The sequence below is a fragment of the Antechinus flavipes genome, chromosome 3, assembly GCF_016432865.1.
Source record: "Antechinus flavipes isolate AdamAnt ecotype Samford, QLD, Australia chromosome 3, AdamAnt_v2, whole genome shotgun sequence".
NCBI classification, from domain to species: domain Eukaryota; kingdom Metazoa; phylum Chordata; class Mammalia; order Dasyuromorphia; family Dasyuridae; genus Antechinus; species Antechinus flavipes.
This window is the reverse complement of record NC_067400.1, coordinates 166,790,748-166,862,836: the sequence shown is the minus strand read 5'-3', so window position 1 is coordinate 166,862,836 and position 72,089 is coordinate 166,790,748. Positions and strand designations below refer to the sequence as shown.

The 72,089-nt window shown below is 33.9% G+C and overlaps 1 protein-coding gene across 1 annotated transcript; it reads left to right on the top strand.

The window, feature by feature from the left end:
• The first annotated feature begins 28,271 nt into the window (after positions 1-28,271).
• IRS2 (insulin receptor substrate 2) lies at positions 28,272-69,856 on the top strand. Its single transcript, XM_051984180.1, has 2 exons — positions 28,272-33,175; positions 65,813-69,856. The coding sequence occupies exons 1-2, from the start codon at positions 29,008-29,010 to the stop codon at positions 65,815-65,817; spliced, it is 4,173 nt and encodes a 1,390-aa protein (XP_051840140.1). The 5' UTR covers positions 28,272-29,007; the 3' UTR covers positions 65,818-69,856.
• Positions 69,857-72,089: the final 2,233 nt, after the last annotated feature.

The following is a 72,089-nucleotide window of genomic DNA, read 5'->3' as shown; positions in this document are numbered from 1 at the left end:
AGGAGAAAAGGAGGAAAAAGAAAAAGCAGAAAAGAAGAAAGAGGAGTCTTAAGAAGAAGGAAAAAGAAAAAAATAACGGAAGGAAGAAGGACAAGGAGAAAAAGGAGGAGAAAGGAGAGCCTTAAGAAGAGGGAAAAGAAGAAAGAAAAGAAGGAAGGATGAGGAGAAAAAGGATAAGGATAAAGAAAAGAAGAAAAAGGAGGAAGAGGAAAAAGAGGACCCTTAAGAAGAAGAAAAAAGAAGAAAGAATGGAAAGAATCAGGAGAAGGAGAAAAGGAGGAAGAGAAAGAGAAGAAAAAGGAGGAGAAAGAAGAGCCTTAAGAAGAAGGAAAAAGAAGAAAGTAGGGAAGGAAGCAGGAAAAAAGGAAGAGACAAGCAAAATGGGGCAGAAAAGCAGAAGGAAGGGGAAGGAAAAAAGAAAAGAAAGGGGGAAGGGAGGGAACCAAAGAGGAGGAAAGAAGAGTAGAGTTTATGTGATCTTGAATAAGTTAACATCTCTATGCCTCAGTTTCCTTCTCTGTTAATAGAGGAACTTGAACTAGAACATTTCTGAGGATGCTTCTGCGTTAGACTTTAGATCTAGGATTTCATAAAAAAATCTTTTACACTGCTGTTAATAGTCACTGTAACTCTCTCTGCCCAAAATGCGGGGAGAGGGTGACCCTCCACCATATATGGATGATTGGGTACTTCTCCTAGGTGCTGATTTTCTCGGCTCCTTGCAAGTAGAATGTTTCATTCTTTTGTCTTTGTAGTTGCAGAATCGGACACATAGCAGGTTAACAAATGCTTTTTCACTTAGGCAGTTGTTCATTCATCTCTCATTCAAAAGACTGAATGAATGAAAAAGCATTTATTAAGGTCCTGCTGTATATTAGCACTGTTCCAGCACTGGTGGTCTCTATCTTCTTGGTCTTTGCTCAAATACTCTTAGCCTTTTTTTTGGAACAAACCCCAGGATTCTAATGTCATTTACCCCACTGGGTGAACTTAACAAAGGATTTTCATCTCTCAACATCTAATTTTTCTGATAGAGGATGAGATCAGGACCACCTTGTTCTAAATAAATCCTTTAAAAATGTTTTGCTTGTTAGATCAAGATTTTTCCTTATCCTTAAACTCGAGTTTAGGAAGGTTTCCCTAGCTTCTTAGAAAAAGATAGTTGCATCTAGTAAAAAGGCTGATTATGTAAAATTGTTCAATTACCACTTGATACATTTTACCAAAAGTAGAGTGTACAGAAGACACAAAGTTAATGAGTATAGATATCCTGATTATTCCAGATAGAAAGATGGTGAAATACTATGTAGATACTCTTAAAAGAAAGCAGATTATTCTATTTCCCTTACCTTATTCTGATGAATGTGCTGTAGAATCAAGGAAACAATCTGCTGTGAATGTGCTATGGGATCAAGGAAACAATGTTCAAAAGAAGAGGCTTAAAACAAGAAATTAATTTACTTGGAATTCTCTGGAAATTCTTATACAAAATATAAACCTGTTTTTTGACACCCTATTCTTCCATTTACTCAAACTGGAAACTTAAAGTTATCTGAATCTTCCTTTTATTTCACCATCCACATCCAACCAGATGCAAAGTCATTAATTCATTCAACAAATGTCTTTGAAGTACCTCTTGGTATAAACTTTAAATTTCTTAAGAAAAAGTTAAATGATTTATAGGAAGAAACAGACAGAAGCAAAACCATAACAGTCAGGGATCCTATTTTACTCATCTCAGGCCTAGATAAATTAAACCAAAAATAGACAAAAATGAAATTAAGAACATGGAAAGAATTTTAGATATAATAGTCCTTGGGAAAATATTCAGTGGGAATAGAGAGAAATATGCCTATTATCAGATGAGTCTAGAACTTTCACAAATTCAACCCATGTACTAGAGCATTGTAAATATCATTGATATCTTTTATTGAACACAATGCAACACAGATGACATTCAACAAAGTGCTTCCAAAACATTGATTAAAAATTAATTGGAAAGCAAATAACTTAGTCCCAAATAATGTGTTGATTAAAGAACAAATTACAGAAACAATCAATGATTTTATTAAAGTTAAATTTAATAATGAGACATACCAAAATTTGTTAGGTACCATAAAAGTAGTACTTACAGGAAAATTTATATCTTTAAACTCTTCCATCAATAAAAAAGAGAAAGAAAAGATTACTGAATTTGACATTGAAACTTAAAAAAGAAGCCAGAAAACAAATAAATAAATTCCTGAGATCCATTTAAGCACAAAATAGAAATTCTAAAAATCAAATGTAAGGTTAACAAAATTGAAAGGAAAAAGATGAGTTAATGAACCTAGTAACTATTATTTTAAAAAAATAACAGATAAACCATTTGTTAACTTGATTAGGAAAAAAGAAGAAAGAAAATAAAGTTATAAGAAAATAAAGAAAAATATAAATTGCTCAGTTTAAAGAGCAGGCAATTAAATTTTTAAATGGCCCTATCTTAGAAAAAGAAAGGAAATGAGATACAAATGAACTCCTTAAGAAAAAAAGTCCAAAGATCTGATGCTTTTACAAGTGAATTTTACCAAATGTTAAAAAAAAATTCCAAAATGTTGGGGAAAAAAAAAAAACAGGTTAAGATGGGCTCTTACCAACTTCCTTCTATGATATAATTTGTAGTCTTGATACTTAAAATGAGGACAATCAAAACAGAAATAAAACTTCAAGCCAATTTATTCAATGAATATTGATGCAAAAAATTTAAATTGTTAACAAGAAAACCATAATATAATATAATGTAATGTAATAACTTAATATAATACTTTTTATTATATAATATTATAATATCATAAGGAGACCATACATTATGATTAGTCTGGATTCATTCAGTAATACAGGGCAGATTCATTACTAAGAAAGCTATAAGTATAATAACAAAATCAACAAAAATTTGATTATCTCAATAGATGCAGAAAAAGTATTTGACATAATAGGAGGCTTATTCCTGTTAAAACCACTGGAAAGCACAGAAAAAAATAGAGATTTGCTTAAAATTATAAGTAATATCTATCTTAAATCACAAGTGAGCATCATCTGAAATGGGAATAAGCTAGAAGTTTTTCTGATAAGTTTTGATAATGTCCATTATTACCATTTCTATTTTGATATTGTACTAGAAATGCTAGCTCTGACAATAAGGCAAGCAAAAGAAATTAAAGGAATAAGCTTAGTCAAAGAAGAAACAAAATTACAACATTTTGCAAATGAAATGGTCATTACTTGACAACACTAGAGTCAACAATAGCAGAAACAACAATAATTAATCAAAACAATTAATAAATTCAACAAAGTGTCAGGATATAGAATAAACAAATAATCAATATTTCGGCATTTTGTCAAAAAAATCTGGCAAACAGATAAAAAGAGAGATTCCAGTTAAAATAATCATGGACAGTGTAACATATTTAAGAGTTTACCTGCCAAATCATATGCAGGAATTATATGGATATAATTACAACAGAAACTTCACACATAAAAACACAGAAATCACAATTCAAGAAATATTAATTGTTCATGAGTAGGCCACACCAATGTAATAAAAATGATAACACTATCTGCTATCTATTTTTACTTATTCAGTACCATACCAATAATATTGCCAAACAATTATTCTAGGTGAAAAGATAAAGATAATTAGTGGAACAATTTGAGCACACAATACACTGAAGCAAATGTGCATAATAGCCTACTTTTAAAAAAAATCCAAGGATTTCAGCTATTGGGGCAAGAATTCTCAAAAATAAGCTGTTGGGAAAGGAAGACTGGAAAGTATTTTGGCAGAAACTCGATATAGACCACTATCTCACATTGTATAGCAAATTAAACACAAAATAATTACAAGATTTATACATAAATGGAGATAATATAAGTATATTAGTAGAACATAGAAGAACTTAACTCTCAGTTTGGACAGGGAAATAATATGTGATCAAGCAAGAGATAAAGAGTTTTACAGGAGATAAGTAGATAATTTTGAATACATAAAATTTAAACTAAACAAAAACAATATAGCTAAAAATTATTTTAGAAGGTAGGAAAATGGAGGGAGAAATCCTTGCAGCAAATTTCTATTATAAAGGCTTTATTCCTAAGTTATATAAAAAACTGAGTTAAAAGTTATAATAAGAGCCATTTCCCAATTGATAAATGATCCAATGATTTGCTAACAGTAGCCATATTTTTAAAATGTCCTAAATCAGTAATAATTGGATAGACACAAATTAAACAAATGCTGACAAACCACCTTACACTCATCAGATTGGCTAAGATGACCAAAAAAATAAAAATTACAAATTCTGGAAGAGTTGTTTGTGGATGAGGAGGTATACTAGTGTGCCACTGGTAAAACTGAATTATTCAAACATTCTGGAAAGCAATTTGGAACTATGCCCCAAAGCCATTACTTATTACTTTAAAAAAAATTATATTCAATGAACATAGCAAAGGTAGTCCTCAAAAGAAAATTTATTCCACTGAAAACATGTTATGAAGATACAAAAATGAAATGATTATCGAGCTGAACATACTGTTTAAAAAACCTGACTTGTTTTTAAATCACCCAAACAATGCACAAAAATTTAAAATCAGCAAAAATAATAAATAGGCTACACCAATGAAATCACAGTTCTAGAAAAAAAATTGAATTGATACATTAATAATTCAATACTTTCATGGATGTATGATCATATAAATGTGATTCATTTCAATAGTTATTGCTCTCAAAAAAATTGATTTTGTCAACCAATCCATTGTACCAACAGACAAAAATTAGCTGGTTTTCCTTTTTTTAAAAAATGCTAGTGAAATAGATAAACCATTTGCTAACTCAATTTTTAAAAGAATAATAAAATTTAAAATTAACAACATACTCTACCTAACTGTACAATTTAAAGAAAATGATTTACAATCTACCAAATTACAAAAGACACAAATTAGCAAAAGAAGAAAAAATAAATTTTAAATAAGATTCTTAGAAAGAAAAAGTCATAAATACCTAAATTCTTATGTTGTTCATGTTCAGACTTGTGCTTTTATGGATGTAAGTTTTTAATTTTCACCATTAAAATATATCTACAATTCATCTGTAACTTACAGTCTTAGAGAATTTCTTAGGGGGCCTCCAAACTTTGGTGACTTTCCCATCATAGCATAATAAATACTTTTCAAAGCAGGAGATAAAATGTAATCAAGGTAAAAAGACTATACAATCCTAGAGGAAAGGATGAAGGATCAAATGGCTCACAAACATAAAACAAAGTACAGTTGAACACACATACACACGCACACACACGCGCACACACACACACACACACACACACACACACACACACGGACCATGTTTGATGTAGAAATATATTCCATTCAGGACACCAGTGGGAACAAAGAAACATGACAAGTGGGATTACAAAGAAAGGATAGACTCAGAGAATTATTCATAAAGAAAACAAACTCTAATTTTGGAAGGTGAGAGGGAAGACCAGAGATGGAGATTAAAGGAAAGGAAGGAAAAGGCTTTATAATCTGAGACTGAGAAAAAGAAATGGGCAAATTTCTCATCTTTCTCTCACTACTATCTTCCTTATAAAGAATGAGGAACAAAGGAGAAAAAAAAGACTAAATATGCAACACAGAAAAGTAAATAAACATAATAATTTAATAGATAAACCTTAGGTTCCAATAATTTTGTTAAGGACTATTTGAAAAAACTGCTACAAGAAAATGGAAAAGCAGTCTTGTAAAAATTGAGGTTAGACAAATGTATTTAACCATATGCCAAGTCTTCACATGGATATATGGTCCATATAAAATTATTTAATTAGAAAGATATAGTGTTCTTAACTGTGGCCAGGGGAAAAGCTCATTATTCAGTGAGGGGAGCAGGGAGGAATCACAAAATATACAATGGTAATATTTTATTATATAAATTTGAAAAAAGTACATAAAGAGTATCAGTATAGCTAAAGACTATTCAAATACATAAGCAGAAGAGCCATTCCTCAATTGTTGCCACTGTTGTTCATCATTTGTTTTTAAAAAGGACCAATTACTTAACAGATTTATGTCTTGATTCCAGTGTAAATTGGACTTAATGGAAGCACAGTTGCATAGTCATCAGCCTCACTATCTCTTCCAGCATCATCGAAATCCAGTGGAAGGAAAAAAAAAGTCAGGTTTGGCAATCACCCAAGATGCAGTAGATGACCTTGGCATCTTTGATGTCTGATCAAGCTATAAGCACTACATAGCATCTGCTTCCTCACAAAAGACAATATAGCCAACACTTCTGGAGTACCTTGATGTGCTGTAAATTTTAAAATGTTCAACTTGATTGATTTTTTTGATTAATACTAACATATGTTTGAAATAATCATAACCTATCTCAGATTGCTTGCTGTCTTGGGGACAGGGGAGGTAAGAGAAGGAGGAAGAAAAAAAATTGTCACTAAAATCTTAGAAAAATGAATGTTGAAAACTATCTTTACATGTAATTTGAAAAATAAATACTATTGAATTCAGAAAAATTATATAATAGTAATGATGGAGGCTTTAAGATCAAGCCAACTCTCTCCCTGGAATAGCCCTCAGTTGGCAATGCTTGTGTGTTCAGTTAAGATAATTAACTTTGGATTAGGGGGTTTCTAAGACTAGGAATGTTCAAAAACTTAATATTAATCCTCATTAATTTTAATTTACTATCACTGATAAAACCACACGTCCAGAAACTACTCTCACTCTCCTTCCCCCTTCTGTCAAAAACTTTTTATCCATTTTAATCTGATTTTAAATTTCTACATGTGTTTTTTTTTAGGAGTAAACTTATTGCCTTTCTAGATTTTATTAAACATTCAGCTCATTAATCTTTTCATATTCAATTTTGTTAGCATGGTTTCAGAAATATAAAATTTCTTTGTCCATTGCTTTTGCTTTATCCTTTAAAGATGTGCTATTCTTAGCATTTAACATGTGAAGTATGTATTATTTCTCATTTTAAAAATCAACAAAAAATCTTTTGAATCTATTCAATTTAAAATCTCCTTTTTTATTGACTTTTCTGTTATATTTATCCAAAACTGGGGGGGAGGGAGACCTTTAATATATTCTCTAATTATTGTGATAGTATTTAACGTCTATTTGTCATTTAGTTGACTTTTCTATTAAAAAGGTAAAAGTGCATTTTGTGGGTAGCTATCCACTATTTAATTGTTTAAGGTCTCTAAATATAATATGTTTTGAGTTATTAATTTTTATTGTTGTATTTTCTGAAATCACAAAAGTTACTTATTTGGGGGGGTTCTAAATTATAATGATTTCTATTCTATTCTTTTACTTTTTGTTATGCATGTAGTTTTAGGTTTTTAATGTGTCTCTTATATTAACATACTGTTTGCTTTTATTTTCTCTTCCATTTTTCTATTCTCTTTAATTTTAATGGAAAGTTCAATGTATTCCTTTTTTAGGTTTTTAACTTTGTTGTCTTCCCATTAAATTGTTTTTATTCATTTTTCTCTTCTTTCAAATTAGCACTTGATCCCTGCAGTTTGTTTTGTTTACACTTAAATCCAGATGGCCTTAGGTAAACACTCCCTATCCTTCCATTCATTTTCTATGCAACTAATTCATTATTATCTCTTTAGACAGTTTTTTCTCTGCTTTTCTCTCACTTTTGTATTATTTATTTTCTGATCACATATAAAGTTTCAGTATAGATCCTTCAGACTCCAGAATACAATTGCTTAGTTAGATAATAATCATTTGTGAAAAATTTTTCAAGTAATATTAATTTATTTCATCCTTTCCCTTACTTTTTTCTCCTTGTAACATACTCTAGATATTAGAGCATAAAAGCAAATTTCCAATTCTTAGGTGTTGTTCTTACACATTCCTATGTGAATTACCTTTGTGAAAGACCAGGCCTCTGACCTTGCCAGTGTAGGCAATGCAGTGTAGGTTTCTCTAGTACTTCCTTGGGCTTTGTGTCTCTTGTCTTGACAAGACATTCTTTTGGGGAATTTCATTGAAAAAAAAAATCATGAAGCAGATAATGTCCTGTGATAGAAGAAACTCTGATGTCAGAGTTGCAGGACCAAATTAGAATGTAACCAATATTTTCACTTATTCATTGCAGATCCTGAAATTTCCATGACCAACTTCTATAATGGAAGTGCTTTGAGCCTCTATTCACTTTTGGGGAAAAGATACATGATAATCCCATAGTACTCCCTCTCCATAGGCAAGACCCTACTCTAGATCCCTGTCAATCCTAATATTTTCTCAATGTATTTTCTTTACTTTTCTAAAACCTATCCCAAGCCTCTTGTTTCAGTTCAATTGTTTTCCTGTTTTCTAATCTTTGTGATTTCCATTTAAAGGTGTTTTTGGCAGAAATACTGGAAGCTTGCCAATTTTTTTTTTCTCCAGCTCATTTTATAGAAGAAGAAATTGAAACAAACAGGGTTAAATGACTTGTCCAGGGTCACACAGCTAGTAAGTATCTGAGACCAGATTTGAACTCAGGAAATTGAGTTTTCTGATTCCAAGTCTGGTACTCTATTCACTGTACCAATTAGCTACTCTCATCCTCTTGTTAAGGAAAAAAGATGAAAAAAATTACAAAGCTCTTTCTTTTTTTTTCCAAACCTGGAAACATATTTCTATATTTCTCCATCCTATATCCCTTATTTCCCTCCTAAACAACTTCCTTTTGTGCAACTGAAAATATTCTCCTCTACATATTTTTAGGATTCTGAATATTCTTTAATGAGGAAAATGGCTTCTACTCCAAGAAATATCAGTTCTATTCTTGCCCATTCTTTATAATTTTATCACTCCCTTTGAAATTTGCTCATAAATACTCTGACAGGAAAAAAAACCATAATCAACTTGTTTATACCTAAAGCATGAATATATAGATTTTATTTATTAGTCATTCCTTGACAACTATTTGACTTTGTTTTTCAATTGTTTGGTTGTTACCTTAGTTTTTAAAAAGAAATGACACAAATTTCTCCTTTTGCGGGAAATCTATCTTTTCCTTTGGTAATTGAGTTCATCTTTGCTAGGTATGTCATTTTTGGAGTGCAAGCCAATGGGGAATATTTTGGGGAATATTATCTTCCCATTTTTTTTTATTTTTGTTTTTTGTAAATATGTGTCTTAGACTGATTTGACTTGGTATGTAAAGAACTTTTTTTCTACCTCCCTAAAATAACTGTTAATTGACACTAAAGTGATTTGATATTTTAATACTGAAGTTTTGAAGTCTGGACACAATACTTTTTAATTAAAGCTTTTTATTTTCAAAATATATGCATAGATAACTTTCAATTACCTTGCAGAACCTGTGTTCCAAAATTTCCTCCTCTCTTCTCCCCACCTCCTTCCTGAGATATTAAGTAATCCAATATATGTTAAACATATGTAATTCTTCTATACATACTTTCACAATTATGATGCAATTATTATGACCTGAAAAAAATCAGATCAATAAGGAAAAAAAATGAGAAAGAAAAAGAATGAAGAAAAAATACAAGCAAATAGCAACAACAATAACAAAATAAAAATACTATGTTGTGATCCACACTCAGTTCCCACAATCCTCTCTCTGGGTGTAGATGGCTCTTTATCACAAGACCTTTGGAATTGGCTTGAAAACCTCACTGCTGAAAAGAGCCACATCCATCAGAACTGATCTTTGTGTATGTAATCTTGCTGTTGCTATGTACAATGATCTCCTAGTTCTACTCACTTCACTTAGTATCAGTTCATGTAAATCTCCCCAGGCCTCTCTGAAATCATCCTGCTGATCATTCCTTATAGAATAATATTCCATAACATTCATATACTATAACTTATTTAGCTATTCTCCAACTGATGGACATGCAATCAATTTCTAGTTTCTTGCCACTACAAAAAGGGCTGCTACAAACATTTTTGCACATGTGGGTCCTTTTCCTTTTTTTTGTGGTCTGTTGGGTCAAAGGATATGTACAGTTTGATAGCCCTTTAGGCATAGTTCCAAATTGAACACAATAATGCTTAACCTCCAATTTCCCTCTATCAGGTTACTATGGATTCTATTTCATCTGTAATTTGCCAGTACATCATTTTTCTTGCATGATTTCATGAAGAATATAATAATTATTTATTGTTTCAAAATTTTTTGAAAGTACCACAGATTACATATTCAAATTATACCTTAATTTCCACATTTTATGAAGATATATTTTCTTTGATCAATTTTGTTTAGTTGATCTTTCTTTAAGTTCTGCATTTTTTGTGTTCTAAATGTATTATTCTCTTTATCAGAGCATCTGTTTTGAAGAGCTCTGACATTTCCTCTAAATGCCCTACTCTCTTGTTTAATTTCTTCTTTGAGAACATTTGCTTTGTTTTCCCCCTTTGTTTATGCTATCTTCATTTCTTATTTTAATTTTATTATCTGTTTCATAAATGATTCTGGAATTGCTTCAAGATCTTGTTGTCAATATCTAAGACTGTATTAAATGTGTTTTAAAATGTTCTGTTTTACAAGAAAATGTTCTGTCATTTTCCTTTGCTCTATAGTATTATTCACTATATTAGATCCTTTTATTGATTTTTGCCTCATGTTGATTTTCATCAATCTGCTGATTTTTCTACAATGTATTTTCATTGTTAAGTTCCCATATTTTCCCTTTGTTGTCTATTTTCATTCCTTTACTCTTTCTGGTATATTTATTTTAATTTTAGATTGTATGTGGATATAAGTTTAGACATGACTCTTAAATTAGAATACTTTGCCAGAAGTGATTCAATACTCTGATTCAGAAATTACTCCAACTTTAGTAACCAATCATTTCCTGTCAATTAAGATGGCCTCAGCTTTATTTTTACATTTTGTGCTAGCTATGTTTATTAATTCCAAACTCTTCTCTTGAAGAGTTTCTCTTCTCTAATTGCTCAAAATAAAAATTTTTTTTTAAAGTTCAAAGACTCCAGGTAAAGAACTCCTGAGTTAAAGATTTAAAGTCTCACATAATTTTAAAAGCACTTACCCCAAATTAATTCAATGAGATAGCTGAATATTATTAGCTCCATTTTATAAATGAGGAATTCTAGGTCTCCTGATGCTGTAACTGTGTTTTGTATACTTTTCTGTTTTTTTTCTTTTTTCTGAGGCAATTGGGGTTAAGTGACTTGCCTAGTGTCACACAGCTGGGAAGTGTTAAATGTCTGAGTACAAATTTGAACTCAGATCCTCCTAACTTCAGGGCTGGTTCTCTATCTACTGTGCCACCTAGCTGCCCCTACTTTTCATATATACTTTTCAATAGAACTACAAAAATTATACTTAAGCTAGTGAAAGAGGGAATATGAAATATATTATTTTAGGTGAAATGCTAGATATCTTCTCTACCTTTCAAATCTATCATAACACATTTTCTACTCAAAAGCTAATGACTAAAGTATTCTATTTAATCTCTAATATTTGTTTCGACCATACTTTACATGATTACAAACTACTTGTGTTCAAGGATTATGTACACATTACAGTGTAGCACAATACCTGAAACACAGGAGGCACTATTATATTTATTAAATGAATGTTAAAAGAATGAATCATGTGTTCTGGAAACCACATCAAGAAACAACTACTCATTATGCAACATATAAAGCTATATCTGGATTGGGAAATATAATGCATGTTAAAAGCAAGGTAGCTATTTTGAAGTACAATTTATATTACTGCAAAATGAAAGGTGAACTTACCATTGGCATTTTTTGTTTTAAAATATTACTAAAAATTAGAAAAACAAAAGATAGTTTACCTCTCAGATCTGTGGAGAAGGAAGGAATTTATGGCCAAAGAACTAACGTACAATATTCAACATAAAATAGATAATTTTGATTATATTAAGTTAAAAAGGTTTTGTACAAACAAAACCAATGCAGACAAGATTAGAAGGAAAGCAATAAACTGGGGAAAAATTTTATGTTCAAGAGTTCTGATAAGGGCCTCATTTGACTCAAATTTTATAAGAATTCAAGCCATTTTCCAATTGATAAATGGTCAAAGGATATGAACAAACAATTTTCAGATGAAGAAATTGAAACTATTTCTAGTCATATGAAAAAGTCATTCTAAATGCAAATTAAGACAACTCTGTGGCATAAATACATACCTTTCAGATTGGCTAAAATGACAGGACAAAATAATGATGAATGTTGAAGGGGATGTGGAAAGCCTGGGATATTATACATTGTTGGTGGAGTTATGAACTGATTCAACCATTCTAGAGGGCAATTTGGAACCATGACCAAAGGGCTATCAAACTCTGCATACCCTTTGATCTAGTAGTGGCTCTACTAAGCTTATATCCCAAAGAGATCATAAAAGAGAGAAAGGTCTCACTTGTACAAAAATGTTTGTGGTAGCTCTTTTTGTAGTGGCAAGAAATTGGAAACTTGGAGAAAGGCTGAATAACTTATGGGATATGAATGTTATAGAATGTTATTGTTCTATAAGAAATGATCAGCAGAATGATTTCAGAGAGGCCTAGAAAAATTCACATGAACTAATGCTAAGTGAAATGAGTAGAACTAGAAGATTATTGTATATGGCAACAACAAGATTATACGAAGATCAATTCTGATAGATGTGGCTTTTTTTTTTTTTTAACAATGAGATGATTGAGGCCAGTTCCAATAATCTTGTGATGAAGAGAGTCATCTACACTCAGAGAGAGGACTGTGGAAACTGAGTGTGTATCACAACATAGCATTTTCACTCTTCTTGATGTTTGCTTGCCTTTTTTTTTCTTTTTAATCTGATTTTTCTTGTGCAGAATGATAACTGTATAAATAGGTATACATATAGGGATTTAGTTATATTTTAACATGTTTTTTAAAAATTGCAAAAATTCATCTTAATGATACTTTATGAAGAAATTTAATTAAAACACTAAGGATATATACATATATAGTTATACTTAAGAAGTAATAATATATTATATTATTTTAGAACAAAATAATTCTACAATCTCCCAACTGTCTTTTTTCTAATTAATATTATTTTAAAATGTTCATTTTTGCACTATCAGAAATGACAATTTTTAAAACTAAATAAAATTTTAAATGGTTATTAGCTTTTTGATTGATTTTAAAAATATATCAAATTTAGGATATATCATCATCATCATCATCCTTAACAACCAGAAGTATTTGTTTGTTAAGCACTTTGTCTGTGCTAAGTTTTGCACAAAGACTGATGCCTCTGAGAGTTTTTGTCATCATTAGCAACACTATTATCACTGCTACATTTAGTACCTCAGTTCATGTGTGTGCATACATAAACATACACAATACATAATATAGGTATATATGTATTTGATTATACATATATAACTACACAATTCACAGATAAAACAACTTATATTTTTGTGATTGTGTAAAACTTTATTTGGTCCTCACCAAATCATTATCCTTATATTACTGCTGGGGAAATAGAGATTGAGTGGTTTTCCTGTGGTCATACATACATTCATACACACACACACACACACACACACACACACATATGGTTAGCATATATTCATATATGTATAAAGAAATAGAGGTAGATAGAAAAAGAATAAGTAGATACAATCAAATGTATGCATGACGCATACCTCAAAGATACAGTGAGATTCTATTTACTTGAAATTAAATCTTTAAAATCCTCAAGCACTGGAGAGCCAGCCACAAATCTAGAAGGAAACATGCCCTCTGAGTTAGAAAACACATTGAATTAAAGGCCTATGTATTTTATTCACATAAAATTCATAGCATCACCCTTATTCTGGGAATCAATTATTTTGAAATAGAGGGTTTCCCCAGATCTGTTCATGAATCTCCTGAAATCTCTCCCTGAATCTTAAGAATTCATATTCTAGTGATAATTGATTTAGTATTAACTATACAATCATATTTACCAGGTTTAAACACTTTGTTATTTAATTATCCTTTTTTATTTTGAACTATAAGGAACAGGGGCTTATATGGGTAGGATTATGTAAACATGATAATTTTTGGAAGCCAACTCTTCCAGAAGAGACAAAAAAGTCATTTAAGAACTAAAAAAAAAAAAAAAAAAAAAAAAGCTTTGCGCATAATAGACAATTGTAGCTTCACACATCATTGAAAAATCAGTCACCAAGAGATAGGAGGGGGTTTTTTGTTATTGTGTAAGAATGAATTTGAGACCAGTCATATTTACCTCTGTAAAACAAAACTAAAATGATTTTTTCTTGATTGAATAAAAACATTCAGAACTGAGTAGAAAACAAACCTGTATACACCTCCTTAAATGGATAAAAACCACTGTGTGAGAATACATCATACCTTAAACAATTCACATAAAAAGAGAATTGATTTTCTATACCTAATTCTGACAATAAGAACAAATTCTTGATTTTTTTCCTTTAATGGATCACTTTTATGAATTCATGAAACTAGGACAATTATATAAAGATACATTATGAAAAGTTTCTTTCATCTTTTTAAATTTTGTATGTCAACTGTGAAAATTATATAAAATTTGAAGATCTTCAAATAATCAATCCTTCCAAAAAAATCTAACAGGCACAAAATCCCCAGTTGTTATATATGAATGTACTTTACCAAAAGACTCCTCAAATTATGGGTTCATTTTAATGTGTCTTTACAACATTGATACAAAAGAAAACAAAAGCATGAGTTTAAAATGATAATTTACTCACTTTTATACAATCACTCACATATATAGAAAGTCTAGCTGTGAGCTAAGCCCAGTTTAAGCATCACTGAACATTTGTTGATAACTTATCCAAACTGTAGTTACCATACTTAGTAGAAAAATAAGAGCCTCATGAGCACAAAGTAATGGAAAATGGAAAAAAATGTAATAACATAAGCATTTAGCATATTTTTGAGAGGGGGGGAAGTCCAGAATTATATTATAGTTAACCCAGCACCACCATAATTACCAAAGAGCCACAGTGATGCAACAGAAGTCTTGAAAATGATGAGTATCAGTTGGTTGAACAAATTATGAGACAATGGTGGTCAGGATAAGGCGGAAAATTAAATTGTCAGACAAAATAACTGAAAATTTTCACATATTATGGTCAAAGATCAATTCATGTAGAAAGGGGATATGCAGTCACAGTGAGCCTTGAATAAAATATCTATTGTGTGGTCAAACTTTTACAGAAGATGAGGATAAAAATCAGAGTTTCAATAAACCATCTGAATTTAGCATATACTATTTCAAGTTAGACAGATAATACGGACAAAACATAGCATTAGGATATGAAAGCTGGAGGTCAGAATACAAAAATACAAACTTAGAGGGAGAAGAGAGTTGGAAGTGAAGTCAGAAGGTAAAGGCATGAAACAAGACTCAAATAGCACAATTTTACCCCAAAAAAGTGCAGTGTCCAAACCAAGATACCTTGCATAAATGGTCTTCACAGCAAGGTAATTATGGTACAGTGGTTGATCCCCAAATAAGAGTTGTATGCTTTTTGAAAGCGCCTAAATTAAAATGTTCAATTCCTGATAATGGAATTACCATTACTGGAAATTAAAATCATTCAAGTTAGAAATTTAAAAGAATTTGTGGAATGGTTAATGTGTCTAACAATTAGCCATTTCAGAGATGTAGTGTTAATTTTTATTTCTATTTATTGTCCCCAGGCAGTCACAGGATAAATTACTGATAAAAAGCATGCCACAATTATATAACATTTTATATCTGAAAGAAAGTTTACAAAGTTCCCATTCCCTGAATGACTTAGCAAAGTTACCTCTCAATTAACGATTCATTGATTTTTCCATCTTAGCTTCTTGCTTCCTATTTCCTCTTTTAAAATTTATGTTGCCTTTGCTCTTCCTTTCCTAATTGCCCTTTGTCCGTCTTTAGCTACCATCCTTTCCCCAAGTTTTAATATCTTCTATCTTCTTATGAAGGGTGCTGTCATCATCCATTTTGATATTTTAAAGACAAACTTAACACTTTTATTTATTGGGAAAAGTGAAATGAATCATAAGAAGGAAGCAATAAGCCATAAAGGAGAAAAGGCCGGGGAATTAGGTCTGTTTTCTTGGATAAGAAAGATTGAAAGCATATTATATAAAAGACTAAATGAAAGCAACTTCTTCCCAATTATCTGCATAATAAATTGCTCTAAGATTAACTGGAGCACATATGAAAATCTAATGCTATCTTCCAACAAGTGATCCTACCCTTTCCTTGAATCTGTTTATCCTTTCCTTCCTTCTGCTAACCCATTTCATAGTTTTAGGTAAGAATAATGGATCAGAGGCATCACTGGATCAGGGGAGCAAATTGAATGAGTAAGTCAACCTAATGAAATAATAGGGTATAAGCAATTGTTAATCATAGTGGAGGGTGGAAGAAAGAGAAATCCCTTCTCTTTGCAAATCTTTGATATACTTTAGAAGCAAGGCAATTATTTACAAAAATAATTCTTCATAGCTAAGCATCCCAAAGAATGAGTTTCTTTAATTTTAAATTTATGTAATAAAATAAGCATTTCTGTAAAACAGTATGATAAAAAGATTATTACATACAAAACTGCAAATCTATTATGTACAACTTGCTATTCCTTTTAAACATATAATAATCATGTAAATTCTTCCCCCCACTCTTTTTTCTTTCTTCTCTCACCCTAGAGATGGCTATCATTAGACATAAATAAGTATGAATGTGTGTGTGTATGTTTGAGTGTGTGATTATTCTACATACACTTCTGTTTATCAGTTCTTTTCTCTGGATGCAAAAGCATCTTTATATGTCCTTTACAATGAATACAAACACACACACACGCACATACACACACATTAATGGTCAAAATGATTTACTCATTCAAAGTTGTTCTTAATATAATATTGTTGCTATGGGATACAATGTTCTCTTGGTCCTCATTTTGCTCATCATTATTTTGTGCAAGTCTTGCCATGTTTTTCTAGGATCCCACCAATTGGGGAATGGCTGAAAATAAAGTTGTGGTAAAGTATTGGAATACTATTGTGCTTTAAGAAATGATAGGCTTCAAAGAAGAGTGCCTGATTCTTCTATAAGTCAATCTATAGGAATTCCTTATGTGAAATAAATCTGATTCTTAATTACTAAATATTTAACAAGTGCCCACTATATAATAACCTGTGTGATAAGTGTTAGGGTAGTATATACAAAAGAAAATGAAACAAACAAAATAGCCTAGGCTCTTAAGGAGCTCACAGTTTAATGGGATAGACAAATTGAAAACAACTGTTTACAAATACACAAATAAATTAGACATAGCCAGCAAAGAGAAAACACTTGCATTAAGGATAAATTAATAAAGGCATCTTGCAAAAGAAGGAATTTTACCTGGGATATAAAGAAAACAGGGATCCAGAACATGGATATGAAGCTGAAAAAAATTCCAGGCATAAAGGGCGAGATAGAATTCTTGGAGCTGGGAGATGGAATGTCTTCTGCAAGAAATAGCAAAGATGACAGTGTCACTGGACGACACAATAAGTGAGAGGGAGTAAGGTATAAAAAGAAGGAAAGATAGCAGGGAGGAGTAGAAAAGGACATTGGATGCCAAACAGGGAATTTTATGTGATCCTAGAAATGATAAAGAGCCATTGGAGTTCTTTAAATATGGGAATGATATGATCAAAAATTAATTTGACAGCTGACTGGAGGATGTATTGAAATGGGAAGAAACTCGAGGCAGATAAAATTGAAGTTGCAATTGAAGGTAAAAATCAACATAAATTGGCAATGATTGTATATAGTATATGAGAAAGAGTGAGGAGTTGAGGATAATACATCTTGGAGTTATTGGGGGGCGGGGGAAAGGTGACAAAAGTGAAAAAACTGGTTATTCCCCTTGATTTATGAATTCTCTTACATTCCATATATTTAAATAAGATCAAAAATAGAAGAAAAATTATCCAAAATACACCACTTTATTCATTCATAAAGAATGAAATCCCATTCATAAAGGGATTTCTTTTGATAGCCAGAAGTAGAAATAGTAGATGCTCTTTAACAGGGGAATAGTTGAACAAACTGTATATATTAATTCAAGATATTATTGCATGATAAGAATGGTATATAGTATATGAGAGTGAGGAGGAAATACTTCGATTTCAAATATGAAAATTCAGAGAAGAATAAAAAGTATGAACTGATAATAAATTAAAGTACATGAGAAAGTAATATAATGATACCTATGACATAAATGAAAAGTATTAAATGGAAACTGAGTTCTAAGAAGTTGTAGTAATAGCCAATTTTGGTTCCAGAAAAGAGAAAATGAAGCAAGTCTCTCAACTTTTGGAAGAGTGTAGGTGATCATGGAGGCACAATTTGAGAATACTGTTTTTTGTTTTTTGTTGTTTTAAGATACTATTGCTTGGAATTAACTTTTTATTTTGTTATAAAGGATGTTGTAGAAATATATCCCCAAATCCTTGATATAAAAACAAAAGTCATCAGTAAAACAAAACAAATTTTAAAATAACAGAAAGGGGATCTAAAAAAATATTTTTTAAGGTCCCCTCCAGGTCTACATTCTATGATTTCACTTTATTCAATATCCATAGGCACAGTTAAAATAGAGCTTTTCTCTTAGTCCTTGTTCATAAAAAGTGACAAACTAATTCTAGAATTCTGAAAGCAGTCTAACTGATTAATTTTGCAAATTTAGGAAATTAAGGCTCATGTATGTTTATATGCCACAGTAATAATAAATTAATTAAGTTGGTTAAAGAAGGTCTTCAAATTCTTATTCCAGTGTTATTTTGACTGAATTATAATTGCCTATGAGATGGAAAAGGCAAACAAGAGGAGCTAAACTACTTTCATTATCTTATAACTAATCAGTAATTAAACAATTAATAAATCACAAAAATCCCCTCAGATTCCACAACCTAAGTGAACGCAGAAACTTTCTTTTTGCATAGGTAGGGATGTGGCATTAGGATACACAGCTGAAAAATTTCTTACACTTATATTTCAGTTCTTCTATTTATAGATTTTCCAGGTTAATTTTTTTAAAGTTCTCATGAAATCTAGGCAACTATTTTTTCCTTCAATCTAAAAAATGACCTTGAAATAAATGAAATGTTATTACTAAGGGTATTTGATTAAAGCTCATTACCATGAAAGAAAATAGAAAACTTTCTTTTTTTCTTTTACTATCACCATTTCTCTGTAAGCAATTAATAACCTGGAAAACATGTACTGACTTTCAAGACCTCTTGATCTTTTCAAAATTGATGTGCCTTATTTGTATACTATGTGCTTGTGGCATATACATACCTTATTATTATTAAAATAATCTTATTATGTATTATTAAGTTTGAAAATTGCAATCTAATCACAAGGGACATTATTTCAGCAAATAAATCAGGGAAGACATAAAACTATTTTTTCCACTATGAAATTAACTGTAGATCCTAATTAATCCAAAGTGAGAGAATTAAGCTCTTGCTTTAAGAATGTGGAAGAAAAGACACCTAATGAAAAGCAACAACAAAAAAATCATATGGCAAACATTTTAATTATGTTTTAAGAAACAATAAAAGGGAATAGGCTCTCTGATACATGTAATTTAAAAGAATTCTACTTGTCATTTTTTATTTAGCATTTTTTAAAAATCCACATCAGGGGATGCTGAAAAGGAATATTAAAAGTTATTTTAACACTCAGGTACAATGTATCATCAGAAAGTATATTTTCACCATAGTTCTGTTTAGTGTCATCAGTAAACAAATATCCTAAAATTGAAAGGGGAGAGGGAACAGAGTAGTGGTCTAATATTCCTTTGAAAATCAATAATTATTCTGACATCAGCAGTTTCTCATTTCTTTTCTTTTCTTTCTTTCCCTCCCCAGAAAACCCAATTTTGTTCAGCAGCAATTCCTACCTAACCAAAACTGGACTCATTTCTTGTTTTGTCCCTTATACTTTTAATCAAACCATTATCTGGAAATTTCCTAAATAGGTAATTTGATTTAAATATCTGTTCTTTGCAGAAAGTACTTGGATTTGAAGAGGGAGAACATTCTCCTTAAACAGACAAAAAAAAAGATTCAAAATTGACATTACTCTTTTAAAATAAGGAAAATCATTGCCATAAATTATTTTAAAACTTACAATGTGGAATTCCTTTAAAAAATAAGTGTCTGAAAGTACTGTTATAGAAAAATATAGGGGAGAAAAAGCTATTTCTCAAGCAATACTAGTTTGATACTGAAATGAAATGAAATCAAAGATTAGTTTTGGAAGCTTTCCCTGCAGGTTGCTGATGTGCTTTCTTTATTTCATTTAGTATAAATTTGATACTGAATAACTGTATAAGCATTTATTGTTTAAATATTTAATCGCTACAAAACTTCATAACTTCTTTTAAGAGACAGAACCTACTGAAATCTTATTGGCAAGAAATGTGAGAAGTGAAAAAGATACAGATTCTATTTGTGCTATAAAATATCATCTCACCTTTTTTTACAAGGCACATATACCAATAAATAATGCAACCATCCAATGACTCCAAATGCCAACCACCTGCATAGTAATTTTTACTGTGAGAATTTATGTATCAGATTTGAAATGGTATATACTGCTTTTAAATGTGATATGAATTTTAAATGTGTTGAGGACAACAAAAGTGAAACCAGAAAAATTTAATCAGGTTTTAAAGAAGTAGCTTATTTCATTTTAATATTTGTTTTGAAAAGGACTAGGGGGGAAATTACATCATATTAATGATTTTATAATAATTCAAAAGACACTCCAGTATAAAATTTAATTTACCAATGTTTTCAATTTATTAAAAAAAATTGCTTGGATCACTTTTTATCAAGACAGATATTTCTCACAAACAAAAACAAAAACAAAAATAAACAAAAACCAAACCAAACTACCATAATGTTTATGGTAGCAAAGAAGAATTAGCAAAATCAAAATTTAAGGTCTACTATTCTGGTCCCTCTTATTTGGGGCTTAAGTGAATTAAATTTTTCTAATTCCTTCAGGCATAAATGCCTGGAAGCAAATTATACCAATTTCAGATTCACAAATTTGTGTGAATATCATGATTTTGCATTACCTAAAGAAAATTAATTTCAATTTTTTAAAGATTACAAAAGTTCTAATGAAAGCACAAGGCATCAAAAAATTGAAAAGCAATAATACTCAAATAATTTGGAATCCTAAGTTTGTTACATCATTAGGTTTTCCCCCAAACTTAAGTTAGATGATATATTTTTGCTCTCTCTCCAATCCCTATTATTATTTGGTAACAAATTAAGCCAAGTTTTTCACTTGGTCTATCATCCTTCATGTACACTCAATTGTAATAGCAATGAATAAATGGAAGACCTTCACTCTTTGTACTGGTTAATAATTGAGGCAAATCCAATTAGACAAGAGGAAAAGTTCAAGATTTGGATTTAAAATGTGTTATGCCTCCCTGATTCTTGGCTATTTTATTTACTCAAAATTACTGTATGACAGTAACCAAGAACTTGTTTTCTTAAGCTTTTCTTAAATATTTTCCAACTACCTCAAAATGTTTCTTTTGATTAATTCAATAATATTTTGAAATAGTTTTAAAAGATCAAATATCAAAAATGTTAGAAAATATATAGTCATACTTTCTTAGTTAAACAAGAAATTCATAAAATTTAATCATAAACATAAGATAAATGTGTATTTTTATTAACAGAGTTCTTAAATTTCATCATTTTTAAATAATATTTCTTGTGAAGAATATCTATAGTGTTTCATTAAATATTTCTCCAAAACAAGTTTTTCAAAATTATAAATCTTTTTTGGTTATTACTTTTTTGAGTAATTAATAATAAACAAATTGAAAAGTGTGAATATTAATTCATGAATATGATTTTTTTACTTACAGATTTTGTACACTTCATTTTTTCCCCTGATCACTGTCAGAAAATATTATTTTTGACTCAATTTGTTTCAGAAAAATGTACAAATGTTTATTTAATCAACTTTCTATACTAGATGCTGATATAACAAAAATGCTAGTGCTGAATCTGGCATTGAAAGAAATTTTACCAGTTGGTGGCAGCATTCACAAGAGTGGATCACGTTTCCTCTGTTATCTTTGTGTTGAATTTCAAAACAACTCTTGAAAACAGTCTAATAAGGAAAGCTTAGAACAGTACATGAACAACTACAGAAAAGTAAAAGGTTTCCAGTTATAATATAGTTCAATAACACAATGAAACTTCTAACAAGTAGAAGGGTTGTTTGTGTCTTATTCTCTCTCTCATAAGCAATCTACTGAATGTAAAATCAGTAAGAATTCTGCCACTCACAAAAATAAATTGTTCAAAGACCTACATGCTGATCTTTCCTTTTGGTAATGTCTGAAATATATTCCACTATACCCTAAGTCCTAGATGATCATCATTGCTTATCCCACCACAAACACACACCACCACCACCACTACCACCACCACTCTCCTCTAAAAAATATAGTTATGTCACTTTGGAGACATATTTCATTTTATTTGCTACTGATGATCTTAAGATTGAGAGGCAGACAATTTTGTTCCGCTCTGACTAGAAAAGAGGCAGTTTTATACTCAGCAGCAGGAGCCACAAACAGCAAGCAGTATACAAGGCATCAATTCGGTCATGCAAGACATGAGCCTATTATATTACAGAGGACATGTATTCAAAGGAAAAGAGATGTTCCAAGGAGAAAACTCCCATGTTATGATGATTCACTAATGTAATTCAGACTCAAATGTTTAATTTTCACATCAATCATTGAACATTGAAGGACTTTAGGAAAGCCCTAGAATTGGCTGCTAGCAGCAGGTTCTTTTTTTATTTTATTTTATTTTTTAAAATAATTCTTATATGGCATAGGATTGGTTCTCTCACAGGTTAAGAAATCAAAAGACAAAAAAATGCACCATTTCCGCATTAAGGTGGCTCCAGTTCTAAATTGTAATTCTTCTTTTACTAGGTATGTGTTGATATTTACTTAAAATCAATTGCATTTACTATACTTTGTTAGAATAGCCCCAAACACTCAGTAATATTAACTTTACAGCAAAATAAATGGGTAACAATTTGGAATTTATAATTTTTTGAAAATTCAATCTATCGAATTCTATATATTTTCAGAATAGAGCATTATCCAAATAAGTCATTTCAGTTTGGACAAGCATGTACATATATTAAGTACAATAACATTTTATATAAATTTTGGAAATATAAAATTTTAAAGGCATTTGTTTTTCTGTTCCATTGTTAAATTCAGATTCTGTACATATATATGTATATATATATATATATATATACATATATATGTACAGAATCTGAATTTAACATATATATGTTAATATATACATATATATTCAAATGTCTTAAATTGTAGATTATCCTAAAGAACAGTAGTCTATCATTTAAATTGGACTGTTGCACTTATGTACAGTCAGCATGTTACAAAATTCTTGCGAAATTTCAGTTGAAAAATATTAGCAAATGGAATTTGTAAAGAAAAAAACTTGCTGTTTAAGTGGACAGGAGTCACATTATGAACAAGAGGAATAAGCTTTTTTTTCTTGCACAGAGTTCATTCAACAGAGAAATGGATATTTAAAAACAAACTACTCTACCAAGCCATTAACTGCTGTTATTAGAAGTATAATGTAATGCTTATTTTTAAAAGATTAAAAATAAAAACCTTTGACAATGAAATGTGTTCTAAAATTTATTCTAGGCAAAAATTTTAAAAACATTTTTAGTGTTTATATATTTTAAAACCCTAGACAGGTAGAACATGGTCAACCTACGTCTATTAAGATTAAACTATAGTGGATATTAGACTATTCAAATTTACCTTCTAATTACCATAAATGCTCTTTTTACTTACTTTTCATTCATAAAATAATACCTAAAATAACGCAAAGGAGAGAAAATATGTTAACATTATTTTCTACCATTTTTTATTTTTCAATATAGATTTCTCTTATTATGGGATTATGATGCATGTTATTTGCCTTAATAAATATAACTATAGGAAAAACCATCATTCTAGAAAGAACACTGATTTATTTAAAATAAAATATTTCTAAAATGCATGAAGGGCCCCTTTTGCTACACGACATAAGCACTTTATTATCCTACAGAAAGGTTGGAGTGGGGGGGGGACTGCCAACTAAAGATCTTAGGGCCTGAGAAAAATTTTCAACTAGGCTGTGTGCTGGCAGCAGGCCATTCAACAGTTCTCAGTCTTTTAGCTTAAAGCATCTTGGGCAGGAATTATTAGCTGACTTTTGCTGAAAGAGTATGGGAGAACAGTTTAAAAAAAATAAAGTGTAGAGCAGATCCTAAATTAGTAAATATAACATGTGTGAGAAAAACAGAAACAGACAGGAGACAGAGATATAGAAGGAAACAGAGAGAGACAGATAGAGAGAGAGAGAATAAAAGAAAGAGAAAGATCTCACCAGGAATTTTCACAGAAAAGAAATGAGAATGTATTGACCAAAAAAAAAGAGAGAAAGAAAAATACTTCAGCACATGAGGAATAAGATTGGAGTAATTCTGAATACAGAATTTCTTGGCTTCAGCACCCTAGAATAAACTTCCTAATATGAGTTGAATATACACCTCCCATATTTTGAGGTTCAAGGGCATCAGAATTAAAACCAGTTTTTTTTTTTTCCTTGCAAGAGATTTGTAATCTTGATGGTATAAAACAATGCTAATGACGTACATGATAATTCTCCACCCTTTTTCTCAGTTTGTCTATCCTTAATTTGGTGACCCTGGCAACAGATAGAAGGCAACAGCCAATCTAAACATCATGCCTGTCCATAATAGCTACTGATCCTTAACAAGAAAAAAAAAATTGACATTTAAACTAGAATGGCCCTAAAGTAGGCAATCAAGAAACTTCTCCTGGATGGCAGGAGATTGATATCATATATGTCCAACAGCTGAAGATTCATAAGAATATTTTAATTCATCCTGATGTAGAGTAAGAATCTGAAGGTAGTAGAGGTGGGAATAGAGGGTGTGTGTGTGTGTGTGTGTGTGTGTGTGTGTGTGTGTAACCATAAAAACGGAGGAAATTACAGAGTGATGGTAAAATGTTAACTCCTTAACTCCCAGTGACATCTTCTTGTAACCTAGGTGAAGTTATGAAGAAGGGAAAGAGGTCATATGTTTTTCCTTAAGTAATGTGAATTGGTACAAAGCCATTAAAACAGTGTACATTTTCTTCAAACCTCCAGGTAAGATACCCTCTATGTTTTTCACATAGTGATATACTGAACTGCTAGGCAACAATATGTTGATATAAAAGGCAACAACATATAAAAAGGAAGCAAATAAAAACAACTTGGAATGTCCATAGACATTGCTTCCTTCATCTTTTCCATCCAGTCACCAATTCTTATACAGAAATAAAACAAGAAATCCACATTTAAAAATGGCATGCCTCCTTACATATTATCATGCCTTTATAAAGAAGTTAAGGATTAAGGAATGGGATTTAAATGAATTTACCTCATGACAATTTTGCATCAAAATTTCTAAGCAACATTATTTTTAATCATGACTATGTAAAATATAATGTTGTAAAATGTCTTTTTAAAAATTCAGGTCACTAACATGTAAATGTTTTTAAACAATTATATTTGATTTTTTAAATGTTAGATTTTAAATTATTTTAAGAGACAATTAAGATTATAATATATTTTGAAAATTCTTTTTTTACAAATTATCAAAGAAATCCATATCATAATTACTACTTAAATACTCTGATAATAAAAACTCATTACTTTAATAAATTATCCTCTCATGTTATTTCACATAAACACTTAAGAAATAACGCCCCAAAAAGGTTTTTTTTTTTTTTAAAGGGCAATGCCATTATTCACTTTCCATCTTCACAATGATTCCATAACCAAATTAAACTTACTGAAATGTACTGTCAAGTCAGCTTTTACTTTGTTTCTAATATAAAGGATTACAGGGAACCTACTTTGTCCCTGAGTATGAAAATCATGACTAGCATAATAAATACAGATCTAACCTAGAGACAGAAAAGGCTGTATTCCAACACTTCTGGAGATATATACATACTGTCTATGTGTCCCAGACTAAGTCACTGAAACGTCTCTGTACTCTGTGGCAACTCTAAGGCAACAAATAAAAATACAGTTGCTGAGCTGTAGTGGTAGAAGAGCTTTTCTCAGGAGTTCTCTAAAAGATGAAATCCCAGGTCCAAGACCAAAGAGGGGGAAATCGGCAAAATCCATAATTAGAATGCATCCCCAAAATTAGAAGCAGGGATACAAAATTAAGTTCAACTGAGGGTTGGGGGGGGGATCTTTTAGCTGTAAAGCTCCTTGTTAGTGTGTGTACGTGTGGGATAGGGTCTAAGCAGTCAAGGAACAAACGGCTGCTGACACAGAGTTTCGCTAATGTTGTTTTCTTGCTGGTGCCCGCCCTATCCCTGCACTATGGAAACTGCATTTTTCTCTGGCTGCTGTTCCTTCTCATTCTTTTTCTCCTGTTATATCCAAAACAGATGGGCTCAACTCCATGACAATCTGACAAGTTAATAGATCCTGATGACATCCCGAAAAGAAAATTCGAAAACAGGGATGTTTGTGTGACCAGTCCCTCTTCCTTCATCTTGCCCCCACCCCCTGCCACAAACATCCGCCCTCCCAACCTCTCACCCTTTACCTCCATTGCACTCCCCCCATACACACCTCCAACCCAAGCATATGTAAAAAAGAAAGGTCTGAAGTCTGGTCTGAGAGAGATTTGTGGCTGATTAAAACCAGCCTAAACTGGGGGTTTCCACTGAGCTTAGCTTTCATCCCAAGACTCAAAACTCTTTCCTCTCCGCATTCGGCTTCCCCCCCACAGTTTTTACGCAGCATACTTCACCCTAAACTAGGATTTTTCAACACCCCTTCCCTCCCTTGCTTGTATCTCAGGGGTTCTTCTCAACAATGAGAATTCTTCTTTCCCCCCTACACACACCCTCCGCGCTCCCCTCCTCCTTTCCCGTAAAGGGAATGAAGCTGCTATAGAGCTTCATCTCACCGTGTGACTAATTTTGATGTTCGTAAACAAGCGCCAGCCAGGCTCTCTCCAGGGCCACCCTTTACAGACATGGGGAAAGGAGAGAGAGAGGGAGAGAATGTTTAAAAAAAAAAATACTGAGAGCGCAATAAAAGTGAGGGCACCCCGACCCCAGAGACCTTCCACGCTAGACCCGTAAACAAACAAGAGCTGCGCCACACGTTCTCCTTTTCATCAAACCGATATCCATCGGCAACATAAACTTCTCGCTATATTAAAGAACGGCTTGCTTTTCCGGATTTGGGCACGGGGCTGTGGGAGGTGGGGGTGGGTGCCGAGAAAGAAGTCCGAATTCGTCCACATCTCCTTTCTTCTCGAAGGAAAAGATTCCATGAAGCCAGAAACGCAGCAGATTTGGAGTGGGGGCGGGGGTTGAGTGTGTGATGCATTGGGGCTTATTTAGGGGGATGCTTCCCACCCCCCTTCCTGAACCTATTAGCTAGTTGTGTCTGCGCTTTGATCTCCAAAGAGTCCCCTACCTCCTCCCCGTATATGCTTTACAGTATTTCCTTTACAGCGGAAGTGTGGGGATAATTTAATATATTCAATAGCTGGAGTGAAAGGTCCGTCTCGTCTCCCCCCCCCCCCACTTCCTCCCCCAGCTCCCCTTTCCCCGCCCCTTCTCCTCTCTCCTTTTTCACGCCCTGGGTGGCATTTCCTTCGCGTGCATCAACAACAAGCCTCTGATTAATGAGGCACTAGAGCTGGCATTTCCCCCATACCCTACGCCCCCCTCCCTTCCCAGTCCCTCCACCTCTTTACCGTGTGTGCGGGGAGGGGAGGGAAGCTCAGAGCGGGGGAGGGGATAGGCGGGAAAAGAAACAGAAGGAGAAAGGAGAAGAGAGAGGAGGAGGGAGAGAGGGAAGGAAGGGGGGAAGGAGGGGTGCTTTAGGGCCCGCCTTCTCTCTCCTCCCTTCTCCCTCCTCCCGCCACCCTCTAAGCTCCCCCTCTCCCCCAGTCTTCCTCTCCCCCCCTCACTTCCTCTGCGTGGTGCTCAATTGGTGCTCAGGGCCGTCAGTCCCCCGGCGCTGCACCCAATGCGGGGTGCGTGTGGGGGAGGAGTGCGGTTCTCTCGCCCCCTCTTTCCCCCCTCACCCTGCGCTCGTGTGTGTGCCTGCGTAACGCAGAGTCACATGTTGTTTTGCTCTTTAGTTCAGTCACTCAGTGCGCGATGTGTTACTCACTGTTCAACTGGGACCGAGACAGGCAGGAGTCGCCGTTGGCGGCGGCAGTAGCACCAGTAGCAGTAGCAGAGGCAGCAACCCCAAGCCACGCCGAGGGATTCGCAGCTCACCGAAGCAGCTTCGAGAGCAGAGAGGCAGCGGCAACCGCGGTGGCGGTGGCGGCAGTGGTTGCAGCCCAGGCAGCAGGGACAAGTGCAGCGGCATAACCCGGATCCGGGAACAGCCGAAGCAGTGAAGGAGGCTGCAGTCCAAAGACTGGGGTTACAGGGTGCTTTTTAGGGCAGCCAGAGACACTGGAGAGAGAGGAGCCGCGGGAAGTTGGAGAAGGTGGGGGCGGGAGTGGACTGTGATCTGTGCATCATCCGGCCGGACCACCGGAGATAACCGAGCATCCAAGGGAAGCCTGCTTGGCTCATCTTTAGATTTTTTTTTTTTTTAACCTTTGGGGAAAGAGACGCTTTCATTTGAGAAGGGAAGCCATCCCTAACCACCCATCCCCAAATCACTTCCCCTCCCCAATTCACCCCTCCCTCTGCTTTCCCCCTTTCCCCTCCCCCTGTTGCCTTCGCGACTGGATTGGGGAGGTCAGGACTGTACCCTCCCGGGAGGATGGCCAGCCCGCCACTAAACGGGCTCCTGACCCCGGCGAATTCCTCCAACGGAGGCGGCGGCGGCGGCGGCGGCGGCAGTGGAGGCGGCAGCACCAACCTCAACAACAACAACAACAACAACAACCACAGCGTGAGGAAGTGTGGCTACCTGAGGAAGCAAAAACATGGGCATAAACGCTTTTTCGTACTCCGGGGCCCCGGGAGCGGCAGTGAAGAGCAGGGCGGTGGGGGGTCCGGAGGACAGCCACCCCTGCCCGCGAGGCTGGAGTACTACGAGAATGAGAAAAAGTGGAAGAACAAGTCAGGGGCCCCGAAAAGGGTGATCGCCTTAGACTCCTGCCTCAACATCAACAAGCGGGCAGACGCCAAGCACAAGTATCTGATCGCCCTCTACACCAAGGACGAGTACTTCGCTGTGGCAGCCGAAAATGAGCAGGAGCAGGAGGGCTGGTACCGGGCGCTCACGGACCTGCTCAATGAGGGCAAAGCTGCCTACGACTCGAGCTCTCTCTACCCTCACTGCCTCTCGTCCGGCGCTTCATCGGCCAGCGCCTCATCCTGCAGCGCCTCCCTGCCGGGTTCGGGCGGCAGCGGCTCCTTTGGGGCAGCGGCCGAGGATCTCCATTACGGGCTGATCACCCCGGCCACCGCTGCTTACCGGGAGGTCTGGCAGGTAAACCTGAAACCCAAAGGGCTGGGACAGAGCAAGAACCTGACAGGGGTGTACCGGCTCTGCCTTTCCGCGCGCACCATCGGTTTTGTGAAGCTCAACTGCGAGGTGCCGTCGGTCACTCTGCAGCTAATGAACATCCGACGCTGCGGCCACTCAGACAGCTTCTTCTTCATCGAGGTAGGGCGCTCTGCGTCCACAGGTCCTGGCGAGCTGTGGATGCAGGCGGATGACTCTGTGGTGGCCCAGAACATCCACGAAACCATCCTGGAGGCCATGAAAGCCCTGAAGGAGCTGTTCGAATTCCGTCCCCGCAGTAAGAGCCAGTCCTCTGGCTCCTCTTCCACCCACCCTATCAGCGTCCCAGGCACCCGGCGTCACCACCACCATCTGGTCAACCTGCCCCCCAGCCAGACCGGGCTCCTTCGCCGATCCCGGACCGACAGTCTGGCCGCCACGCCTCCTGCCTCCGGTGCTCCCATTGCGACTCAGGCCCCAGGAGCTGGGAAATGTAGCTCTTGTCGGGTACGCACAGCCAGCGAGGGGGATGGCAGCAGCGGGGGCGGAGGGGTGAGTTGCAGGCCGGTTTCAGTGGCCGGCAGCCCCATGAGTCCCGGCCCGGTGAGGACTCCTCTAAGCAGGTCCCATACTCTGAGCAGCAGCTGCAGCGCCTCCATGCGACCTAGTAAGATGATGTTAGCCCCTGCAGGGGGCCCCCTGCAACACAGCAGATCCATGTCTATGCCCGTATCCCATTCCCCTCCGTCTGCCACCAGCCCTGGCAGCCTCTCGTCCAGCAGCGGGCATGGCTCAGCTTCTTACTCCTTGCCTCAAGGACAGCATCCACATCCACATCAACTTCATCACCACCAGGGCCAGCGGCCCTCTAGTGGCAGTGCTTCTGCTTCTGGCTCCCCCAGTGACCCAGGCTTCATGTCCTTGGACGAATATGGCTCTAGCCCTGGGGACCTCCGGGCTTTTTGCAGCAACCGAAGCAACACTCCTGAATCCATAGCTGAGACCCCCCCAGCAAGAGATGGCAGTGGAACTGAACTATATGGATACATGACCATGGAGAGGCCCCTGAGTTTAGGTGGCCGAACCTACCGAAGGGTATCTGGGGAGGGGGCCACAGACTTGGACAAAGGTCACAGAAAGAGGACTTACTCTCTGACCACACCTGCTCGCCAACGGGCAGTGCCCCAAGTGTCCTCTGCCTCCCTTGATGAATATACTCTGATGCGGGCAAGTTTTGCAGGCAGCTCAAGCCGCCTTTACCCAGCCTCATCTCCCAAAGTGACCTATAACCCATACCCAGAGGACTATGGGGACATTGAGATTGGCTCCCATCGGAGCTCCAGCAGTAATCTTGGAGCAGATGATGGCTACATGCCCATGACTCCTGGAGTGGCCCCAATGACAGGGGGCAGCATTGGAAGCTGCAAAAGCGATGACTATATGCCCATGAGTCCCACTAGTGTCTCTGCTCCCAAACAAATACTACAACCACGGATGGCAGTAGCCTCCCTTGCTGCAGGTGCAGCATCCCAGGCAGCCTCATCAGCAACATGTGGTAGGGGCTCTCCACTGAATGGCAGCAGTTACAAGACCAGTTCTCCAGCTGAAAGCTCTCCTGAGGACAGTGGGTACATGCGGATGTGGTGTGGTTCCAAGCTCTCAGTGGAAAGCTCTGAGGGCAAGCTACTTCCCAATGGGGATTACCTTAACATGTCCCCTAGTGATGCTGGAGCTTCTCTCACACCACCTGACTTCTTCTATGACTCAGTCCCATTGCCTGGTGGTGGAGAGCCACCCAAAGGAGTCCCAGGCTGCTGTTACAGTTCACTGCCCCGTTCCTACAAAACACCCTGTCCTCGAAATGGGGATAGTGACCAGTATGTATTCATGAATTCTCCAGTGGGGAGGAGGATTGTGGAAGAGGAGCAGGAGCAGCCAAGACTACAGCCACTGCCCACCACAGCTACACCCTGCACCGAGTCCACCAGGCCTTTTGTGTCTAATGGGGGCAGCCATTCCCAATCTCACCACCTAGTGCCTTCAACAGTTAGGCAGAGTGGCAGCAGCAGTGGCAACAACAACAGGCCAGAGAATTTCCTCATTCAGCGTTGCAGAGCAGTCCGGCCAACCCGGCTGTCCCTGGAGGGACTTAGAACCCTACCTAGCATGCATGAGTACCCACTGCCACCTGAGCCTAAAAGCCCAGGTGAGTACATCAACATTGACTTTAGTGAATCTGGAGCCCACCTTTCACCACCTCCACCTCCCTTGCTGACTTCAGCAGCCTCATCATCATCATTACTCTCAGCTAGCAGCCCTGCCTCTTCAATGGGTTCAGGTACCCCTGGCACTAGTGGTGACAGCCGGAGGCGTTCTCCCCTCTCTGACTATATGAACCTTGGCTTTGGCTCACCCAAGTCACCCAAATCTGGCACTGAGGGTGGTGGCTCTGTAGGCTCCTTGGATGCCTTGATGTCCCCTGAGGCCTCCTCCCCTTGCCCACCACTGCCAACACCGCCTGCCTCCTCCTCTACTTCCTCCTCACAGCAGCAGCAGCAACTACCACCTCCACCACCACCAGGAGAACTGTATCGTCTGCCTCCAGCTTCTTCTACCTGCCACCCAGCCCCTGTTTCTGCCTCCTCCCCCTCATGTCCCCCTGAGACAGGGGATAGTGGTGACTACACCGAGATGGCCTTCGGCATAGCTGCCACTCCACCACAACCCATTGCAGCACCTCCGAAGCCAGAAAGTGCCCGGGTGACCAGCCCTACATCTGGTGTGAAGCGGCTGAGTTTGATGGAGCAGGTGTCTGGTGTAGAGGCCTTTCTATTGGCCAGCCCACCTCCAGACCCACACCGGGGTGCCAAGGTCATCCGTGCTGACCCACAGGGTGGCCGCCGACGCCACAGCTCGGAAACCTTCTCCTCGACCACTACTGTGACTCCTGTATCCCCTTCCTTCGCACATAATCCTAAGCGCCACAACTCGGCCTCTGTGGAAAATGTCTCTCTCAGGAAAAGTAGCGAAGGACCCAATGGCAGTGGTGGTGAGAGTCTTGGAGGAGGTGAAGAAGAGCCATCTACATCTCCTCATCTTCGGCAGCCATCGCTCCCTTTGCCACCTCAGCCCCAGCAGCCAAGGTGGGCACAAAACCAACCTGGAGCATTAGTTGGTTGCCCTGGAAGCAGTGGATCTCCTATGTGTCGGGAGACATCAGCTGGCTTCCAGAATGGTCTCAACTACATTGCCATTGATGTTAGAGATGAAGCTGGTCTATTGTTACAGCAGCAGCAACAGTCTGGAGACAAGAGTACCTGGACCCGGACCCGTGGCCTCAGTGGGCTCATCAGTGGTGGAAATGGCAGCAATACAGGTGGTTGTGTGGGGCCAGGCTCTGGACCATTACCTACAGCCAACACCTATGCTAGCATTGACTTTATGTCCCATCACCTGAAGGAAGCTACAGCTGTGAAAGGTGAGACCATCTTTTCTTTGTAATTGGGTGCAAAGTGGGAGAAGCCCCAACAGACAGATGTGAGGGACCAGCTCTTCTTGAAATTCACTCTTTCTTATCTTTAATAACTTGACCTAATTAACAAAAGCCCTAAATTAATCCTGGTTTGTTTTACTTTGCACTTCTGTATGGGTTTTTCTGCCAAAGTAAGGCCATCTCAAGATCCAGTAAAACAGTTAATGTGAAGGAGGCTTAAAAACAGGGATACTTTCATTTTTTTATCCAGGTTATTTCTCTTAACCCTCCCCCCCCAACCCTCCTCACAGATTGAAAGATCCAATCTCTTAACACTGTGAACCTTTCTTTGAATCAAGCCAAAAAAAGGCAGTTTTAAACAGAATAGTTTATCCTTTTATTTTCTAGAATATTATTGGGAAGGTCTAGATTTTGCTTAGAATTCTTCCTGTTTTCACCTTTTCCTTAGCAGTACTCTTGAATATAATGTTTTTAAATGTTGTTAAAAGTTTTTTTTTTTAATTTGGTTTGTATTTTTGAAAATAAAGTACAGAAAAAATTCTTTTAGAAAATTATCGACCATTCCCCTGAGTGTAGAGACAAATAATTAATTAGCCTATCAAATAATTATTAATTTAATTAAACTTTTATGCCGAAACTAAATGATACTTTCTACTAGTCAAATTATCTTTATCTGGTGTGGACGAACTTTACTGAATCTACAAGAAGCACAGAATGTGAAACAAAAACATGGGTTTTGTCAGTAATAGTTGTGTGAGTGTTCTTCATTGTTCTGGGAATTTTCTTCAAAGGCCTGTGAATAGTGATGTGTAACTGCAGCTGGCAGTTCATTCTAAATATGAAGGCATGGTAATTGGCTTGTATGTTGGAGCTGAACTGAAATACACAAAGCTTGAAGACAAAAAGGATTCAAATGTTGGAGATTTGATGGATTTCTTCTTTAATTTCCTAGTTGTTCTTTTGCTGAGGTGCTTTAGAGGCTTCTTTTAGGGTTAGTTAGGACGATAGGGAAGCTTGAACAGGATCAACTGAATATTATAATTGATGAGGGTTTTTTGTTTTGTTTTGTTTTGCTAGTTACAACTAGCAAGCATTTGAGTTGGATGATTTAGGCTGGCACTAGATTACATTTTGCTCTTTCTTTTTTTCTCCCCATAAAGAGTACACATCTTAAAAGCCTAATTCTAACAGGCATTTTATAATACAGTAGTAGCATTTTAGGATATTTAGCTGTAACCATAAATTACTTTCTCTTTCCCCCTCCCCCCATGTTAGTTTTCTAGAGAAAAAGCTATTTCCTCTTTTGGAAATAAGACCAAAAGGTAAGTGCCACAATAATTAAAAAAGAATAATGACTTGTGCAGACTAATGAAACTCAAATAAAGTTGACATGTTAGACTTTTTCCTATAAATATTGTCCATCCACTGAAGGTCATTTTGTTGTACATTGTTATCAAAGAAATATTCTAGGTAGTTTTACAAACTTTTCCAGAGGAGTGAAAGGGTTAGCTGAAAATTTGCATACCTTCTATCAGTAGACCATCAGAAGTAAAGTGTATTTGTTAGTATGTATATTTGACACAGCAAACTGTAAAAGCAACAATTTTGCCCAGACCTGATTCTAGCTAAAAAGACAAAAACAGAACAAACACACACAAGCTGAGGACCTGATAGCTTTTACTGTTTCCGGCCTGTCCCTAAAGGGGAGGAGCAGGGTAATAAAAACCTGGACTGGATTCAGGTGAGGCCCTGGCTGTTGGTTTCTGCCTCATATTTATAGGAGGTATTAGAGCTGGAATCTGTTCATTGAGTGCTCACTGCTATAGGGCTTGAGAGCTGCCTGATAAAGTAAATTTAATTCCGAAACATGATTCATTTATGATACAGTACCCTCTTAGGGTTAATAAAAATGGTAAATAGTCTGATACTGTGTGTTCGGGGACCAAGCATAGCCGATTTTGAATAAAGTTTTCCTACTGCAATGTCTGTCTCTGTCTCTGTCTCTGTCTCTCAGCATGAAGTCAGAATGCTATGTATTTTGTATCCTTCATGACTGAACAGAGATAGTTATTTTGGCTGGTAATTTTCTGAACTATTTGTGTATGCATCCATTGGATGCCCCATTTAGAAATAGGTTAGTTGATATCAAGATAAGGAAAAAAGAAAGCTTTATATTAAATGAATCTAAAGTGAACTAACTTGTAACAAAGAATACTAGATTTGAAAAGTGGAAATGTATCATCTTTCATTATTAATGTAATCCGTAAGTAGTACTCTATTGAGCTAGACCATTAGCATTTACAAATTCATAGAATAAGCCTCTGAATTGATTAGAGTTACATATCCATACGGAAAATGTGTTTCCGGTGATTTTACATAAAAAGTCATAACAGCAAAATGCCTCTTAAGAGATGATTTATAGAATTTCAGTAATAGAATTCAGGAAAAAAAATGATCTTTTACATTGAAACTAGAGGAAGGAGGACCCTTGATCATATCTGATACTAGCCTCAATTCTTGGAAGTGTTTAATATTTGTGCAGAACAACTGTTTTGGATATGGACAAACAGTATTGATTGAAGAAAAATACCTTGGTGCTAGTTATATCCTATTTACTGTTTATTTAAGTGGTAGCAAAAGGGTGTGTATTATTGTTTGCTTATGTTTGCAGTGGACTTTTACTGGATCACCAAAGTTCTCTGTCAAAAGCTTTAGGTAGGCAGTCTTTAAAAAGTATTATCAATGAAAATAAAGTACGAATATAATGTAATTATTTAAAACAAAAAATGAAATAAAGATTACTCACCTTTTGTATGTGTGTGTAGGAATACTTATTTTCATTCTTTTATCCATTTGGCTTTTTAATTGAGTCATTTGTTACCATTAAAAAAAAAAAAACTTCTGATTTGTGTAAACTTGACAACCAAGTGTAGCAAAACTTGTACACTGGCCTATACTACCTATTAAGAAAAATAGTATTTTAATTTCTTATATTCTTAGACGGGATTTTCATTATAAGATTTATTTACCTATTCTAAAACAAATTTGAAGAGAAATGCTGCTTAAAATAATATCCATCTCCCTTTGCCAGGTGGATTTGTCTAAAATTTATTTGAAAACGAATATAATCACATGATAATTTTAAAACCAATGGTTGAGTAACTTTGGTATGAAAGAAATGCTTGCAGGGGAACAATAAAGGCACTACTTTATTTACATTTAAGAGGAAGTTGTACTTACTGAAATATCAAAGCACTTGAACACTTTCAGAAGTATAATGAGCTTAGTTGACAAACCAAATAACCTTTCATTTTTTCCCGTTGGTTTAGTTGGCTAGCTCTTGTCATAACAAGATAATACTGGTATAGAGTTCCTATTCCATTCCCAGGAGTAGACAAGTAAGGTGCTAATGAAAACACATGTACCCTTTCTTGAATGAAAGTCACATGACTGGCTCTGTTTCCTTTATTGAAAGGAAAGCCTTTACTAAAATAGTACTTCATAGTAGGCACATAATCTGTTCCATAGAACACTGAATTAAGTATCAGGAAGCCAGGTTTCTAGTTCCTGCTCTGTTACTGAATCACTGTGTGACCTTAGGGAAACTACTTAATCCCTCAAATTTCTCAGTTTCTCCATCTGCAGAATAAGGATAATAATTTCCCTTCTTTTAACTATCTCATAGACACAGTGGTGAGGGTAAAGGAGATAGATAAAAAATATCAGGACATTTTAGAATTCTTCCAGAGAAAGGTAGGTCATCAATCCAAAAATTATATTGCTACTTCTACTTATTTAAATATATACACACACAACACACACACACACACTCTTTATCAGGAATTCACAAATATACAAGGAACTGGTATGTGTATATATATATATATATATATATATATATATATATATATATATATATATACATATATATATATATAAATATATTTAATAAGCACAGTTTCACAGATATAAAATATATTTTTAAACCTGTAAAATTGTTTGCTTTTTTAAAAAATTGTACCAGTTTTTTGTATAATTATATGTATATTTATATATAATTGCATAATTCCTGTATGTGGATGTATGTATATACATATATTTACATATGTAGAGAGATAGATTTATAATCTTTTGAGTTCTGTATTTAGTTTTTCAAATGAGGAAATAATATATATGTGACAAAGCTATTCATAAAAAATGGGTGTTTTATGTATTTTAAGGCACTAAAGCTTCAGACATTAGTATTTTTTCAATTGTTTTAATTCAACTTGGACATTTAAAGATACCATTAGCATTCTAAAATATACATTAGTGTTCTAATGTAGTGTTTCAAAATAGATCATTAAGAAAACTATTTCTTACTCTTGGAGTTACCTAAAAACTTGTTTTTATTTCAATTTTTCTTTATAATTACTTCATATTTAAAAAGAGGCTTTCCAGATGAGTGTGTATGTTAAATCATACATTGTTTTAGCAGTGGCAGTTTGTGTTTAAGGAAAAATATACATTTGTTTTACTAGTGGCAGTCCAAGCTGTTATTACTTGAGATACATTAGAACAACAATAACCAGATCCTCAAAGACTTTGCTTTGCCTCCATTATTCTTTGTTCACTTTGGTATTTCATTCTTTTAGTCTGATTAAATGAGATTGGTCCCTCTATAGACCGTGTTTTGACTTGTAATGCTGTGCTCTTTGATTTTACAACAATGTAGCAATATATCAACATTTTACTATCACCTTCTTTCCAAATTCTGTTTTAATTGAAAATTGAGTTTTTAAAAATATTTTATTACCATTAATCCAGACTTCTGTTGTTATTTTTAAGAAAAACCTAAAACAAGGTCACAGTTTTTCAGCCATAGCAAAGCATAATGGTTTTTCTGTTAAAATACCCACTAATGCATTTTCCACAGAAACATAGTTCCAAGAATTAGTTAACTTTTGGTATCAGATTTGGCAACTATAGGGAGTTTTTGCCTTTTTTTTTTTTTTTTAAGCACAGAATCAAGTGTTACAGTTTCACCTTAAACCTAAGGGAAAATGTAACTTTAGTCTTTTATCTACATTACCAAACAGAGTTTGGAGGGAAAAAAAATCATTCAGGGTAAAAAAAGCTTTTGTAGGTCCACCCTCCTAGGCACATTCTCCAGCTAGATGCTAGTTAGTTTATGAATAGAATTCTGTGCAGAATTTCTGTAGTAGACAACACTAAAAATAATGTGTGCTTCTGATTGAAACTAACAAAGTTTTTGAAATTAAAAGTATCATGAATTTGTAAACTGACAGCTTAAAAAGCAAAATTTAACTCAAGATATAAAAGAAACATAACATTTTGCAGGGGAAAACCCTCAACAGTTTCTGCTTTGAGCTTTAATTTACATATTATTAAAAAATAAAACTAATACCACCTAAAATACAAAGGGGGAGGGAATGCTGGACATCAATGTTCCTCTTTTTCTTTGTATTTTAAGTTATATTTAGTTTGAATGTTCATTTAAAGATTGTCGGTAACTCTGAACCACTTAAGATAAATTCTTGTAGACAAAGTTGAAGGGTAGGTTTGTTCTAAAGTGAAACAGCAGAGTTGTTGCTTAAGGCAGAGGAAATGGTTAGGTTGATCGTTGCTTCTGATTACTTGATTTCTTTCAAGATAGCTACAAAGAGTAACATTGACTTGATTAAGTAAAATACATATAGGAATGTATGTTTAGACAGAAAAAAGATTTGGAGAATATTTTATGCACTAGGCTTTCCTTCCCACCATCCAAAAGAGAAAATGTTAGATAATTAAAGCTTGTCACACTTATTAACTTTGAGGCTTTCATTATATTAGACTATTGCAGGAAAATAAGGCAGAATGTCATGTACTTTCCCACTTGATGTTCAGTTTGGTCATTCTCACTTCTTTTGCTTTAACTTGGGAAAATGTTATTTTGTATAATTCAGGTGCTTTCTATGGGAACTAGAATGAGTTATAATTTTTGACTGGCCAACCCTTAAATTTAGATTTATTAAATTTTAGAATATTGTGATCTGTATATAAATGCTTTTGTGTATATTTTGATAATCATAAACTTTTAAAAGTGAGCTACATTTATTTTTCCATTTTATCAGTATTAGATAAATTGAACAAGATATTCTTCTTCAAAATTCATTTCTCAGGTAAACAATTTCTTTTGCTGTCATTTGCAAATATAGCATCTTCCAAAATGGCCAATATCTATATGGAATCATTTAGAAAGGAATAGGAGCTTGACATGATTTTACAGAGGTAGGGAAAATTTAGATGAGGAAACTTCTGTTTACATTGCAGATTGGCACCTATTCTTCAATTTATAGTCTTAAGGATTGCCTAGAATACAAACAGGTTAAATAATTTTCTCAGGGTCACATAACAGTTATGAATCAGAAACTGAACTTGAACCCAAATCTTTCTGAATTTAAGGCCAGCTTCATAGACTGTATTTACTCCCCCGAGCCACTGATTCATTTAAGGATTTTAAATTAACAAAATTCATTATAAATTTTCTAGAAACTATTATTTTAAATTGATATTTACATATACCTAGCCTCATGTGAACATACTTGACTTACATAAATAAAAAAACAACAACAATCTCATGGGCAAAGAAGGAGTTTTTGCTCTATTATAAAAACAAATTCAAAGTGACAAGTTTATCAAGCTCATAAATAAAAATGCTTGAACAAATAGGCATAGGTTATTTTTTAAACTTGAAATTTTATTTTAAAGCAAATGTATCTGTCATGATAATTTATTTCATTATCATATGAACAGTTATCCCAAAGCTTATGCTAATAGTCAATTATATTACAGAGTTTTATTGCATAATCTTAAAGTTTATGTATGGAAAAGATGTTCTCTCTTATAGTGCATCAAATAAACTGTTCATATCTATCTGCAAATGTGCCCCCTAAATGACAGAGGTTTAAAAATCAGTCTAATAACTTCTTGGAGAATCAGTCTTTTGATTTTGAAGGTATATGATTGAGTTTAGCTGTGATGAAAGATTTACTAATTTCTACAAACAAATTTCAGATTTTTCTTTTTTTGCAAAAGAATTATTAATAGTATTTCTGAATTTTTACATTAATAAATAACTGCTCAATAGCAGTACCTTGAAAATTGCCAATTATTTTGCAATTTTCAAAATTTCCCATCTCAAATCCATTATCTTGCAGTAAAACACTCAACAACCCTGAGTGTCACAGATATTATTATATCTATTATATCTATTTTATAGATGTGAAAACTAAGGTTCAAGGAGTTTGACAGACTACTAATGGAGATAGGATGGAATCTCATCTCCAAACTTTTAATCTACTTCTCTTTCTATAATATCATGCTCACCATAAATGATAACCTTTTGTGGTTATCTTAGAGGATTCATACTGTATTGTAATATTCACATCACAATTTTCCTAAGGTTCATGTTCATGTGTATATGTGTGTACATATATATATGTATGAAACATACATATTTATATTTGTTTTTGAGGATATAAAAATTTATGGGAGAAAGGTAAAGTTTCTAAAACTTTCAAAAAACTTTAAATAGATTATTAATTTGAAGAGCTTTGAGATTTCTATGATTTCATCAAGGCATTAAAATTTAGATGTAGAAAAACAAAAACATGTCACATAGTATCATTTTACAGAGAAAACTGAGACTCAGAATTTATGTGATTTGTCCAAGTTAGTGGCTAAAATATTTGTATACATTAAAGATAGTGCATTGCACTCTCATATAATGATAATAATGTCTTAATTTCTTTCAGGATAGACTTTGGAGTAAGTAATGCATTTGTAGAAGCTCAACCCATCAGTCTACTAGGATGAATTGCTTCTTGATAGGGATACAGGGTACTTTCTTTAAGAGACCACAGTAATTTAGGAGGTCAAATAAATAAGTTTTTGCATAGAGTATATATGGCTAATTTTGATAGTACTCATATAACATAAAAATGAAGTGGCAATTTGTCAAGCATCTAAGTAATTTACTCAATATAAATAGCCAATTATTAGGTCATAGTTTAATTCTAAGAAGCTTCTAGAATAGGATTAGGTAGACAACGCATAGGTTGTAAATGCAATAACTGATAAACTTTGCTCAGTTTTCTGCTAAATTTTTGTAAATTTTGTAAATTTGTTAAAATTTTGTTAAATTTTGAATTATTCTTCGAGACTAATTTATTATTTAAAATTAAATACTTTATACCCCTCATGTCTAACTCCTCTAATAGTTCACTAAGACATAAGTCATTAACCCATTCAGTAATGGGATAGTTGAAAATTAATCAAATTAATTTGTCTGAGAATAGTTAACTAACATCAGTTTTTATACTACATTATCTATTTGTGAATTTATGATTCTATCAATACTTTCATTATGCTTATAAAAAAGAGAAATTGTTAACCAAGTTGAATATATATGAATTTAACATGAAAAACAATCTTTAGTAATAATAGTCATTACAATAACAATAATACTCTTTTTAGAAATGCATGCTTTTGCCAAAACATAAATACCCAAGTGAATGAATAAAAACTCATGTTGTATCTATAGAAAAAAGTACCTAGAAGTCTCCTATATGGACTCTGGTTATTATAGATGACTCAGTGTTTTGTTTACATTAGCTGTCAGTCTCTCCAGCATCCTAGAAGAGAATACTTCCTTCCTAGCAGATGGCAGCCCCAGGGCCATGCACCTGCCATTACAAGCAATACACACTAGTAATCTACCCCAGCATCGCTGTTGACAACAGGCTAATGATTGGAGACTGTCTGCCTCACAGGGTAAACAAAATAGGGGGGAATTTTTTTTTCCTATTTAGTAAAAGTGATTAAGATAGTGATAAAACTTTTCCTTTCCTGAAAAAAAAAGGAAATGTCTCCCAATAGTGGATTTATTATTTATTTTTGAAGTTGAATAAAAGCAAATAAAATAATATAAAGATGTACTATAAATACGTTTACCCTTCCCATATGATTTTATCTTATGACATTTAGTTTATTCATGTACAATCATGCTATCTCCAGTGTGAAGAATAGGGAGGAGTTATATACATTAAGAAATGTTGTGATATAGGCTTATTCTAAAAGAGAGACTGAAATATATTTCATCATCCCAAATTCCCTTCTCTCTTGTTGAAGAATCCTTCAGTAAACCTAGTTCTGAGTTACACTACCATCTGTTATTGTCATGCCAAGGGACCAGTTTATATTAATGTGGGAGTCCCTTGCTTTTATTTCTTTCAGTTTTTCAAAAGGCATTGATAGATTATATTGGGAATTAGGGGTATGCAGAATGGTGGGAGAAGAGGTCTTTGAAATAGGCCAGGATGTTCTTACTAAATTTAAAAACTCCCAAATATTACCCGGAGTTTTTGGAGTATTAAGCAGGATTAGGTGACGTGTGGATTAAATGTTGTGTTGAGCAGCTTGTTTTTGTTTAAAGGAGTTAGAAATGGAGACAGACACTAAGACTCTAGTCTATTTCCCCAATCACAAAGTTGCTGATATTAGATTTAGCATAAACTCCTTAGAAAAGCAGAGCCTAATAGTCATTTTCCCATACTACAGGCCCCTAGGCATTTTTGATAGTAGTATCAGCATTATTAATAAAGTATCATCTGGTAAATGTTCAGTGTGGTACTTATATCTTGTTTATGCCTTTTAAAAATTCATCTAAATGTGACCTAAGATAAATTTCAGAAGTATATAGATTGTACTGAAAATACACCAAGAAACTATTCCAGTGGTAATCTTACAAATTGGGTCAATCAAAAACTCTGTGCTTAAATTAGTTTCTGTGTTGACCTTTGAGAGAGAGTTAAAATAAATACATGATTTCATTTAAAATTTATTTAGGTATTTATTAGAAAACTCAATTTATTTTTTCCTTGTTTTTTTTTTCCTGGGAGGTGGGAATTTGGGGTACAGTACGGTTGGAGTGCACAAAGATACACCTATGCAAGTGTTTTTATTGCATGAAAGTTTTTTGACAACTTAATATTATTTGCTGTTGAATGTGAGAAAATCAAATAGAAGCAATGAAGAATTTGCTATTTATTGTAAATAAATGGAAACTGTCACTTAGCTATTTGAAGTCTAAAAAAAAGCAGTAATGGTCTTTTTAAAATCAAAATCTTAAGTTTTTCAATATTTTGGAAATTTTGTAAAAAGCAGACTTTTTATGATAAAATTTGTATTGCTTTCAAAGTTTAAAAGTTCTAGTCATAGCAAAGGGCTATCATATTGATGTGAAAAAGCACTATAAAGCTTAGATTCACTGTCAGCCTTACATCTGACCCACTTTACATTAAGGAGTTGAATCTGTCAAAGTTCATTAAAATTTTTTTTTAATCTTCCTATCCTATCCTTTATTTTTAATGAATTAATTTTTAACATTCTCTTTTAAATTTAGTTTTCAATTTGAGTTTTAAATTATCTTTCTCCTTCACAGTCCCACCCACTGAGAAATCAAGCAATATTATATAGATTATAAATGTAAAGTCATGTAATATATATTTCCACATTAGCCATATTAAAAAAAAAAGCAAGAAAGTAAAGAAAGGGAAAAAAGTATGCATCAACAGTATTCAGAATTAATAAATTCTTTCCTGAGGTAGATAATACCTCTCTTTGGAGATAGATAACATCCTTAATTTTGGGTACTTAGGACTTATCTTATCTTAGATCATTTTCTTGATAAAGGTAACTAAGTTTTCACAGCTGATCATCTATATAATATTGCTATTATAGTGTAAAGTGTTATTCTGGTTCTGATCACTTCACTTTGCTTCAATTAATATATTTTTCCCATTTTTTTCAAAAACTATCCTGCTTGTCATTTTTTACAATACAACAGTAGTCCATGACAACGCATAAATTATTTAGCCATTTCTCAATCAAAAGCCATTCTCTCAGTTTTCAATTTTTTCCACCACTAAAAGAGTTGCTATAAATATTTTTTGGTAAATATAGTTCCTTTTCCCTTTTTTTGATGTCTTTGGGATAAAAACTTGATAGTGGTATTGCAAAGTCAAAGGATATGTAGTTTTATAACTCTTTGGACATAGTTCCAAATTGTTTTCCAGAATGATTGGACCAATTAACAACTCTACCAACATTGTGTTAATATACCTATTTCCCCACATTCCCCTTTAGCAATTATCTTTTTCTTTTTATCTGTCATGTTAGCTAATGTAATAGATGTGAGATAATACTTTTGAGTTGTTTTAATTTGCATTTCTTTAATCAATGGTGATTTAGGGTTTTTTCATATTATCATTCATCCCTTAGATTTTTTTTTCTTCTGAAAAATGCCTTTTTATATCCTTTGACCATTTGTCAATTGTGGAATGGCTCTTATTTTCATGAATTTGGCTTCGGTCCCTATATATTTGAGAAATGAGGAGTTTAGCAGAGAAACTTCCTGTAAAATTTTTCCCAGTTTCCTACTTTCCTTCTAATTATGGTAGCATTGATTTTGTTTGTTCAAAAGCCTTTTAATTATACATAATTTATGTCATTTATTTTATTTCCAATGACGTTTTCTGTCTCTTGTTTGGATCTTTCCATTACTTACAAATCTAACAGGTGCATTTTTCCATGTTTCTTTAATTCACTTAGGCTATCATCCTTTATAGAACAGTGTTTCTTAAAGATAGGACAGTGCAGGAGAAGGGACCCATAGTAAAAGTTAAAACTTGGGTTTGAGTTCTAGCTTTCACATTTACAAAACTTTGTAGCTATGGGCCACCATTTAGCTTTTCTGTGCTTGTTGCCTAATCTTTAAAACAGAGAATAATATTTGTGTCACCTACCTTAAAGGACTATTGTGGAGAAAATGTGTTGAATCCTTAAGATTCTATATGTGAATTATTATTAACAATGCTATTAGTAGTAGTAATAAAAAACCACATCAAATATATATCTTCCTTAGACCAAAATGTATTAATAATTAATTAACAATTAATTAATAAAATGTATGTCATATTCATTACTTTAGTTTAAGGCCACAGATACTGAGCTCTCACCCTAATGATTCTATTCATATTTAATTGGAGGATTTCTATGTGGGTAGATATTGAAAACATTAGGCCTTCAGTAAGAGTGGGACCCAGTTCGTATTAATCTGCTATTTGGTCAACAAATATTATTGTTCAAACTGCTATTTCATACACCCATTAATAAAATAAATTAATAAATTTCAATGTTAATAAGGAAATTCCACAAAGTAATATTAATGTGCATGCATTGAGAATTTTGTTCCCTCAGTGATAATAATTATTATACTTAGGAATTAATAACCTTTTGCCTTATAATAACAGGGTAAAACCAGCTATGTTGGTCAGTTGTTTTTAATCGTGTCCAGCTCTTCATAACCCCATTTAGGGTTTTCTTGGCAAACTGAAGTAATTTGCATTTTCCTTCTCCTGCTCATTTTACAGATCAGAAAACTGAGGCAAACAGGGTTAAGTGATTTGCTTTGGCCCATATAGCTACTAAGTATCTGAAGTTAGATTTGAATTCAGGAAGATGAGTCTTCCTGATTGTAAGCCCTGAACTCTGCCCATTGTACTACTTAGCTGCCAAAATCTAGGTATAATACCTGGGATTGCCTACATCTTGTTTTTTCTCTTGTCATCTGTTTTTCAGAATTCAAAATCTTATTGTAGAAAATATGCACAAAATCACAACCCTGCATTAATACTTTGATTCTAAGTAGTAATCATTGTGATATGTAAAAGATTAATTTTTCTCTTATATGATGCTGCTGATTCTATTCTTTTTTGCAGACTTATACACGTTTATCTACATGTGCATGTATGTTTATATACATATTCATACACACACACACAAAATCGCTCTTCTTATTCTGAGTTCCATATGGCATTTCTTCTATGTATTCATCTATTTTCCACTATTAATAAAGCAAGAAGGAATCTTAGAGATTAAATCTCCTCTTTTTACTGTGGGGAAACTGAGATCAAAAAAAAAAAAAGATATATGATTTTTCCAAGCCAGTCAATGGCTCTACCTCATTCTACTCTTTGACTTCTTAGCTGTTTCTATTTTCACTTTAGCACTGTGAGCTCTTCTCTCAGCTTCATACCTCTTGTCCCTTCTTCTTACCTATTCTCTAACACAAAGCTTCTTAAACTATGGGTCATGATCCCCTATATGGGCATGGATTTGGGGTCATAAGCAAAAGTAAAAGCTTCTGAACTCAGCAACCAAAAATTAATTCAAAATGAAACACGTAATGAATCCAAGGTGTTTCTGGCAGTGCTAACCTGTGTTGCACATTGTGACTTTACTGTAGTTTTGATTCTGAATACACAACATGCACACTTTGCACTGCATATGCATGACTGCTGCCAGAAACAACTAGGCTCAGATTAGAGCTGAGTAAAAATTTCTCTGGCAAAAAGGGGTCATAAATGGGAAAAGTTTAAGAAGCCCTGTTCTAATACCCATGGACAAAGGGTGTGTAGTGTGTGTGTGTGTGTGTGTGTGTGTGTGTGTGTGACATTGTTTCATTGTTAGTTGTCATGAGATTTGCTTTTTTTTTTCTTTTCTTATAACTGTATCAAGGAATACCCATGTGATCTCATAGTTTTATACTCAGTACTATGATATGTTTGTATAATCCTAAAATGATGCCAGGTGATTTTTTTGTTGTTGTTTAGTGGTTTCAATTCAATTTGATTATTCCTGTCTTCCAGGGCTGGCACTCTACCCACTGTACCACCTTGCTTTTCTAATTAGATGATGGGATTATGCTTTTATGTAGGTATTTGAAAAACATCAATGATGGTGCAGGGGGATTTTCAAAACATTTGTCCCATCCCTTTTATAGATACCTGTGAAATATCCAAGAAAATCTCTTTCTTTCATGGACAAAGGAGGATATGCTCCCACCATTAGTCCTTACTATTTATAATGCTTTCTTCATTGAAAAATCATTGCCATTCAATCCAATTCCTTCAACTATTGTGACAGTATTTGGAGAAAGGAAATCTGATTTGATTGGGCAGTTCTGAATCATGAACCCATAAGGGAATCAACAAGTGAGTTTCCTATGATTCTTGCCTTTTTTGCTATTTTATTTCTATATTATTTCTATTCTTTTCAAAATTAATGACAGGAATTTCACTTAAAGGCTGCATTAGTAGGGCGACTGGAAAATAGAAAGGTATAAGAGAGCAGAAAAATATATAGAGAATCCCATATAGTATCAAATTTTAGAGTTGAAAAGTCTTAAGATTATTTGTTTATCACATGAGGACCAAGTTGAATCATAGTTTCTAGACTAAGACTCCAGACCTAGTCTCTCGTGGAATCAGAATAAGACTTTTCATCTCCTGATTCAGAACAGCTATACTGGGGTACTAGGAGTATAAACAATACTATAGTGCACTGCCTCCAGGCTCTACCATTCATAACTCATCTTTCATCCAGGAAGAAAAGAATACCTTTGAGCCAAGAGAGAAAATAGTTGTCATGAAGTTCAGGTATTTAGAGGGCTCATTTTAAAAACTTGGTTATTTATAGATGAGAAACACTGAAGGAGGTTGGCTAGGATTTAACATTGTTTGGCAACAATGAAAACTTGGAAAGAATATAGATTTGAAATAAAAAGCTATAAAAGATTAGCCTTGTATAATTCAAAAAGCCTTTTGGGGAACTTCTGTAGTAGATTATAAGGCAATAATTAATTTTTATTGTGATTACCCCCAAAATAGGTAGATTTTGATAAATGTATATTGTTATTAAGATGTGGCTATCCAGGAAATAATATCATTTTAACAACATACAAATTGTTACCTGATTTTATTTAAATTCTAAAATAAAATTGGTAGACATGGGTTTTTGATAAAGAACTCCATGAAAATCATACTTCAATTTTAGATTTAGTTTTTAAGATAAGTAACCAGATACACATATATGATATGAAGGAAGCTTAAAAGCAAAATTTAAAAATGAAATTTATCATGTTGTTTCTAAATTCTTACTTGTTCATCCTTCTCGGAATTACCAATGTAACTGCAATTGTGGAAAAGTTTATTTTTTTCATCTAGAGGCATACAGGAACAGGTTTATAGAGGGTTTTTTTTTTTTTAACTGTGCATGTGCTTAACACTTCACTTAATTGCCCTCTCAGAACTCAACTAGAAAAATGAAAAATAGGTACTTAAAGTAAAGCTTGTTTTAATTCCCCATTCTCAAAAATGAAGTAGTCCATGTATTTGAACTCTGGACACCTAAGTCTTATTTCTTTAACAGTATTAACACATATTGCTTTCCTGTATCTGCTGATAAAACAAATGTTTTTTTAAAAGTACCAATGCTTCTTTTTTAAAATTTATTTTATTTTATAATAACTTTTTATTGACAGAACCCATGCCAGGGTAATTTTTTACAACATTATCCCTTGCACTCACTTCTGTTCTAATTTTTCCCCTCCCTCTCTCCATCCCCTCCCCTAGATGGCAAGCAGACCTATATATGTTAAATATGGTGCAGTATATCCTAGATACAATATATGTTATGCAGAACTGAACAGTTCTCTTGTTGCACAGGGAGAATTGGATTCAGAAGGTAAAAATAACCCGGGAAGAAAAACAAAACTGCAAACAGTTTACATTCATTTCCCAGTGTTCGTTCTTTGGGTGTAGCTGCTTCTGTCCATCATTGATCAATTGAAACTGAGTTAGATCTCTTTGTCGAAGAAATCCACTTCCATCAGAATACATCTTCAAACAGTATTGTTGTTGAGGTATATAATGATCTCCTGGTTCTGCTCATTTTACTTAGCATCAGTTCATGTAAATCTCTCCAAGCCTCTCTGTATTCATTCTGCTGTGTACCAATGCTTCTTAAAGAAAATATTTCAAAGGGAATGCTTTCCTGTATCTGCTGATAAAACAAATGTTTTTTTAAAAGTACCAATGCTTCTTTTTTAAAATTTATTTTATTTTATAATAACTTTTTATTGACAGAACCCATGCCAGGGTAATTTTTTACAACATTATCCCTTGCACTCACTTCTGTTTGTGCATCCATGTGGTCCATCAGCAAGCATCATATGTAACAGGAATAAAATAGAACCATTCCCAGTAGGATCAGGGGTGAAACAAGGTTGCCCACTATCACCATTACTCTTCAATATTGTATTAGAAATACTAGGTTTGGCAATAAGAGGAGGAAAGGAGATGAAAGGAATTAGAGTAGGTAAAGAGAAAACCAAATTATCACTCTTTGCAGATGATATGATGGTATACTTAGAGAACCCTAGAGAATCAACTAAAAAGCTATGAGGAATAATCTACAACTTTAGTAAAGTTGCAGGATACAAAATAAATCCACATAAATCATCAGCATTTTTATACATCACTAACAAAATCCAATAGCAAGAGATACAAAGAGAAATTCCATTTAAAATAAGTCATAGTAAAAAATATTTGGGAATCAATCTGCCAAAGGAAAGTCAAGAACTATATGAGCAAAACTACAAAACACTTTCCACACAAATAAGGTCAGATCTAAACAACTGGAAAAATATCAAGTGCTCTTGGATAGGTCAAGGGAATATAATAAAAATGACAATACTTCATAAACTAATCTATTTATTTAGTGCTATACCAGTCAAACTCCCAAGAAACTATTTTACTGACCTAGAAAATATAACAACAAAATTCATGAGGAAGAACAAAAGGTCAAGAATTTCAAGGGAATTAATGAAAAAAAAACTACACATAAAGGTGGCCTAGCTGTACCAAATTCAAAACTATATTATAAAACAGGGGTCATCAAAATCATTTGGTACTGGCTAAGAAACAGAATAATCAATGAAATAAGTTAGGTTCACAGGACAAAATAGTCAATAACTATAGCAATCTAGTGTTTGACAAATCCCAAGACTCCAGCTTTTGGGAAAAGAACACACTATTTGACAAAAAATGATGGGAAAACTGGAAGCTAGTATGGCAGAAACACCTAACACCATATGCCAAGATAAGGTCAATATGGGTTCATGATTTAGACATAAAGAATGATATTACAAACAAATTAGAAAAAACATAGGATTGTTTACCTCTCAGATCTGTGGAGCAGGGAGGAATTTGTGACTAAAGAAGAACTGGAGATCATTATTGATCACAAAATAGATAATTTTTATTATATTAAGTTTAAAAGTTTTTGTACAAACCAAAAATATGACCCATGTAATATTTTAGCACACAGTAAGTAAATGTCAATTCTTTCATTTATTTGTAAAATATTTTATATACAATTTTTAAAAATTTTGAAAGGCAGCATGAATATTATATACTCCATATACTAGTATATATAAAGAAATGATCTTGGAATTAGGAAAACCTGAATTCAGTTACTGCCCTTGAAACACACTAGCGAGATCTTAATCTGGGACTTGTCTTTTAACTTCTCAACTCTTGGAAACTCTTTAAAATGGTAAATTTCAAAGAAGTTGCTGACTTCTGTTGGAAGAAGGAGTTTCCTCACTGGACATTTCTTTACCAATTCCTTAGAATGAAGAGGAAGTAAAGTGACAATTGGAATTGGTGGATCTCTTAAAGTATCCTATCCAAAATACTTCTATTATTACTAGTCATTGAATTATGAACTTTAGTTATGTTTTCTTTCTGTTATGCTATATTTACACTACAGTGCTGACTTCTGGGTTCAATGTCTGGGATTGCATGAAACATGAGATTGCCTTAAGTCTTTCATATGCCTATTTACAATATATTCATTGATAAATTTCTTTATATTGCATTGTTAGAGTACATTTCCCACTGTATTTGCTTTCCTTTAAGAATTTTTTAAACTTAAAATCATGAAGTAAAGGTTACCATTTTTGAATCACTTCATTAATTTGGGAACTAAAATTAGAATGATATCTTACAGATTTGTAAGGAATAGATGATAGGGAGTTGACCTTTGATTTCATTGGTATTTTGAATGCCTTAGATGAGAAAAACTGTTTCTATCAATATAGGTCAACATTCTTCTCTAATTTATGATCTTATAGAGTTGTCTGGAACACTGAGAAGTGATACCCAGGGTATCATAATTAGTATGTGTCATAAGCCACACTTGAATCCAAATCTTTCAGCTTCCAAAGATGACTTTTTATCCACTATCCACTTCCCCTTAATTCTGGAAAGTATTTTAAAATTTGCAATTTATCTTGGTGCCCTTTATCTCACCTGATTTTCACAGAAATCCGATGCTTTAACTGAACTTCCCATATAATGAGAAATAACAATGTTCAATTGACTTGCCAGAGCTCATACACCTATAAATAGCAGTGAGGTTTTTAACTTGGTTTTCTGTCTTGGTGTCTTTCTGTTGTATACTACACTGACTCACAGCTATATTATCCTACCGTCTAAATCTATTAAGAGTCAGTCAGTCTGTTATCCCATAGACAAACAGTATGGCAATCTTGGATAGAAGATTGGAATTGGAACCAGAAAGCCTTGGATGAAAATCTTGCTCCTGGTCCTACATGGACATGGAGAAGCCTCAGGTTTATCATCTATGAAATAGAATTAATGAATGATGTATTTATCCACCTCAAATGACATAGTACCTATCACATATCTAAAAGTTAGACTGTTTTCACCTGACCTGTAGTAATACCTTCTGAACTCATATTGGTCTGATTAACCACAGTCAGATACATTGTACCTTGACTCAAACATAATAATGTGGCTTTGGTCCTCTTCAGTCTTGAATGGCAACAAACAATTATCAGCTGTCATTGTCCAATATCTTCCATAGACCTGTACTAATAGAAAAAAAAGTTAGAACTAGTGATGTAAAAATTGTGGAAACACTAATAAGTTATAATGAAGCATACTTTACTCCCTTTGGCTTACTGGGGACCCTGTATGGTATAGTATAGTGAGGAGGGATTGGTGGGAAACTAACTTGGAGTAAAGGGTCCTGAATTCAAATGCTGACTTTACTATTTACTATCTCTGTGATCTTCAGCAAGTCATTTAAATTCTCTAGCATTTGTAAAATTAGGGCAGTGGACTAGGAAATTACTAGTTTCCTTCTAGATCTGAATGCTTTGACTTATGTAATTAGATTAACTTGATAAACTATTCACAATTTTTTTATATTTCAGCTTATTTTTAAAAGCTTGATAAATGCTTAGATCTACATGTTGATTTCCTAGAGTATCACCCACATTAATCATTATTGACATAAGGAGCCCCCTATAAAGGTGATAGTCATAATTTCACTCACACTGAAGATCAAAACACATGATCTGTCAAAGAATATTCTGATTTCAAAGTCACTGCAATATATGTAAAAAATGAATTTCCTCTTTGAAATTTGTACTCTTTTTATTTTACTGTATGTGGTTGTTTTACCTATAAAATGGTATCCTTCATTAATCAAAGTGAAGGAGAAGAAAGATAAAACTCTTTCCTTTAATTCTGCATTATTAAATATTCCTTGTCAGGCATTATTGTTATTTTGTCTTTCAAATCAGAAATACCAAATTAAAATTTTTACTGTCACATGGGTTTTAGAAAGCAGCATTATATTTTCAGATCATCTTGACAGCATCTATATTCATATGACAAATCTTAAAAGATTTCTTTAAAAGGAGTAATGAAAGTAGAAACAGCAGATGAAAGGAAGCAGCTGTTTTTGCATTGTTGAGAATGTAAACAAAGGGAGATTGTGACAAGCAGTAGTGCATGTGGTGAACCCTGATGCCCTTTGCAGCAATTATGAAAAGAGCTTAGGAGATTCCTGTTCGATCTCTCTGCAGATAATACAAAAAGCCTGATTTTTAGGGTAAAAAATCTTTCGTGTGTGTGTGTGTGTGTGTGTGTGTGTGTGTGTGTGTGTGTGTGTGTATTTAATTTGATTGTGTTTCAGTCTTTAATTTGTGAGACTGGTTTATGTTTTCTTAAAGTTACCATTTTTGTTTTTAATTACATGTTCCATTTTTTAGTTAATTTTTTGGATCTCTCTTATGTCTTCCATTTTCATCACAGAAGTAGACTTCATTCATTTATATTTAGTTGAATTAAAAGTTGGAAATACTCTTCAGGACATAAGAATCAAATACAGTTGTATTTTTTTTAATGACTTATTGTCTTTTAAAGAAATATAGGTTCCAGTCTCAGCTCTGTCACTTTCACTTACTTTCTGGGTGTTCTTAGGTAGCTTAAATTGTCATTTTTCTCATCTGTAAAATAAAAGGGGGGTGGAATAAGTGATCTTTTAAGATTTCCTTCCAGTCCCAATATTTTTTGACACATATATATATGCAGGTATATGTAGAATATCTATATTTATGTAATCCTATGGTATATGGATATGCATTTATATGTATACATATAAATACATGTGTGTATGTGTGTATATATGTGTATACATATATACTTTACTAAATTCATGATTTTATTGGAGTAGCAAATTCTTAATGAGGAAATTCCTTTTACACACATAGATTGTCAACTCTTTGGCAACTTAAAGTCTTAAAGAGTTGTCTAGAGACACTGAGACATTAAGGGCAGTATATCATGTCAGAGATAGAACTTGAAACAGATATTTTCCTGACTCTGAGGTTAGTTTTCTACTTTCTATATATATCATGCTGCTTTTCAGTTTCCCATATTAAGCCATATAAAATAGATATCACAAAATTAAATTAGAAAAATGCCAGATTGTATTAATTGGTATTTATTTTGGAGGATAGTTTCTTCCATCTTTGACTTGTTGGGCTGCAAAAAAATAAAAAATAAATAAAAATAAGATCAATTAATTAATTAAAATAAATAAAAATAAAATCTAAGAATAATAAAAAGGAACCTCTATCTAGATTATCTCATTGTCAGAATATCATAGACAAGGAAGGGATTTTCTAGAAAGGACCTTAGAAGTCATCTAGTCCAACCTTATCTATTATGCATGTGCTAATTTAGTACTTTAAATTTTGATTTTTAAATAACTAGTAAATCACTTTAAAGGCATTATGTTGCATATGTAGAAAATATTGGCAGTACTACATTGCTTTGAAAAATATTCTTATATTTGAGAACATATGTATTTGCTTACATTCTTTATCTCCAATTTCAATGAATAGATACTTTGGATGGTGATTTTATATTGTAGATATTTTGGGAATTTTTATGTTTATGTAGATAAGAATTTTATTTATAATCCTTCTGTCATTTGGATGCTTAATTTGGGAAGCATCACCAGAAATGCTTATAATCCTTTGTCATAAATGGCATCATTGCTTTCCAGTCAGGAAGAGATGAAGCTATTGTTATTTATCACTGACCTTGAACTTCACTTTCTTCTGGGACTTTCCCTAACTCAGAAAAGAAGTTTGTGCTGCTTAGACTTGCAATTAGGTATTCAGTAGATTGTATTTGAAAAAGGGTGCAGGCTGACTATCTTAAGAAGTCTTTGTTTCTTTTTTTTTTTTTTTTTAAACTAACAAGTCATTTATAAAGTAGACATTTTTGGAGGTTGGAAACTAGAAGTGGTAAAATCTTTATAGAAATTTGTTTCCCCCTCATATATAAGGCCTTTAAATATCAGTGGATTAGAAGTCATTCTATTCAGATTCCTGTTAAACCACCATTTAATTTATCAACAACTTAATCTTACTTGTGACAAAAAAGAAACTATATGGTACACTGGAAACAGCTCTGGGTTTATCAAAAGAGTATTTTTAATCCTGGCCCTATTTGCCATCTGAGTGATGTTGAACAAATCAGTTCACCTTCCTTAGTTTACTTATCTGTCAAATAAAAAGAGTTAGACTACAATTGAACAATATTTGAACTTTTAAATCTAAAAGTCCTTATTCCTGAAATGTGACTGCATAAATCCTTACTTCCTAAAGCCAACACTGAAAAAAAAATGTATAAATAAGTCTATATGAAGGACAGTACACACACTTATCTATTTATCTACACACATGCATATAACATGTATATATATACATAAATACATGTGTGTATAGCTACCTGAGAAGAAATGTTACATACAGAATTTTGAGGAATTGAGGGCACAGTAGTGACTGCTAGAGATAATAGGAATGCCTGAAGTTTGCAATCGTATGGGCAACCCATATGCTTTCTCATATGGGGAGACCATTATTCATTTTTTTCATACATAACACTTAAGCTTCCTTTTAAAGCTATTTATTCTTAAAGCTCCTTTTGAAGTTCAATTTAAGAAATATTGGAAAGGAAGAGCACAGTAAACATAGAGTATGACAGTGAAGGCTTGGACATGGTGTCCATTATGATTGTGGGTCCTATATTTGTCTGCAGTATGAAGGGCCTCGCTCTCTGGTCCCTCTTATGTAAATTAACTGTATAATGATAGTTTGTTACTTGGTATTTGGCCTTTTTCAGTAGTGAAATCAAAATAATGGGTGATTTGAATGCAAATCATTTTTTCTTGAGCTGAAGAACTTACATGTAGATCTACCATTTGGTGCATATTTTTATCAGCTAGAGAAACCCAAATTGCTATTGCTGCATGGCCTCAACTAGACTCGTATCTAGTTAGTTTATGATGTATTGTCCTTGCTCAGTATATGTGAAATTAAAAAGGATTTTGGCATTCTCTAGTTGTGCAGCTGCCTATCCTATTGGCTGCACCCTCTTTCAATGTGTTTGCCTGCCATTCACAGTGAATTGAGAAAGCAACTCTGTCATGCTCTGAGCCCTTTGCAATATTTTGAAGGACTTCAAGCTTTTCAGAGGTCTATAGCTAGTTCTTGGAAAAACAATCCAATCCTATTTGGTTTTTGCACAATTTAAGCAAATGTATTTGTCTTATTTGAAAGGTTGTTTCATTGATTTTAAGTATTAAAGTTTTAAGTATTTTAATTAATATTAAACAGTTTCATTTCTTTTCTGGGTAAAGCATTTTTATAAAGTGATTTTCACAGCAACTGGTAATGACATTTTTCACAAATATAATAAAGTATTATATTAAAGGAACATAATTTCATCATTGACATCAATAACAAGAAGCAATGATAGCAGGGATTATATTATTTTATTTTTTGCTAGTAATATATTTAGTTCTAAAAAATATTAGTATTGTTTTAAAATTGATGACACAATTATGCAAAAACTTGAAAAAATAATCTGATCTATCTCCTGAAGTTATTGAGGCCCAGAGAGATGAAGGAATTTGCCCAATATTCCACAAGTACAAGTGACAAAACTAAGATTAAAACGTCTAAGTACACTTAGTACTTTTCTACCATACTGTATACATACATCATGCAGGATCCATATTTCCTTTGTCAAAGAAAGATTTAGTACACAGGCACACACATGCAAACATGCACACATTCTCTCTCAGGATAGGCCCCTTGACAATTTATATTTATCTTCTTCCACTACTTTTGAAAAAATAAACTTTGTTTTCTCATTTGTACTTGTGTACTATCTAAGTAAAAGAATGCTAGAAGTGCATAGGCCCTAATAGTAATTATTATAAAATTATTATAAAAGTGCTAATTTATTTAGCACAACTTGGATATTTCATGAGAAATAAAATGAAATGCCTATAAGACAGAGGTGGATTATTCCAAATACTTCCTAGCTTCATAAATGATTTTATGACTAGCTTCCTCATTTTCAGTTGGCTCTGTAATAGGATAGCATAGTTTTTAGAGGATAGTATTGCATTTCTAAAGTAAGCAAGCTTGCTGATGATTTTCAAAGGGAGTATCAGTTAGTCTCCAGGTGTAACACACAGATGGAAATTTATTGTGTTATTGTGACAAAACTACCCTCCTTTTTTCCTAACTCTTTTCTTTAACAAAATAAAAGTTGCTATGTATATTCCTTGGGGCCACACCATCACAGGTAAACTGTAAAAAGGGATTTTCTCCTGCTGTGTTTACACTTAACTGGCATGAATAGCCTCAATGGCCATTTTTCTTGAATGTGTGTGTGTGTGTGTGTGTGTGTGTGTGTGTGTGTGTGTGTGTTATGCCTTTGAATTCCTTTAGGTAAGTGATAGTATTCTGTTTTGAAAGGAAAAATGTGAAGGGAATATGAGAAATCATCATTTTATTACACAATTTTTAATTATGTCAACATCAAAACGTATTAAGTTCTAGACAATCCCTTGTGGAAGAGATGCTAGCATAGTAGAAGGGTTCAGGAAGATCTGGATTCAAATTTTGCATTTTGCTACATATTTAGTCATTTACCTTGTGAGTGGTAACTTTAAAAGACCTTAATTATGAATGGATTGCTAAATTGTAGCAGTGGAAGGAGTTTCTGCTTTGGGAATTCCCCCCTTCTGGTGATATCACTGTTCTAGAGCAAAGTAAAATGATCCCTTACATTTAAGTTTTAGGTTATTTTAGCAAAAAAAAAAAAAATTGAAAGATGTTTTTTGCCTTCTTTTCATTATTAAAAAAAAAAAAAAACATACTTGGGGCAGCTAGGTAGCACAGTGAATAGAACACCAGCCCTGAATTCAGGAGGACCTGAGTTTAAATTTGGCCTCAGACACTTAACACTTCCTAGCTGTGTGACCCTAGGCAAGTCACTTAACCCCAATTGCCTCAGCAAATAAAAGAAAAAAGAAAAGAAAAAAACATACCTGAAATACCCATCACTTTGTAATATAGTGAAAAGATGACCAGAGTCAGTCAGGAATACCTCCTTGAAATCTTTGATTTGCCACTAATTTAGATGTAAAATCTTTGAATCCCTTTGAACCTGTTTACTTGTTTGTAAAGTTAGGGAGTTCAATTCAATTATTCCTAGGCTCTTTAGTTCTCTGATTCTATAAAGACAAGGTCTTGGGGCAGCTAGATGGCACAGTGGATAGAGCACGGACCAGAGTTCAAACCTGTCTTAGACACTTAACACTTATTAGTTCTGTGACCCTAGGCAAATCACTCAGCAAAAAAAAAAAAAAAAAAAAGCAAAAAAGACAAAGTCTCTTCTTTTGTGGATTCCTCTAAAAACCTGGGCATGTTTGGATAGTGTGTCTATCATGTAATTATTTGTCCTTTTATATTAAATGTGGTGCAATAATTTTTGTGCTAGAGACCTTACTACACTATTTTGTGTACAATTGTGTCTTGAAAAGATTTAGGGTCTATTCTGCTTTATAATGGGCTGAGATCGGGTCGATGCCTGTCTTGATTTGTGACCAAAACAAACAAAAAACAAAAGGACCCCAGAGGGCAAAGATAAAGCAAAAATGTTTAATTATTGAATATACAACATGCTTGGCATTCACACTAGAATTCCTTATTAGAGTTAGCACAGGTTGTCTTGGATTAAATTGTGACACACAAAGATATATTTTGAACTAACAGTGGGCAGAATGAATTGGTAGGGACTGGATTTTGAATGGTTTATAGAATAGTTTTTGGTTAATTGGAGAGGGAGGCGAGGAAAAAACATTGGAGAAGGGAAGCTAGTCCTTGCTGTTTTGTTTTGTTCTTAGCAATAAAGTCTCTATAAAAACTAGATTATCTCATCCTTCCTTGTGGCGTGTCATTAACATCAAGTTACAACTTGATTAGAAGTGAATACTTTAATAACAAAGGTTCAGAAAGGAATGATAGCTCAAATTGTAAGTGGGAGTAATGAGCTAATATAAAAGAAGTTATGAATTCATCTTATGAAAGATTTAGAGATATTTCCAATTGTTCTCTTTAGCCTGAGAAGCTTTGCTTCCCTCTAAATTTCCTTTCATTAAAAAAAAAAAATCCCCCCAACCTTTCTTCAGCATTTATTCCTTTGCATAACTCTCTATGAAACCCCACATTGTCATTCTTGACATATTCTTGAAATGTCTTTGCTTTGATTATAATAAAGGAATACAAAGCAGTCAGGCCTATTTTCCTAAGAACTGTTTTTATTAAAAGCTAAACTTTATTTTGTAATACTACATTTAATTCAGGAGTAAAATTCTGTCCTGGAAATTTGAATTTATTAGAAAATAATTTCATTAATCCATGAGGCTAATTATTAAATTAAAAAAAACCCTAAACTTTCCATTTTAAAACTGGATGTGTTTTTTTCAAATCAATGTTAAGAATGGTCTTAACTTTAAGTAGAAAAATGTTAAAAGACGTTTTCCCTCATCCCATAAATTGTTAACAGCTTTTTGTATCTTTGCTATCTTCTGCCATATTGATTTCTATTGAAAGAGCAAGAAAGTTCCAAGATCTCACTTTTGAGATATCTGTTCAGTGTTTTATAACAATAGGACAAGAGAAAGCAAGTATAACATTGAAGCCAAATGTTCCCTCCAACCCCTACTAATTAAAACTATTCATTAAAACTTAACCAAAAAGATGTAGCTTAGAGTTCATTCAATTTTATTTTTAATTCTCTACTTTTATACAAATGTTGGATTTTCTTTACTTAATTCTTAGATTGTTATTAAGCCCCAGTCATATGAGTTAGTTAATTCCTTTTATCCAATACTTAAAGAATCCTAAAAATTATACGTAACTTTACCTTTTAAAAATGTAAATGAAAATTATGTTGTCTAGGTATGTGGCATATAGAGAAGAACAATTTTATATTCGGTGGAATTTTGAAAAAGTAGGAAAAATATAACTTTTCTTATTCTTTCTATTATGTGTATACCCTCCAAAGTAACATAGCCAGTACATACATTGCAGTAACCACAAATTTCCCCGAAAGTATGTACCTCCTAATAATTATGTTCTCTTTTGCAGTTTCAAGTATTATCTATCTTAGAAAATATTCAAAGTAGAGTAAGCATAAAATTAGTGTCTTGTTGGCCTTCCCCCACAAAAAAAAGTAGTTTCTTGATTCTAAGTTATTATTAAGTAGAAAATAAAATCATTTTGCTACAACAATAATTTTGCTAGAATAATCTCATTAATAGCAAAAGTAATTAAAAAAACAACAACTTGAAAATAAAGGATTAGTTCTGTGAAGGAACATTGTTTGCCAAAGTATTATTATTATTATTATTATTATTATTATTATTATTATTATTATTATTATTATTTTATTATTATTTTATTATTATATTTTTGTTTTATTAGACTGGATCTCTCTCTCTTTCCTTCAGAATCTAAGTGCAGTGGACTCTCATGGTCTAATCCCACAACTGACAGTCACAAGAACTTTACCTGCCTTATTTCTACCAGAAGTGGATTTCTCTCTCCTTAGGCATTCTAGTTGGTGCCTACTCCTCATGGCTCACCATATTGGTGCTAGAGTTAGGGATACCCAATTAATTTAGCTTACTGAAATTTTTACTGCTCCCAAGCTCAAGCAGTTCATTATTCTCAGGAACCACAGTAGCAAGGATTGCAGCCGTCTATCATCATATCAGCCTATTTTATCATTTTTATACCAAAGCATTAGTACTTATATCTTAGTTCCACAGTTTGCAGGTATTTTTCATTATTATTGTCTTCCTCCATCACTCTTTCTGGGAATAAGAAAGTGATATTCTGGAATGAGGGCTTGTTGGGTAGGTGACAGTTGCTGTAACTAAATGACATCAACCAGAACCACATCTTTTTTGCTTTCTCATGTCTAAATGCTGTGTTCCTAAAATGAAGAATGTTATGTCTGCCATGTGTTAATAATCATTTAAGTATCATGTTTCCTGTGAAGTTTCCACGCCCATTTCTTTTTTTTTTCCTTAGGCAATTGCGGTTAATTGACTTCCCCAAGGCCACACAGCTAAGAAGTGTTAAGTGTTTGAGATCAGATTTGAACTCAAGTCCTCCTGACTTCAGGACTGGTACTCTCTACTGTACCACTAGCTCTCTGCCATGTCTTAAATGGTTTACCTTGTCTTGTCTCTATTTGTTAAAATTCACCTCTTTTTTTCTAAAAGCATAACCCAATTTCCACCTCCTAGACAGAAATTTTGATATTCTTTCCTTGTTCCTGAAGTAAAAATAATCTCTCCTTCAAATTTGTTATATTCTTTGGCCAAGTTTACTTTTCCCACCCATCCCATATCAAACTTATATGTGTGCATGTCATTTCTTTCTAGATTTTAGGCTTAAGAATAAAAGTTATTGTGCTTTTCTTTGTTTCCTAATGCCTAGCACCATATCTTGAAATAGTTGGAGCTTAATAAGTATTTATTGAATTGAAATAAGCCCAAAGATTTCAATTGATCATACATTTATGAATTAGAACATCTTCTATATGGACAATACTGTATTGGCAGTAAAGAACAGAGAATGCAAAGATTTTTTTTAAGTCCCTTATGATGCCCAATCTCAATTAAGAGTTGACAAGTTCCAAAATAGTAAATGAGAATAGAGAAAATGCATAAGAGGAATATAGATTATTTATAAGAGAGGTAAGGAATTAAGAGATTATTTCCAGAATTTGGCCTTGATCAAGGAAAGATTTCAAATAAGTAACAAAGATCCAGGATGGAAGGGCTGCTTTCCAGGTATAAAGCAATAATCAAAATCACAGAGATTTGGATGGAGGGGCATATTGATTTAATAAATAAACTATCAGTCTTCCCAAATCCTCATGTTAGATCTCAGGAAACAAGGAGTTATCTTTATCAGAAATGAAATCTATCTCCAGCCTTTCAATTTCTATCCTTCATCTCTCTCTCTCTTAAGAAGTATTATTTCTGATGGCTACTTTTGTTGATGTTTTGTGAGTACCACTAAGCATTCTCAAGCTGTCTACTTGTATCAGTAGTGCCATTATAAAGAGAGTTTGCTAAAACTTGTTTTGGTATCAAGCCATAATAAACCAGTATGGTTTGAAGAGGGCAGGGCCCACTGACTGGTAGAAAGATAAATTTCTAAAGAACATGAGATTGAATAGATTTAAACTCTATCTCTGAAGCTACAGCAGAGTCAGGTTTTTTTTTTTTTTATCACTTTGTTTTTTATTAGTCAAGAAAAAAAAAAGTCACATTTCTACTTTGGAGTCTGTTTTACTAAATAAAAGAATTTTTTTTTCAAATGTCTATCTTTTTTCAGTTATGTCTGACTCTTCATGATCCCATTTGGGATTTTCTTGGCAAAGATAATGAGAAATTTCCTTCTCCAACTCATTTTACAGATGAGGAGTCTGAGGCAAACATGATTAAGTGACTTTCTGAGGGTCATACAATTAGTATATGTGTGGGGCTAGGTTTGAACTCAAGATGAGTTTGTCTGACACCAGATCTACTTTGCCACCTAGCTATCTTTCTAAATTCTCTCCTAACTCGGCTCCTTACATCTAGTTTCTCTCCATCTCATTCTGTAATACACACATTAATCAATTAATCTTCTTTTAATACTGTTTTTAACCATATCACTCATTTTTCACAAAAATCTTCAGTGGCTCCCATTTGCCAACAAAATAAATTCCAAACTCCTTAGTTTTACACTTTAATCAAGGTCTTCCATAGTCTGCTATCAGACTGCTTCTTTTCTCTTTTCTCCCAAACTCTCCATTCTGTCATCGATGTTAGGAACTCCTTTCAGCCTGCAATTTAAGAATCTATAGAATTGTTTAGGGCAGGCACCAAGATCAAGGGTCATGTCCCTAATGAAAGAAGTGGAACTTGAATCCAAGTCTTCCTGACTTCAAGTCTGACTCAATCTACTATGCCAGTGTGCCTCTGAGCTCTATTTCTAAGATTACCAAAATCAGTATTTTTAAAAATCCATAAAAGGACACATCAAAAATAAGTAACTTGTTTCTTTTGTAAAATACCTGCCAATATGATCCAGTAGTCACCATTTGTCAGCCCTACCTATTTCCCATTGAGTAGCTGGGTGGCACAGTAGTAAGAGTACCAGTCTGGAGTCAGGAAGACCCATTTTCCTAATTTAAAATTTAATCAAAGACACTCACTAGCTGTGTGATCTTAATCCTGTTTGCCTCTGTTCCTTATCTGTAAAATGAACTAAAGTTAGAAGTGGCAAACCATTTCGGTATTTTTGTCAAGAAAATCCCAAACAGGGTTACAAAGAGTTGGACACAAATGAAGACAACTGAACAACAACAATAACAATAACTCTATCTTCTGTTATTTTCATTCACCAATTTTCTCTTTGAGACCACTTAATTTTTCTACTGTCCCTTGAAAGTACTTGCTTTCATTCTTCATACCACTCCTTTAACTTGGAACTATCTTCATCTTCTTTCCTATCTCAATCTTACCTGTTCTCTTTATAAAATTTCCCTTAACACCTTCAACCTCAAGTGATCTCTCTATCCTCTTAACTGTAGTGGCAATTGTTGTCAGTACAATTTTGGCGATTAATCATGTACTGTCTTGTGACATTCTTTCATTGTTATCTTGAGCTGCTATTTAAATCTTTTATCACTTCAATTTTGAGACATTTATATAGGGTCTCCTAGTCCAACCATTAGTCCCCTTTCTCTTACCCTCTGAAATCCTCATTAATTTCTCTTACTTTTTTTTTGTTGTGCCCCTCTCCCCCCCTCCCCCAACCAGGTCATATAACATATCTTTTTGTCTTCCCTACAAAAGTTACAAAATTAATTAGGTTGTTAAAAGCTATTTATTGCTGTTCAGGCTTTTAGGAAGAGATAGGCTGCAGTTTGTCTTAGCCAGAGGTATTGAATGTTTTTCAAAACTCTCCGAATGTGACTTGAACCACATTTAAATGTAATTGGGAAATATTTACCAAATAAATAAAAGTACAATAAAACATTGATGACATTACATTTCAAAACAAAGTAAAATGTGGCTGTCAGGGATTCTTTTATGGACAGATCAGTGCCTTCAGGAAAAGTTCCCAGCTATTGAAATTCTTTCCTTCTTTGGAATTAATGAACACAATTGGACTTCCCATGAAGTTCTCCTTACACATTTCTTGTCTAGTCTAATCTTGAGGTTTTTGGCATAGTTGAAGTAGCAGATTAGTCCTTCATTTAGGGAAGGAATTTGTCTCTTTCAACCACTTATATCAACTTCATGATGTTTTCATTAAGGACTCCTTCTCAGGAAGGAGTCCCATTCTGCCAAAGAATAAATTTCCGAAGATTACATTTCATAGTAGGAAAAAAATAATACTTTGAACAATAAGTGATAATCACTGACAATTCCTTCCTCTCTCCCCAAATAAAGGAAACAGAATCAAGGTTTCACACTTTCCAATTAGATGATAAGTCCCTTGAGGACAGAAACTTTATTTTTGGGTCTTGCTACATCATTTCCTGGCACAATGTAAACTTTCAATTTGATTTTAGTAGAAAAAAGACAGAAAACATTGTTGTGAGCCTCAAGAGTCACCCAAAATGTAAGCATAGAACTGTGAAATCTAATTCTATATAGTCTTGTTTTTCCTACTTTTCCCCTGAACTTCAAAATTTTGTAGCCTCTTTTGGCATGGGAATTTGGGGTTAACTCTTTGGGGGTCTATCTTATCAGACTAGAAATACTTTTAGGGCTATGATAACCTTGTGACCTATACATAGTCCATCAGGAATTTGGCATTTGCCTGAGATGATTCAAGAATCTTCTTATATTTTATTTTGAAATAAATAGGATCCATGGTATCATTTTTGTATTCCAGAGAAGATGTTTCATGAGAGTTTTAAAATTGTTAAAATGTGATATTAAAAAGCAACAGAAAAAAAGTGATATGCCTGAAATAATGTCAGTAAGAAGGTTTAGTTATGTGTCTAATTTAATATAAAAAAGTTAAAGGTATAAAGTCAAAATTTTGTTGAGGCCTTGAGGGGAAAAAAGACATTAAAGAATTAAGATTGAAGCAAGTATGGAGGGGAGAAAACATAGTGGAAAGAATTAAATCTTAATTATCTGGATATATTCATCTCTTCTTAGGAAAGAACAAGAAATAAAATATAATTTGTGAAATTTAGAGACATATAATGACAAAATATGCAAATGAAGGTTACTACCATTGATATGTATTACTGATTTTTTTCTTAAATTGCACTTTTTTCCAGTATTCCTTGTGAGTGAAGGCAGTGTAATATTTAAGGTAAAAAGTACTGAGCTTGGAGTGAGAAGCATTAGTCTCTTGGCTAACTGTACAGCCACTGAAAAGTCACTTAATCTAATTTTGGTCACAGTTACCAAAACAGTGAAGATAATAAATTTTTGTGCCTGTATCCCAAGATTGTTGAAAGAAGCCAATGAGGCAACATATCTGAAGTCCATTGCAAACTTGGCACATCAGTTATTCCTCCACCTCCACTGAATTTGCTTTTATAAACTTTTTTACAAAATGTTATTAATTTTCATAAGTTTTATAAATTATTTTAAATAAAATTTTATAATTTTTCAAAAAATTTGCCCAGCACAGTTGATAATCCCATGAAACTGAGTTTCATAGAACCTAATAACACTATAGGAAAGGTACTTTTTTCATTTGTCTCTTTAATTCCTCCATTCTCGTGTTCATTAGATTGTGAGCACCTTGAGAATAAGCACAAATTTATATAATAGGCACGTAATAAATGCTTTTTGACATGATTTTTCTGTGGAACCATTAAAAATCTGCCTTTTTTTTTTTTTGCATAGAGTGATCATTATTCACTTTTATTTATTTATTTTTTTTCTTTTCAGAGTGAAAAATCTGGCTAAATCACCATGACCTCATATACCGGAGTATAACATTTAACAACAGAAGCTGCTCAGCATTTATCATTTCTTAATCTGAAGCTGCTTATGGTTTACTTTTCTTTTTTGATCTGGGCAGTTACTTAACTTTTGAAATGATAATGGACTACATTAAGACAAGGAATCATCAAAGAAAGGAAAACGACCTGCCTCACTTGTTTCCTGTTTTTTGGCATCTATCATCATGCTGCTGTTTGAGAAAGTTAATTGAAGAAACTATTCTATAGAAATCTGGACCTTTTTAGCTGACCACCTGAAGTGGTGGCCAATGCCTTCACTTCCTTTTCCCCTTCTTCCTCTTTTCTTTTCTCTCCCCTCCACATCCTTATAAAGACAAACTATTTATCCCTTAGCATGCTAGGAGATTCTGTTAACACCCACAAAAGCAGTAAAATCTGGTATTTACTGGTATATTCTCAAAACTACCACAGTCCTACCTCAGTTCAAAGTAAATCCGGATTTGTATTGTTGGGGTATGGCAGGACCTCCTTTATCTCTCTATGCTGAATGTTTCTGAAGAATGGTCATCAGCCTTATTGAACTTCAAGTATATAGCAGCTTGCTGGATTTCAGTTCACTAGCTGTAGGGTTTATTTAGAGACAGAGCCCAGTATGGAACTAAACAGTCTGAATAAATGAAAATTTTACGTTGGACTTCGAAGATGGACGCAGAATAGTTATAATGTAACTAAAGCAACTTAAGTTAAATATCATAAAACTCTATGGGGGTTGAAGTGAGGGGTGGGGAGGGGGAGGGTGGGAAGATATTTGGGGAGGGGATGAGTATCTCTTTTTACCTTTGACAAACTTGTTTAATCCTCTCTATGTAGATGTTTAATGTAGGTACTTCAAATTGCAAAAGCCTTTTATTCTATTTACAAGCTCAAATTTCTCTGCTACCCCTAATGTTGAGCTTGCATTTCTTATAACCAAAAAATCCACATAGGCATGCTAGCAATGCAAGGTGGTCATGGGTGTTTGGCAGATAAAAATTTTATCTTTAATATAAGGCTATCATGCCAGCCAATAGGGCTGCTTTGTACAAAAAGAAAAATGAGGCATTCCAGTCACAGAAGTTAAGAGAAAAAGAAGAAAAAAATTGCAGTACTTGTCACTTGTCTAAAAATCTTGACAAGATTACCCATGTTTTATGTTTTCAGTGTTCTGAAAATACCAGTATTGAGGCAAATATCCCAGATATCACACAGAACTGCTGACCCAGACCAGCAGAATCTTATGTCATGTTGCTGCTCCTTAAATTTGATTGGAGAGTTCACATGCTTTTTTCTCCATGGGTATATCCCTAATGTCTGCCTTCCGATAGTCATGTATGTATTACACTAATTCAGTGTAGATAAGAGATGTTTGAAAAGTTTCATGCTATGGGAAAAAAAAAATATATATATATATATATACATATATGTGTGTGTGTGTTATTACATCACTATAAAAGTATGCATTAATCAAATGAGGTTTATTTGAGGAAGACCTAAAAAGTAAATGTCTTATAAATCCAATTAATGGCAATGCAAAAAGTCTTCCTGCTTCCATGCTGAACTTTTAGAACAGAGGATTGTATTACAAGACAAAGATGAATGTAAAGTAATCCCCCTGAACATTTTTAAGGTTTTAATTTTCTGGGATTTCACAGTGCAGCACTGCATAGTCCATACAATACTAGTTTGAAGGTCAATTTCAATGTATAATATGCTTTATTAAAAGGATGTAAAATGTTCTAAAATTTTTATTTAGTTTCAGAAATAAGATGATGGTTGATATTTACTACATAATCCCCCAATTAAAAATAGCACTGAATGTGGAACCTGCTGAACACAATAGTGTGTTGACTTATATTTTGAAGTAGTTCTCTGTACTTACAGTAAAGTCATGCCACTATAGAAAATGGTTCATATTCACACCACAACTTAAAAAAGAAACAAAAAAAAAAAAAACAAACAAAAAGCAAAAAAAAAAAGTTGACAGTGTACTAAATTTTCCTCTATCCTGTACATTTCACAAAAAGGCATATGCAATATTTACATTTTAATTTAGTTTACAGAATGGAACCAAAATGTATAAATGTTATGTTTGCTAAAACTTCACAATGTATATTGGGTCTTTGTACATTTTGCCTGACTTACCTTAAATTTAAACTATTTTTTGCTATATAAACTTTAACAGTTATTAAACAGTGTTTTCTTTTTGGGTACGTATTGTTTCTGGATATCAAGATGTTAAATATATTTCTTGCTATTGTGATATGACAAGAGACTTAACTTATCTTGCTCTGTCTTCCAATGTACACGCTGTATATAAGGATAAATGTGATGCTGCTGGAGACAAGAATTAATGGAACTAGAATAGTGCATTGTATTTAGTCTGTATTGATCATGGATGCTCTCCTTAATAGCCATATGCAATAAAATAAAATGCATTATTTATGAAATGAAGTCTTTGAGGACCTGCTTTCTGTAGGATTTCTGAGTTGTGATATAAAAACCACTTTACTCTTGCTCTTTTTAGGTAAATGAATAAATATTAACATTTGAAAATATTGCATGTTTTTCATATTTTAATTCTAATGAGAAATTTCAAAAATATTCTTTTTAGATGTCTTCAAAATTGCCACAATATTAAATTTATAAAAAAAAATAAAAAGTGTCTCCCCCAAAGTAAATTAGGAAAACCAGTTCCAAAAAAATAGGCGCAACTTCAGGAAAAAAAAACAAACAAACTTGTCAAAGTCAAATGGAAACACTAATGAAAATCTTATTGCTCTTTTAAGTAGAAATATTTAGCAATAATTTGTGGAAAACAAAGACCTTTAGATTTTTATTCTTGTCCCTTTTTCACTTTAATTAAAATCATGTGACCAGGGTATCTACAAATCATAAAATTATTGTGGCTGCCATTGCTTTATAAAAGGGTACAATTAAATAAAAGAGAGAAAAATCCTTGAAGATTGGAAGAGGACATTTAAAAAAAAAGATTACCAGGGATGGGTCATATGTATATTAAGGCATTTGGGAAATTGGCTAATAGCATCTCTGGATCACTCAGACATTGTCTACATGCTCAATGATTATGGTAACTGTCCCATGATTGATAATTGTAGGTCAAAATGATCAACTAATCCAATCTGTATTGATTGATTTGACCTCAAGCCACTGTCAGAGTGGTTCTTGAAACCATTCTGGGAAGAAGGATAATCTTGACTTGTCATTTTTTAAGAACTCATAGAGGACAGAGAAGGGTCATGTAGTGCTTACCTTTAAGAAAGATCAAAAAGAACAACTCTAGACTGAGAATGAAGGAGTTAATCCAGATACTGGTTAAGATATTGTAACTATTCATTTAAAAATCAATTTGCAAATCCTTTGGAGATCTCAGAGTACCACGCAGTAACTCACATAGATCAGGAAAGAACCAGTTCAGTCAGATTATTATATCAATTTTAATAAGACTTTGATTTTGACCCAGGTGATGGATTCATCAATCAACTAGGGAGACCAGTTTGGGTTGGACTACTACCTTTAGGAAGAGAATGATTGCACCAAAGAGTATAATAACTCAGAGGCAACTTGAGAGAGACCAAGCTAGTGGTCCCCAGAAGGGTCATTCTTAGTTCTAATATTATTTAATATCTTTAGCATTGATGTGGGTGATGGGCTAGGCAGGATATTCATTGATTCTATGAAAAAAAAAAAACATGAGTTGAATAGGTTTGCTTACAGTATTGTAGCAGAAATAAACAACAACAACAACAAACACTCTAGGACTAGGAGTTCTAGTTCAGAACTGGATTCTGGTGCCAGTTCTCCCAGCAAATGACAATACCTAGCTGTGTGGTCTTAGTTAAGTCTTTTAGAATGTAAGCTCCTTGAGGGCAAGGACTGTTTTGTTTTCTGTCTCTGTATGCCCAAATCCTAGCACAGTGTCTTGTACCTAGTAGCCATTAAATAAATGTTTGTTGAATTGATGTCATTTTAATGCTGAGCCTGTGTCTTCATCCATGAAAATGAGAATTTACTAGCAGAATTTCTCAAATCTGTGTGTGTGTGAGAGTGTGTGTGTGTGTGTTTGCAAGTGCATATTACATATCTCTTTGACAATCTGGTAAAGCCTATGGGCCTCTTCTCAGAATAATTTTTTTTAATAGATAAAATACATAGGATTACAAAGAAAACTAATTACATTGAAATATAGTTATCAGGGTTTTTTTTAAGTTGACAGGATCTTAGGTGAAGAACTCCTGCACTAGATGATAGTAATCTCAGTGAAATTAGGGGCAATGTCTCATTAATTTTTGCAAAGACTAACATTATGCTTGTGGAAGTAAATGTTCATTTATTGACAAATTAGATTGGTTTATAAGGTTAGGCCCCTATCCAGCTCTAAAATTGAATGAGCCTTAGCAAATATCAGTATTTCAAAGTAACCTTCACAAATTAGAGAAAAGGTTAAAAAACTGAATTCACTGATGATAAGTGCAAGATAAAAAAGAAAAAATATGCACACCATAGTGACATCTTTTAGACTTTCATAAACCTGCTGTACATATCAGCAGCTATCTAACGCCCATATTACATATAGACAAGTTATGTGGCTATTTATACCGTGTTGCCAACCCTTGAGATTTCAGCTTCTTTCTTATAGGGCTATCGGACTGAGTGTGATATTGGCTTTCCACTTACATGTATGCATTTACAACATAAAAATATACTGATATAAATATGTGTATATGTATACACAAAAATAAATATGTGATTATACATTTTATTAATTCACACATATAATTGTGTATGTATGTGTTTGGATCAAGGCTAAGACCACTAATGAGGATGTGCTGGTAAATATTTAACAATTGTCACCTGAGGGTGGGAGGAGAGGGAAGGAAGAGGGGAAAATAAATGTAAGCAGGAAAGAATTTTATGTTTAATCTACATTATTAAAATTTTCTTAAGTCTAGACAATCAAAAAGAATAAATCAAGTCTTGATTTCTAACATTTGCATTTCTGAGGTTAAATGCTCACACTAAAATTTTAACAATCAGTTCAGCTTGCATACACCTGCAATTCGTTCTCCTTCTCCCCACTATTGTGACCAATATTTTCATCCTGGATCCAGCACTAATTGTATCCTGTTCTTCCCTTCAACCATAGACCTATCTCCTCACACCTAATGCCACCCCTAAAAGTTATATCATCTTTATACAATAAAACTGTCACTTTTACTCTGTCACCTGGGTCCTTTGATGAAATGGGTAAGATGTCCTGAGACTGATTTTCCTTTCAAATATATATGAACCCCATTTCCAACCTAGGATTCCATTAGCTCCTTTATATAACTATCCTTTACAGGTTCTAAGATAGAATTGGAATAAGAAAAAGTGTATAGAAATAGAGGCTAAAATAAAACATTTCTCTGAAAAACTAGGTAGAAATGGAGTAAAATAACATTTTTTCCATTAAAAGGTAGACCAATCTGTGAAATTCATGGAAGAAAAGAAAGGGGTCAGTCCTAGAACAAGAAGCATCTACAGGGGTTTATATTGCCAGAAAGCTCTGTCCCTTTAGCTCCTTACCTTGAGCCCATAACCCTACCACTTCTATCTAATTTCATATCTTAGAGTTCCATTCACATCTCAGTGTGCACCAGCTCCTGTCTCAGGTGGCAAATCCATCATGAGTGACTTGGAAGAAGCAGAATGTTGCCACTGCTGAGATAAAAGGTGTTATGTTTCTTGCATCCCAAGTTGGAACTATGAATGCATTTCCCCAGAGAACATTATTCCCTTTAATGGTTAGATCCCAAAAAGTTTAGGGAAAGTCAAATACTTGAATATATATGTGTGTGGATATATATGTGTATGTAAGTATGTATATGTATACAAATAAATGTGTGTATACATATGTTATTAATCCACACATATAATTGTGTGGCCTCTTCAGAGGAAAAAGGGGAATCTGGAAATATGGCCACCTTCTCTTTCAGCAATGACAATTCTTACTTGATTGTGAAAACTGTGGAGAGCCAACTAATGTGAATTCTCTTATATCCCCACTTAAGACCTGCTAAGGATAGATGCTAATCTATCCTTTTTTTCCTTTCCAATTTTTACTAAGAATAATTGCACCAAAAGAATATGCAATAACTCAAGAGTTAACCTGAAAAACCATAGCTAGTACTTCCCCCGCCCATATGTCACCTCACAGTCTGTTA

What these genes read in the sequence shown, in the direction of transcription:
- IRS2 (XM_051984180.1), top strand. Translation starts at nt 29,008, where the DNA reads ATGGCCAGCCCGCCACTAAACGGGCTCCTGACCCCGGCGAATTCCTCC.